This window comes from Taurulus bubalis (assembly GCF_910589615.1).
Source record: "Taurulus bubalis genome assembly, chromosome: 21".
Classification (NCBI taxonomy): domain Eukaryota; kingdom Metazoa; phylum Chordata; class Actinopteri; order Perciformes; family Cottidae; genus Taurulus; species Taurulus bubalis.
This window is the reverse complement of record NC_136609.1, coordinates 3,422,418-3,493,165: the sequence shown is the minus strand read 5'-3', so window position 1 is coordinate 3,493,165 and position 70,748 is coordinate 3,422,418. Positions and strand designations below refer to the sequence as shown.

Below are 70,748 nucleotides of genomic sequence, written 5' to 3'. Positions count from 1 at the left end.
TTTTTTGAAAATAAAAGCATGTGTGCAGAGGCTCCACTTTGGCCTCGTGCTCATTATGCATGCAGCTCCTGCAATGCAACGTCACATGACGTGCTATAAGAGAGAGGAACACTATGCACGCTATCCGAAGTTCACTGTAACACATCCCGCGTCCACGCACGCGCACTCCCGCGGAAAGACCCTGTCAGAGCGGCCGGCAGCGCGCGTGGCTCGTGCAGAAATATCCAAATCTATAAGTGAGAGATTTGATAGAAAAAGAGTTTAGAGTCTCATAATGGGGGTCTTCAAAACCCATGTTGACAGCAGCATGTGCGCGTGTGTGTGCGTGTGCACGTGCACCTGTACGCGCAGGCCCGAGGAGCACGTTGCTTATTGATTGAGGACGCCAGTGTCCCGGACGGGCTCGTTAAAGCTGCTCGTTGTCACACACTCTGCTCTTTAAAGCGGAGCAGGGACCCGGATGTGTCCCATGGAATACAACTTTGAATGCCTTTTATTATTGATAACGTCTCACGTGCACGCCTGTCAACAGCCACTGACAAGTTGTAACGATATCGATCTTAACAGAATAATATACCTAATATTTGATACACCCTTCTGAACAAATAAGTCATATAATTGAACCAATTGATTACATGGTGCTTTATATATTTAGGCCTGTGCGTGTATTTAAATATTACACTTTAAAATTGCTTTGCAGATATTGTGTTGTGAACACAACATACTTTAGTTATTTTTGATTATATATTTACAAACGTTTATTTATACTACTAATGTGGCTGTTTAGATAAATAGAAACAACTTATAGGTTGTCTCATGAGGCATGATGTATATATATATATATATATATATATATATATGTATATATATATATATATATATATATATATATGTACATATATATATATATATATATATATATATATATATATATATATATATATATATATATTAATAGACTGCACGCCTCAGCGTCATAACTCAGGTGTTCCACGTGCAGTCCAGATATAGTTCCTTCCACTTATGAAGACTAATAACTCGTCTAACCTGGTGGAAACGTGCGCGTGCACGATGGTTCCCCTCATACTGTATTTACTCCACGTGTCGAGCGCATGAATATGGATTATTCTGAGCTGCTCTCCACAGGGAGCCTCCCTCTTCCACGTCCACGCGGATTTATCTTTGCTGCAGAAAATATCCTTCTGTCTGCTGCTGACTTTTGATCATTGTGATTATTACTGTTATTTTACAGAAAGTATTTATATTCGGATCAGTCCTCATGTGGCTGTTGTCACGCAATACGATGCAGTTTATGGTTCACTTTATCATTAGTATCGTTTTTATTTTTAATATTATTATTAAGAAGAGGAAGAAGAATAATTCATATTATTATTATTGTTATTTTTGTTGATATCATAATAATAATACGTCTAATGAATTATTGATGTGTATTATTGTAATTAATAATGATAATATAAATTATTATTATTGTTAAAAGTATTAGTATATGTGTAGATCATAAACTGGAACAAACAGCTGAGGAATTGGCGTGTTTAATTTGATTATATTACTTTTTGAAGTTGTTATTTTTGTCAACAAATTCAGTTGGGACGATTCAATTCAAATATATATATTCGTGAGTGTTAGCCTTTATTGTTATTATTATGCAGGTTCATATATAAATAGAACATTGCATTTACGGGACAGCTTCTCTTTTATTTCAGAATAATAAAATAATAAACTATAAACCATGCAAAGCGTTATAATAGGCCAGCATGCAGATCTCGCATCAAGTCGTTTCAGTGGCAGCAGAGGAAGAGGAGCAGACAGAAGAGGAGGACGTTGTAGGAGATGACGTGACTCTCGGGGGTTTCCTCTATAAATTGTGAAGGTCATGGTTTTGTGAGCAGGCGGGATGGAGAGGTAGAGGAGGGGTGGTGAGTCTCCAGCATCTCCTGCAGCCTCTCAGGTGCTTCTTCCTCTTCCTCCTGTCCAAACGCGGATTTACACGCCTTTAATTCAACAACATAGGTGATACATGTTTTAATTATACATATCGACCATGTTCCCCTGAGATATTTAAAGTACAGAGAGAATAGGCCATATCTACATTGCTGGCCTTTAAACTGCGCCAGTGCCTCGGCCTAAACAACTATAATATCCCTGTAGACATTTATAATATTAGTTGTTTTTATCATGTTTTATTATTTTTAGTTTGTACCGTCATAACCCCAACAATATTCATAATGTTGTTAGAGCCTAATTTTCTTATTACATAACACAGAGTGCGTTTTAACTTAATGTTGCATAAACTAAAATACATGAATACATATACATGCATCTATCAATATATACATATATACATATATATATATATATATATATATATATATATATATATATATATATATATATATATATTATTTTGTTTTACTTTCTGTCTTTAGCTTTATATGATTTTATATCAATGTTGCAGTATACACTGTACTTTATTAGCAACTTTTTGATGTTTTTTCTTTCCCATACACACACACACACACACACACACACACACACACACACACACACACACACACACACACACACACACACACACACACACACACACTAATGCATCATAAATTGTGTTCTCCAAGGGAAGTTTTTATATATTTTTGGGGCCGGATAAATGACCCCGGTTGTGAGTCTGCAGGTCAGCGCGCGAGGAGCTGCGTCACAAACCGGAAACCACAAACAGAATATGAAACAAATCAGGCAGAATTATGAGTGAGTGGATATTTGGTCCGCAGCGTGAGTGATTTATCTCAGTGGGGTTGAACCGCATCTCTGAGAGAGATATGGAGGAAAGTTGCTCGGTAATAAAGCAGACATGATTCAGGGACACGCGCATGTTAAGTGTGATGGACGTGCGCATTGTTGCTGCTTACAGGAAGCCTCTCATAAAAGAGCAGTGGACACTTTACTCATATTTGTTGCATTGACAGAAGAAGAAGCAGCTCTAAAAAAAAAGAAGAAGAATATCTAGAATAAAAGCATTCAAACCAGTTTATTCATGTCGTTTTCAATAATCGTCCACATTAAAACGATTCAAACAATAACCCTTAATACTGATTTCATAATTATTATTCCCACAATAAAATGCCGATATAATCCAGACACTAACGCACAGCAGTGTGTCTCTCCTCTCCGGTTTGCCTGACCTTACAGCGCCACCCAGTGGCCGTTTGAGCCGACTCCACCACGCCGTTATCTCCCCGAGAAGCAGCCATGTCTTCAGTGAAGATGACGTCTTGGTGATTTGGATTCTGCGTCCACTTCATACACTTTAAGTGTTTTTCAGACACGTGTTGTCTTTTTAAGGCTCGTGTGCAGAAGTCTACAGGAAGTCTGTTTGCAAAATAAAAGTGCTGCATGGAAATGTTGCATCACAAATTAATGCAAGGTCTATTTTCAGTCATTTAAAGTGCAACGTTGAATACAACATTCAACTATGCAGACACTTTTAGAGTTTTAACTTCACAGAATATCATGTCTACTGCAGTTGTTGTTCAGCTCTATGTATAACTGTGTGACACATTCAGATAATCCCATTGGGTTTTAAAGGTTCTTCACCTGAAGAAGTGGGAGGATACTTTCAACCCACTCACTCTATCAAATTCAAAATCATCAAATTGTGAATTAGGTGGTACACAGGACAGCAATGACACATTGCCATAATCTAGGAAATAATGTCATGTTCTCTACTGGCTCAGACATTCAGGACGTATCTATACTTTGATGGTGGAGATGCAATTTTCTTTTCTTTTCTTGTCTTATCTCTATCTATCTATCTATCGATCTATCTATCTATATATATAGATATATATATCTATATATATAGATATATATATATATAAATAATATATATATATATAACATATATATAGATATATATATATATATGTATATATATATATATATATCTGTCTATCTATCTATGTATCTATATATCTATATATATCTACATACCTACCTATCTATCTATTTATCTATCTATCTACATCTACTATATATATATATATATATATATATATATATATATATATATATATATATATATATATATATACATATCTATCTATCTATCTATCTACATATCTATATATCTATAGATATAGATATGTAGATACATATCTATATATATATATATATATATATATATATATATATCTCTACATATCTATCTATCTATCTATCTACATCTACTATATATATATATATATATATATATATATATATATATATATACATATCTATCTATCTATCTATCTACATATCTATATATCTATAGATATAGATATGTAGATACATATCTATATATATATATATATATATATATATATATATATATATATCTCTACATATCTATCTATCTATCTATCTACATATCAATATATCTGTAGATATATAGATATGTAGATAGATAGATAGATAGATAGATAGATAGATAGATAGATAGATAGATATGTAGATATATATATATATCTCTACATATCTATCTATCTATCTATCTACATATCTATATATCTATAGATATATAGATATGTAGATAGATAGATAGATATGGAGATATATATATATATATTTATATATCTCTACATATCTATCTACATATCTATCTGGATCAGGAGGACCTGCAGTCGATCAGTAAGTGAGGTCAAGTCTTGCCAAGTTCTTCTTCTCTATGTGACATGTTGGAGTACCATGGTTTTCCTTATATAGAATACAGCAACATGCCTTTTCTCATTTCTCGTGCACTCTGTGTATATCTGAAGTCATGTGACCATCTTAATTGGTTTCCTGCAGAACTTTGCACTCTGCATTCTGTGTTTTTGTGCAGCTTCCCTGTGAGCACGCTTTATCCCCGTGCACACGGCATCTCGTTCCAGCCGGGTTGAACACGCGCTCGCGATCCCCACAAAAGACGGCCGGCCCTGCTTTATTGGTTGCCATGGGAACCAGGAAGCTAGTTAGTGATCTTTCACATCTTCTCCTGTTGTTTATTCGTGTGACACGAGAGGCAGGTTTTTTCAGTCGAGCGCATATTGTTTGGAAAGCATTGTGCAAAAAGCTGTATTTTAGGATTACTGCGAGTCAAAGCTGTACTTTTTGTGTGTGCTGATTGTCTGTAAACACCCCCAAGAGGGTTATTTCTATAAGGGAGCATGTTGTGCAAGTTCATTTCAGTTGTGAAAGAATAAATTATAATCATTTAGTTTGGTGGAAGTAGATCCAAATCTGAAGTTTCCCTTTTTCAAGCTGGAATTTGGAGATATATTTCATGAAGGAATGTAAGTGTCAGAGTCAGAAAGGAAGTGGAAGAAAATTCTCCAAATGATATTCCCTTTCTCGGGACCTTGTGGCACGTGCCCATGAAGATGTCTATGAGCAAATTTCCTGGTGATATAAGTGCAGCCCGTGATGGTCCCGACCCAGAATCCCTTTCCATCGAGGCGGAACCCAACCGGAGCCGAGATCCTCGTGTCAAAAAGCTGGTCAGCGTTTCAAAGGACTCCGAAACACTCGCGCAGGCCGACGCCCACAGCCGCCGGCGGGCCGGTGCCAACAATCGCTGCTTGTGTTGGCTCCCCGAAACCAGACAGAGAGAGGGATTCAGAAGTTGCCAAGCAGTGACTTGGCAACCGGCGAAAAGTAGGAAAGAAGAAGCGACTTTGACTTCGAGGATTTCTGTGTATGACCACGAACATGGAGGACGTCAGAGGAAGATACAGGATCTGCTAGATATGTCTGTAAACATGAACAACCGTGATCATGAATGCACATCATTGTGTCTATCTGCGCCTCATTTTGCATTCGTATGTGTGTCCTGCTCCCGAGCGTCCCGGGGTGGTGACGGGTCTTAACGGCAGACGGATCGATGCTTGGTGGGGACAGAGGCAGGGGTCGGTCGGTCCTCGGGGGTCCGCCGGTGACATCTCCTCGCCGTCCGGCCGGCAGCTCGGGTCAGCCATCCCAGCAGGCCGCTCGCTCTCGCTCTGGCAGCAGTTACCAAGGTGACAGCATGTCAGCACGGCCCCGCGGCGCCGCCGAGGGCGGGGAGGGGTGAGTCGGAGGGGAGCGAGCAGGGGGCCCGATGCATCACCGGCTCTGATGGGTTTGTCAATACTGCTTAGATCCAGGGGGAGCCGGGCCCGTCGCGACACACACTAAGGCCTCTCCAGAGAGCTAGCACACACACACACACACACACACACACACACACACACACACACACACACACACACTTACTTACCTGCAAACACACACAAGGGCAAATATGCACAGAAATAAGTATCCACACGTGTGTGCAACATGCATTGTCGCTCCAGCATGCACACGTTTAGGTGTAAGAATACAAGAAAGATGTGAAAACATTTACATGCATTTGCTTACAATCATGAGGAGTCTCGTGCACACACGTGCACACACTAGTCAATGTCATTCAGGAGGACGCTTTGTCCCTGTGATTAATACAAATACCCTGCAAAGATGAATACAGTACATGCACATTGTGTGTATTTTGCTAGAAACACACATCATATGTGTGTTGCATATGCATCCTTGGTGCAGGACACACACACACACACATAGAGTGTGTTGTGGTCTCATTTCCACATCAACAGATTCACATTTTTGGCACAAAGAAATACATAAAGATGTCAAATGCATATCCCATTCATGAACAAGCACATTGAGTTCACTTACCTCCGCTCCCTGAAGAGACGTCCCACAATAACCAAAACCACCGCATGCCTCACTCCCACAAGCCTAAAATTAATCTCACCATAACCTTCACCAAAACCCAAAGTGTCTCGATTCCATGCTCCGTTCTAACTGGAAGCAGGTTTTCCATTTGTAGTTTGTTGTGTATCTTCTCAATATTTTTTTATTGTTTATTATCAAACATTATGCTCGCTAAAACAGATTTGTACCTAAACACAATGCACAAAAGGAAAACACAAGATTTACTTTTTTTAGGAAAGAAAACGTAGAAATATTTGTAAAAATACAAACATTTTGCTTCTTTCGAAGATCAGACGAAACATGCATTGAAATACAGTAACGTGTGTTCATTTCTTGCATACTAACCACTAAACATGCTATATTGATTAGTGTATGTTCATGGACACATTCAATTTGGACACAGCTCATGTCTTCACCCTGGAATTGAATGGTTGACCTTGTGGGGACCTGGTGTGTTGGTCCCCACAAGGTCATTCCTAGAGGTGCATCTGCAAACACACCGGCATCCTGCGTGTGCGTCTTAGCTTGGAGACACACACTGTGCACTTGCACATACACAGCGGGATAGACACAAATGTATATATATATATATATATATATATATATATATATAGAAAAAGAAAGACGGGAAAAATAAGTACATTCTCTCGTGAATACACACACACACACACACACACACGCACGCCGATACACTCCTGACAGACTGATTGTTTGACTGCATGGATGCGTGCATTAAGCTGTTGGTGCAGGAGTCGAGAGCGAGCTGGCAGATAAAGAAACGACTGTAGCGTGTGCTGCAGGACCAGGGAGGAAAGAGAGAGAGAGAGAGAGAGAGAGAGAGAGAGAGAGAGAGAGAGAGAGAGAGAGAGAAAGAGAGAGAGAGAGAAAGCACGCTCAGGCCGTCTGATTCTGTATCTCATTAACCAAAGCGAGACGGGGATTGGAAAAGCAGCCACGTTTTGGGCTCGGAGCGGCTTGCAGTGTAACCATTTCTAGGCCGTGGATTTAATAGATTACTAATGATCGGCCACAGGTACTTCCAAGTTAGACATTAGACGCGGACGCCCAGAACAAAATCATTCGCTAATCCGCACATTTTCACCTCTGTGAAAACCTTTTGATATGTGAATAAGAGCATGTTTGTTGGTTTACGGCTCGCCTTGCGCCGCTATCTCGGCGTGGCGAGGTGTCGTAAGTACAGCGGGAGAAGGTGAGGATAGACGGAGCGCTCGTGATACCTCTGTAGGCTCTATATCCAATCTGACCAATCCTCTTAGCAAGGGAGTTGAGCTCTGCCTCCCTAGAGAAGTCTCTTTTTCATTAAAACTAGCATGTCAATGTTTAATGCCGGAGGAGGGAGAGAGGAGAAAACATTGGGACTGGAGCTTGTTTGCTGCTGTCACTTTCTCCTCGGTTGTTTTTTGAAAACTACAACAATTCTTCCGCAGTAAACTCGAGCTTTATCGCCCGATGCTTCATTTAAACAATTCCACGTGCGGCTCCCAAACGCTCGTCTCCGCGATACCGGCAGCAACGCGACTTGCACATTAGCAAACACAGAGGTTGCTTGCACTCAAACACCATTGGAACGGCTTCCGCTTGCCGTTTAAAAGCTTTGCTCGCTGAAATAAAAGTAATTAATTGGTGTTATACACCAAGGACATAATTATCTTTTCCAGTAACTGGCACATATTTAATTACCAGTAATTGTTCCCCGAGCCTTGTTCAAAAGTGTTGCGCGCCAGACAGTTCTGATGTATTATACACTAATCCTGCACTTGATACTCAGTCAATTAGGAAATGTGTGTCAAAGAGCAATCATGTAAACAGCATTGTAGAACACACACACACACACACACACACACACAGCCTATACAGCCATCTTATAGCCTTACAGCCTTCGCCGGTGTCCACACACACATGCAGACACACATCTGTCTCACTGCTCTGCACTTTGTTGCCCTCCTCAGGGTACAAACCCCTACCTATCCCGTTCCCTTCCCGAGGTGTTAATGCCTGCCAGATTGGAGGAAAGTAATTTGAGATCATTTCGCAACAAAGGCCACAGATACTGATTAACACGGAGGGGGCTACTTTCTCTCGCCGAGTGGCGCGGTCCCGTTTAGAGAAAGCGTCGGGAGCTAAATTTACTCCCATGTGCCTCGGGGGGCGCGCGGGGCCAGAGGCTGCAGTCGGGGGCCCTTGAACACGAGAACAGGGTTTAATAAGTAAACAGGAGAGAACAGGGCTTCTGATCAGGGCTTATTTGCCCGGCCGAGCCCCCGGTACGCGCTGCTAGCTGATTAGCCCTGCCGATTGTACCTTGTAATTGCAGTGCCTTGACCCCCTCTAGGCAAATATTAGATTTTTAGCGGTTTAACCTTTCCAGTCGTCGGAGCGGGGTAAATTGCCCAACCAGATGTTAAGGAGCCCAGCGGTAGTCTGCAGCCCTTCTGATCAGCAGGCGGGCGGAGAGGAGGGGAGAGGAGGAAAGAACTTGCAGATTGAACCTTTTCTTTTTTAATATTGTCTCAATTTCCTCTTGCCTTTCAAGCTGATTTCTCGCAGCGGTTTCCTTCCCCGAGAAACGCTCATACTCAGACAATCCTCATCCTCTGATGTCGGGTTACGAGCGAGACGTATTATTTAAAATCAGGCCAGTCACAGTCATTAGTGTGGGGGATCAATGAAGAGATCAATGGGAGATATTAACCTAGCAACTAGTCCCTTAGCTCAATCACTCTGGCAATTTGTCACCTGGTGAGCTGCAGGTCTTTTTGCAAATGGTACTGGAGAAAATGCAATTTATTTACCTGAAGGATTGCACTCACTACCTTTAAAATGCACCAAATGTTTATGCAGTTTGTCATTGTGCAAATAATAGAAGAAGAAAACACAGTTATTGTTATTATTAAACTCATTTCTCCATCTAAAAGTATTATATTTCAACCAAAGTAGTGTGCAACAGACTGCCAAGATGGCTGCTGTTAGAAGATTCACTTTGAAGTATACGCAGCGGCGAGAGGACAACAAATCGCAGACAAAGCGGCGGGGTTGCAGATGTCATCAAACATTCCGACACGAGGTCGAACGAGCAGCAATTATACAATCCCATTCCTTCGGATAACAAAAAAAAAAAAAAACATTATTTGCCGCCCAAAATCCCCTCCCTGCAATACGGCGGTGATTGATGTGCATGCGAGAGTTCTGTCCAGATGACATGGAAACAATGTGAAAACGTTCTTTCCGAAGGGTGGAATTTCCCCCTCGACTTTCTTTTTTATCTGGCCCGGCATTTAAGAAATTCACACAGATATGTAAATCTCCCTGCACCGCGAGCCCGAACAGCTGCGCCTGGTTTCCATCGCTCTCTGCGAACCTGTAGGTGTCTGCGCAGCCGAAATCCAAGGACCGCTGGACCGATTTAACATAAACCTCCATCGCTGCTTAGTTTATAATCTTTATATGTGGTTTAACCTCAGAACTTGATTACACACGGGGGAAAGCGCAGATGTGTGCGCGGTTCCCATCGGTGCTTTCTGCGTATTCATGCTTTCACGCGGGCTTGTGCGAGTCTCCGGGCCTTCAGGGACCCTCTGCAGACTGAGACCATTATGGGAAACACTTTCGGACGGGACGGGACCAGGATGGTGGCGGGGGCAGCGGAAGTTTTTCTTGGGTCGTTCCCAGACGTTTCTAGAGATCTCAGGTTTCTCCCCGACCAGTTCCGGATCCAGATCCTCTTCCTCCCCCGACAGGCCGGAGCAGGGCAGCTGTAATAGTTTCCTTCCTCTCACCTGAAAAAGAATAAGGGTCGGATGGACGGAGTGGAGGGAAATAGTCATCTTTTCATCCCAGAGATGGACTGGAGTAACCCTTCAGCTGGAAACCCAACCCGGCCTCAGCTCTCTGTCTGAGGGGACGGAGAGGAGAGGGCATGGGGGGGGGGGGCACCAAAGTGGTTCCATGTGAGAAATGGAAGTGAAGTCTGGGAAAGGCCGAGGTCGACACCCTGAACACCCCTCCCCCTCCTCCCCTGCTTATTAAAAAAACACCTTACAGAGTCCCATCGCTGTGGACACCAAAGAGTTTCTGATGAGAGGATATAAATATATAAATATCTGTCCATGACAACTCTTATCTGCTGCTGATCAGATGATCAGCAGCAGATGATCAACAGCTCCAGAAGAGATGAATCCTGGGACGGATTACTCAACGGACCTGGCGGACATGGGCCCACAGACAGAATGTCACTCACAGAGACACCAACCAGGAAGAGACTCTGAAGGACCACAAAGAAACACAAAACCACTGCAAAGAGATCCGAAACAGCTGTAAAGAGACACAAAGAGACAAAGCTATATGAAACGGAGCAGAGCATTTACAAAGTGACACCAAACTATCACCGAGAGACACAAACCCACAGAGGGATGCGTGTAATGACTATAAAGAAACACCAAACAACAACAAGAGGAAGATCCACTTTGGGATCTGTGTGTCTAACTCCTGGGAGAGGTGCTGGAGCCGTTTGCATGCCTGTGGTTATCGTCTCATAATGTTTAATTTAAAGCGCTTTAAATTACCTTTGTGTTGTCCGCTCTGTGCTTTGTCTTCTTTTGGGTTCTTCTATTGGATATTATTCTACTCTGGTTTTCCCTTCTTGTTCTACGTTGCTCTTCTTTTCTGTGCTGTTAACGCCTTAAAACCACCCGTGTTTTCACAAAAATTGCGAATGTTTTCATATGCTACTAAAACTGTGTTTTCTCCTCAACCACAAGGACTATTTGAATAATTCCGAGTGCTATAATACAGAAACCCTTGTACGATTAGTTCATATGTTTATGTAATAGTATAGGTGTTACTGGTTAGAGTTAAATGAAGACGGAACACAGGAAAAATAAGGGAAAAAACTGAAAAAAGCTTCCAGGATCGATATCTCTTTAGAATGACGCAGCTGAAAAGCTTTAAACTTCGAGAATATCACAATATGTTAAGAGTCTCTCTACAAAGTTTGACTTTGAGAAAGTGAACTTGTCGTTATTTGTTTAGTACAGACAGTTTAGGTGTCACTTCGGTGCATTTTACTCTCTGTTTTCTATGTTTATTTGCATGGCTATTTTCTTCTAACTTTTTTCTGTTCCAGTATTTCTTCTTCTATTTCATTCAAATGTCGTGCTCCTTTTTTTGTATGCTATTCGAGACTATTAGGTTCAGTCACAGTCCGCTCTGTTGTGACTGTTTTCCTGTTTTAATGAAACCTCTCCAGCAGCAGCAGCAGCAGCTCCGGCCCGATCAGGTAGAGCTTTCTCCCCCTGTGGAGCCGCTCCGAGGAAGGAAGACCTAATATCTGCAGACATCTATGGCCGCCGCCCAATCTGTTGCACGCTCCGTTCATTTCACGCGCTGCCAGAAGTGCTTTGTAATTATCCTGATATTGATGAAGGCTGATTCCAGCAGGTAATCGCTGGCAGTTCAGCTGTTTTTACGCATCTCAGCAAAATGTCTCTATCCATTACCGGTGGCAAATTAATTTCCACTCAATGGCCATACTTGTTGATAATCTACCAATTGGTGCGTGCATGCATGCGTGCTTATGTGTGTGTGTGTGTGTGTGTGTGTGTGTGTGTGTGTGTGAGCAATTCCTTACAGAGTTCTGAACCGTAGCATATAACTTGGTTTACCTCACACACAGATACACACAGTGGCCTGTATAGCACATTGATGCATGTGCTTCAGTGTTATTGTATATATGCACATAGTTTAATTGGCAGCACTCTATATTATAGTAATTGCACAGCAGCATTACACATTATAACAATGAAGGTAGTATTATTATAGTAGCAGCAGTATGCTGGCAATACAATAACAGACATTCCAAGAGAGGATAGGAAAAGGAAATGATACTGGATTTAGAGTTATAGGAAATTAAATAGAAGACAATGAATTGAATAGGAATAAGAATAGACATGAGAGTCAGAGTGAGAGTACAATGGAGATATGAATGAGGAAATAATTGGGAATAGATCAAGAAAAGGGAATTGAGATTGGAGCAAGAAAACAATGGAATAGAAATGGGAATGATATTATGAATAGGAATGGGGAAGGAAATGTGAATGAAATGTCAAGGAAATGGAGGTATAGAGATGAATATGAAGAGAATATGAAGAGAAATGCAAAAGACAATGGGAGTAGGAATGGGAATACAAATAGTGAAGGAAATGGGAATTAAAACAAAGAAAAAGATGGATTTTGGAATATGAATTTGGAATAACAGGTGAGGACTTGTTTTAATATATTTAGATGTATATTTGCACATGCTGTTTACGGTAAGATCAGTATCATAAAGATACTGATCTTCATGATAAGACGTGTGATTCCTGGTGCAAATGGCCGCTCATACTTAAGCACCATTTCCACATCTGTCTGTGATGTATTGTGGCGTACTGGAGATCCCTTCCACCACCGCACTAAGGGTAAATAAATACGCCTTAAAAGAGTAAATGAGCTTGAGCAAAGTGGCCCTTTGAGTCCCCATGTTTGTGGAGCAACCATAATGGATTCTTTAGAGCCGTGAACGGTTTATAGGCATGACAGCCATGTTTCGGCACGATGGGCTTATCCCTACGCAAGGCGCTAAGGATATTAGGGAATCAGCGTAAAGCAGCATGGAAATGATGACTGGAGCAAAGCCTCAGCTCGCTGGTATTATAAGCCCTCAATTCTCCAGCACTCCATCCTTGGGAAAGAAGGGGGAAGGAGCGGACTTGGCTCGGCTCCACAGTGTGATACCCTCCATTATTTCCTGCTCCATCTCTGTTTTAGCCACACAATTAAAAAAGATGCTGTGCACATTTGAGTGGAGGTCAATGTCGCCTATCGTGGCGTTCCCTTTTTTTCCAAGGAGCCCCCATGTTGCCCATATGGAGATCTGTTGGAGCAGCTGGACGAGAGCCAGCTCTGTAATGCCTGGCACGGAGCTGCAGCCTCAGATGAAGCATTGATGGCACGTGCCAAAGCACGCAAACAGACGCCCATAAGGTTCCCGAAATGAAATCCCCTTTACTTTGACGTCACAGCGCTGTTTTCCCCGCGACTTCATCACTTTCACGCGCAACTGTCAATGTTTGGTTCTCATAAACCAAAGCGCATCCTTCTCGTTAGCTCATGACTTGTGGAATGAACACGTTGCAGTCGTCGCAGTGTTGCAGCGTTGCAGCGTTTAGCCAGGTCCGCAGTGAGCTCACCAAGCTAGCATCTCCTCCCGCGGTGACTCGCCTGTCAGGGACGGGCCACAGCAGAGGGATGATTAATGTCCCACCTCTCACCCCCCACTGTAAATTAGAGAGCGTGGGTCGAAACTATTTTTCTTAGCGAGCAGCACGCTCGTGGCTAAAAAACGGGGCAAACACTGTTCATCATCTGCCCGACGACAGCGCTCCTCGGGGCAAATTAACCACGCGGCCGTATCGACTGGCACGGGCCGGGAGTCAGTGCCCCTTCACTTTGATTAATCTCCCCGTGTTCCTGTTCCAACTCTATCAAAGTAATCTAAGTGAAGACACACAGCATTGATCTGTAAACACAGCATACTACTGTGCCGAGAAAACACACGCACGCACACACACACACACACACACACACACACACACACACACACACACACTGAGGGGGGAAATAGCCACAACAACTGGAGCTTCTCCTCAAGTTATGATTAAAGGAAGGTTATTTGCATGAACTAAAGGATGAACTAAAATGAAAAATGACCAGATTTGGAGATCAGTTTGTGACTTGTAATTCAGAAATTTCAGACATGTCAGACATTACAATAATTTAGTTAAATAGAGAAGAACAGAGATGGACATGGGGTCAAAAAGGTCATGTAGATCCCCATAAGCAAATATCTTAATTATGTTGAAGAAAAAACAGAGATTTTCGGCTATTTCGCTTCCATAATGTGGAAAGAAAACATTCAAAATACACATTCAGGGGTATTTTTGATACAAATAAACACAAAGGACAACATTTCTAGTCTGTTTCTTTATGATTACGTCTGACCAACTCATTTTAGAGGGTGAAAATCAAACATGAACATCAGACTTACACACTTCCCCGCTTCCTCTATGCATCATTGACTCGGACGTGAAGAGAAAGCACGATGCCATGGCGGCAAACAGGAAAACACCTGACCTTCTGCTGCTACATCAACAGGGGAAACCGTACAGAAGATGTGTTGCATGAACATCCCTCAACCGTGGAGGAGCGAGGAGAAGTTTGGCGAATGCGGCAGCTTGAGCTCATTTATCCAAGAAATCCACACAAAATGTTGTGCTAATCCATCTCTGCACTGCCCGGCAACGACCGCACCACATATGCAAAACAATCTGTTTTATGTGTAGCCTTGCCAACGTGTTTGGCAGACGGTGACTGAGCATTTTTCATTGTGTTATTTCTGATAACTCATGTGGATCGGCTGCTTTAAATCCTGTGGCGTGACACTTACAGTACCCCGGCTATTGTCAGTGATTCTTACATGGAAGACAGATGGTGCTCACATGCACTTCGCATTAAACCGGACAGGGCAGAGCCTCACGAGTGCGACGTTATTGGGTCTCTGGGGTCAAAGCGCTTTCAGATATAGTTGTTTGTTGTCCGGACTCGCTTGTGTGCACACAAACTAACGCACGACATGGTGATTTTGTGGAGACAGTCAGCTTATTTTTGTTTAATTATCTTTTTCCTGCAAATTTCTGATGGTAAAGACGTGAAACACATTAACTTAGTCTTTATTTATTTGTTAAACCTGTAAATAAACATGTTTTTAGTAGTTTAAGAAATAGGCAATGCCTGTTGTGAATTTATAACCTCAAAAAAAAGGACATGAGGAACAGTTTTAGCCTTCGGGATCACTGCAGATTCAGCTTTTAGCTGCACCATGTGGTCAGCATGGTTTGAATTTCCAAGGTCTTGCTGAAGAACACACGGTTTGAATGAGTTTGACATTGTGATGTGATGTTGACTGATATAAAAAAGCAGTGCAATTGAAGCAACAAATACACCACAGTACGCAATTGTTTTAAAATGCTCTGCCCTTTAGATATTTTTACTTGGCTCATTTGTCACTTCAGGCAGATTAGGCAACTGTGTGGTCTTTCTGCAATGTGGCTCGGATTATCCAGTCCATTCTCTTCTTTATTTGTGTGCTGGTTCTGTTCATGTATTATTCTAAAGATGTTTTTAAATCCTTTTTCATTTCCCTTGAATATATTTCTACTTCCCAAAGCTGGTGTTTTGTTATCTTTATATTTCCCACAATGTTATAAAAAACACACTGTCGGGATCATTTGAGACGTATACAGAAGTGATGTACAGTGGTTGCGGATGTGTTTATGATGGCTCAGGGTTTAGTATTGGTCTTTTTTTAATGTTCTTAATAAAAAACATATGAATACATACATCTTTATTCACAGTAGCCAAAGTTAATGTAATGAATAACAGTTTTCGTGGAGAAACTATATAGATTTTTTGTCGATGTATAGCTATATTTCTGATTATTTGTTTTAATTTGTATTTTTTATTTAGATTTATGAAATAATGAATAACAGTTTCCTTTTCTTTCTTTTTTTTAAAGAGAATTAATTGGTAACTAGGTTTATAACAACGATTGTTTGGCGGTTTCAGGCTATTTTCTGAATATTTGTATTTTATAATTCACGGCACCTGTTGATGACGTGACCAACTTCCGCCTCCGACGTCATCGCTGTCAGACAACATGGCGGCGTCCTGTGCGCGGACCGTGGGATCGATTTTCGGAAAATGTGGGAATTGCAGCGCGAGTTTAAACGCAGTCACGTCGCAGTTGGGTCGACAGGTGAAGTGACATTTTATCTTTTGTTAAAGTATAAAGTTGTGTTGACAAAACAAACGGGAACTCGTAGAAATAAACCCGAATGGACAAACACTGACGTCCTTGAGTCGGTGTTCTGGTCGCCGCCAGGTTAGCTTGACGGATATTAGAAATTACAGTCAATTACGGTGTGATAGACTTTGCAATGTCTTAAATTAGATTATTAAACGCTTACCTAGAGTTCGGCTTCAGTTATGTCTCTTAATAACGGCTTTCTTCCCTCATTCCCAGGTGCTGAGCAGGCAGATATGTGTGAGCTCGGCGCTCCGCAGAAAGAACCTTGCGGCTGCAGGACCGGAGAAGTTCACGGTGGAATTCATCCAGAAGCAGGTGGAGGAGTTTAACATTGGGAAGCGTCACCTGGCCAACATGATGGGCGAGGACCCCGAAACCTTCACCCAGGAGGACATAGATGTGAGTGCTTCACTGCTTACATGCGGGGGTCTTACTTAAGAGTGTGTCCACGCTGTTTGTCTTCAGTGGCTCAGAATTAAGCACTTTTTAATGTAACGTCTTATGAAACCTCTTTCAAATCTACAGAATAGTCTCCGTTTCTGAGGTTGACCCTTTCAGTTCACTTCTTACCTGGTAGATCACCACGGTCAGTTTGAACTGACAATTCAGCAGATGTCTAACAATCAAGAGCAAAATACATCTGACTGTAATTACATGCGTGTATGAGGTTGCATTAACGTTTATGTATTCTGTGAGTGATTGTAAATTATCGAGGCAATCCGTCTTTTTTTTGGTTTGCCCCCAAATCTGTTTCACACCGCTGGGGTTGCAGCTGGAAGATGAGGCTGAAATATTCAAATATATTGCTGTGTTTATCTTCCTATTAGTTTAATCTTATTGTTTTCTCTTTGCTTGTAAAATATGTTGCTCCTCTGGCAGCGGACTGCTTATCTTAATAATATGTGACGGTAGTAAAAGCTCTTTAACTGGTATGTATGTATCACTAATTAAAAGATAAGGCTGGTGATATCGTTTTTTCTTATTGTCAACGAATCCCATCAAAAGACCAAAACTAGCACAACTATTGTCACAAAATATAACACACACACACACGTACCAATGAGCCTGTTGCAGTGGGTGACATGTTCCTTTATTAGCACCATGAACACACACTGTAGTTTATTTTGACTCAGTGAAACACCACATGTGGATTAATCCTCCACTGGAAAAAGGCCCTAGTATACGCTACTTCCTCCTGCTTGTTTAACATTTGTTAAAAACTACAATGACCAGCTGTTTGAGGACATGCCTTTTTAAAAAGTGAAGCTCATATTTTACTTCTACTGGAACCAGTAGACTGGCAGCCGAGTGACACAGACGGGGGAGGATGGTTTGAAGATATTGAGACGTAAACTAGCATTCATTCATTCATGAGTTTTTTCTTTCTTTTTTTTTATAGGATTTGTTGACAATTAGAAATATTGTGTTTTTATGGTCCCATATGAGCAAGATTTGTAGCTGTTTTGAATTAGAGGCGAGCCAAAGTCAGACAGAAGCCATCTGTTTTTCTTTTTAATATATATATATATATATATATATATATACATATACACTTTATTAGTGAGTGTGCACAATATGGTATACATGGATCAAAGAATAAGTATTTTAATATGTGTGTGTATGTGGTCAATTTACAATAGTAAGGAAACAAGTAACAGGAAATTAAAGCAAACAAACAAAACAAAAAAAATAAGAGGACATAATAATGATAATAATGCTAGCCATACAGAAGCCATCTGTTGTATAATGACATTGCCTTGTTGTGGTGAGAAAGAGCTGCGGTGCAGTTGGAGTTTGTTTCGTAGTCTCAGACGAAGCAGCAGGCAGGTGGGGGTCTCCTCTAATCCGCTGCATCGAGGATATTAGCAACGCCTTCACACACACATGCTTGTTCCAGATTTTGGCAATACACCAGCCCTCACTGCTCCAACCATTTAGCTTGATTTCCCACTCTCCGTCCCCCGGTGTCCCCAGTGTCCCCTCACACCTAATGAAGAGAGCTGTCGGCGCCGGGCTGTGAAAGCCGAAGCGACGGCCAGCAGCCCGAACTGGGATGTGTGGAGGGAAAGGGGAACATTGGGGAGGACTGGGGGGACCGGATGAATCCCTCCGCTCCCCCTTAGAGTCCAGACCCCTCAGGTGTGACGGGATGAAGACACGGGGAGACACACCCGCATTGTCTTTGTGTGGTTTTGTTTAATGTCGCTGTCCATTAGAGACATTTCAAGGGGACATTTTCCCTTTTTTTTTTTTCTGACATTTTGTCATTTGTTCAATAATTAATGAATGCAAACGGTAGTTGACGGATAAATCGGCAGTGACTAATCTTTAGTTATGAATTACCAGCTAAAGATTGACATTGTTAATTAGTCATGTGATTACTATTTAGATTTATTAATGAATCGTTCTGTCGATTTAGAAAAGTGTTTAAAAATAAAATGTCTGTAGTGATTTTTCCCCGGAGCCCAATAACCACCAAATAAAAACAACTATTTCATTATTACATTAATCGATATAAAGAAAATCAATTGTCCATAACTCAAATAATGTATTGTTTGTTTAAGTCATTTATCAAGCAAAAAAATAGGATTTTGATTTGATGCTTTGTGTTTTTATTTGAACATAAACCAAATATTTTACCTGATGAGTAAAAAGCTGCAACCAGCCAATGAGGTTTTGCCGGAAAATCATTTTTTCAATGAATAAACAAAATGTTTCAGCACGGCTAGAAATGAAAAGTTGTGGTTTTGTGGACCATTTGGGACTTTTTAGCTTCTATATATGTTCACTTTGTTTTGTCTCGAGGGACCGTTTCCATTTGGTCACCAGGCTTGTTAAACATTATAACATGATTGATTTCACCGCTTCGTTCATATTTGTAACGCCCTCCCCCTCTTCCGGGCGCCGGCGGACTCTTTCCTCCTCTGTCATTCCGCTGTCGCCCCTCAGGGATCTCTGGCACATCGTGCCGAGGCTCAGGGGAAACACAGGTGTGTCTTCATCTGTTCCCCGCTTCTCTCTGCCCGTCTTTCCCTTTTTCCTCTTCTCGTTTTACCCTTTTACCTTCACTGCCTGTCTCTCACACCTTTACTTACACACACACACACCCCTCTCTCTCTCTCTCTCTCGACCGGTCCCTTTCTTCCTGCTTCCCGTCGGTTTGACAACCTTAAAGGCAGCAACCTGTTCCCTCCTCGCAGCACCTGCTGCCTCACTAATTGAACCGGCAGAGGAGGAAGAGGAGCGGAGAGACGGAGGAAGGGAAGAGACGAACAGACTGTCTTGATGAGTGTGGCGGGGCCAACACACTTTCTGTCTCCCTTCTCTTCTCTCACACACACATTTACAGTGCCATCTGTAGCCCTGCTAATAACACACACACACACGGAGGATGAACTTGGAGTGAACTGTTGGATGTCCACAGTGTCCTCTGCTCACTGTCAACTAGGCCAGAAACTTGTGCCTTTTTCTGCTTGTTTTCTCCTCCAACTCTCCAGTCACACACACACACACACACACACACACACACACACACACACACACACACACACACACACACACACTCTCTCTCTCGCTCGCCTTTTCTTGAACCCGGCAGCAGCTTGTGCCTCTTGTCGCTCTCGCTGCCGTCCGTCGGCGTGACCTCCGTCGTTCGGACACGTCGTCTGCTGACGTCTCTCAAACTGCCGTTTTTCTCTTCCCGTGACTTATTCATTTACTTTTCTTTCCTCCCGCCAACAGAGGAGCGTCGCGTACCTCTTCCCCTCCGGCCTGTTTGAGAAGAAAGCCCGGCCGCTCATGAAGGTACTTCACTTTCCTCTTATTGTGTGAGGCTGTACATTCCACTCAAGTTAATGTAACGATGGCTGCTGGTTCAATTTAAGCCGATATCTATCAGTGTTTTTATTCTACAGACTCAAATTCCATAAGCAACATAAATGCTGGCTGCTAAATAGATCATACACTGCACAGATATCGGGAATATATTCGCTGTTGGCTTCTGAAATCACCCTCTCTGTCTGCAAAATACCCTTTTATATTATTATTATTCTCTCGGTAATCCTCAGGGAAAAGCCCATAATGTGTATTTCTCTGTCCTCCATGTTTTTTTTTGACCTCACACCAAATCTCTGATTTTATTTTCCAGCACCCAGAGGAAATATTTCCCAGGCAGAGAGGTATGTAATGCTCTAATTCTGAATGTTTCCAGCGTTATGGGCTCTGTGTGACCCGATTGCCCGTCCTGTCTTTGAAGCGGTCCAGTGGGGTGCAGACGGGCGGCCGTTCCACTTCCTGTTCTACACCGGCAAGCAGTCCTACTTCTCCATGATGCATGTGAGTACCGCCGGCAGCAGCCGGAGCACAAAGCCCCGCTGTCGGGTCTTTAAGTGAGGTGGCGGTAAAGCTCCATCCGGCTCCAGTCCCTCTCCCCCCCCCCCTCCCCTCCTCCCGCACCCTCGGGTCATATCCCATTCAGACGGAGAGAGTCGAGAGAAGGCTGCGCCGTCCCCGAGGACCGGCATCGTCAGATCCTCTTTTCCACATGGAGAGCGCCGGCTGAATAGAGCCGGGGTGAAAGAGAGGTGGGAGATTAGAGGAAGGTGAGGCGTCTTTAAAGGAATACCTGCCGCTACCTGAGCTCCAGAGGCGGGGAACCGGGATTATCATGCCACAGAACATGCTTCATGTCGAAAGTCACGGGACGAGCACTCTTAAAATAATGAAAAGATGGAAATGCGTGAGAAAGAAAATAAGGGAATAAATAATGTCATTTAAAAAAGGATGAAACAATACAAATATTATGATAATAATAATATAGATAATAGCAATACTACTGTTCCTTGAATAACTTAATCTACCAAATGTCTGTTTATTATTGAGAGATTATAGTTTTTGGATTTATTCCTTCTTTTTTTTTTAAATATATATCCAAAAGAACCAACAGGGGGCACCAAACATCCAACACTGCGTCTCAGCGTAATGAGAACATTAAAGCACGTTTAGGTTTGTAATTCAAACGTAGAAATGATCTACTAGATCTCCCCTACGTTGACGCGAGACGAACACATGGTGGAACTGAAGCTGTGTGCTGGGTTTTTGTGTCCGGGATCAAAATTGTGTTTGAGGTGTGGCGCGTCTGGCTTGTCAGGCTTTTGTCCCGCCGCGGGGAAAGGACTCCTCCATGGGGATTTTGGAAAGGGGGGGAGGAGGAGAAGGGGGAGCCGCTGCTCCTCGCATCTCAGCAGACCTCCTCCTCCTCCTCCTCCTCCTCTTCCTCCACCTTGTTGTTGTTGTTGTCGCTCGCTCAGCTGTTCCCTTCCTGTCTGACCTTGTTCAAAGACGTTTCACAGAAGAAGAGAGGCCTGTGTCTGTATCTGAGACGCAGAGCGGGGTGTGTTCAGAGTATTGGTCCCAAGCGCTCGCTTCGTATACACACACACACACACACACACTTATACACACACATCATTGTGCCCTGCAGCCGCAATCTGCACCCCCTGCTGTTGGATTAAATAGGTATGTCACACGTGTCTGAGAGCTCATTCTGCAGGTTTGCATGATTGCAGGCTGCAAACACTCCCTTTCACACTTGTGTTTTATTCTTATTCCACCTTTCCACTTCCTCTCCCTCCCTCCCCACCTTGTGTCCATTCCCCCACCACACACACACACACACACACACACACTCACACAGGAGTGTTTCCAGGAGGGGGCAGTGGCGTGTCGGCTCTCCTCTGGCTGTTGTCGGGCTCAGCCAGCGTGGCACATTAACCCGCTCGCCGCTCCACTGAGCCCTTTATGGCCTCGGCCCCGGGGAACCTGGGAACGCCCCTCTTCCCTCGAACCCCCCCCCCCCCCCCCCCCCGAGTGCACGACATGCAGGCGTAGAGGCGCTACCAGAGAGCTCCTTCGTCTCGCCGTGCATATAAAGGCGCCTTGGATAGAGAGAGCGGCGCTCCGGCTGTCCGTCTCCGTAACGGCCTCGACTTAAACGTATCCAGACACCGGCCCTCTCCGTTTTCATCCAGCCAATCCTTGCGAGTTATTCCTCGCCACTGTTGTTCCCAGTGTTTGCAAACGTGTAACGCACGGCCCTTACATCCAAAGCCCACTCCTCTCCTCCTGCCGCCTCCTTTTTTTTTTCATGATTTTTCTATTACGTTTTTTTTTTATTTTTGCAAAGTAAATTGTTTTTTGCTTGATGTTTGCTTTTTTTGTGGTCCCCCCCCCCCCCACACTCCCCTCCATGCCTGCTCCTCCCGTACCCCTCTGCCGCTGTTCGGAGTGGCAGCGGATTAGGCGCACTCTATCAAGAAGGAATTAAGCAAACATCTGGTGAATAATTGACGGGGAAATGAGTTCTCACCCAGGCGCTGGGTGGCTGAGGTGGGGGGGCTCGCCTCGGGGACGTGACCGGCGAGCCCCCCCCCCCCTCCCTCCCCCCCCCGTCGGGGCGATTCCCAGTGAGAGCAATCTAATGACGAGTGAGCCCCGAAACTGTCCTGTCATTTTGCTTTTGCTTTCCAGCTTTTGCTTCAGGACAAATACAGACACACACAGGTGCCCGGGATGCAAGACGCCATCCATTAATTTACACACGCCATGTCCAGAGGGCTTCCATATTCGTTTTCCAGACAATACTATCGGAACTTTAATTTCCAAACTAAATTAATCAGAAGCAGGAATTGGAATAAATGTGACTAAAAAAATTTATTTTTCCATCCTTTTGAGACAAAGTTGGTCCATTTAAACACCAGAAATATCAAAGGATTTTGTCCTGAAACTAAACTTTCATAACTTTTATAGTTGGTCCAGCACTAAAGAGTCGTATCCAGAGAGGTCAGCCCTGACAAACCACTGTGAATTTATACATTTATCAATGTAAAGGCATTAAATATAGTCCGGCTCCCACTGCCTTCCCGCTCGGCGTCCTAAATGTTTCCAACGGGCGCGATGCCAATTTCGAGGAGGCCCTCGGCCGTCCCATGGAGGGCTAGCTCGCCCTGCATGGCGGCTTCTGCTGCGCGTTTGAGGGAAAAGAAAGTTCCTACCGTGTGTGTAGGAATGTGCCACCCTGAAATGTGCTCATTTTACAGGAACTGTACGGCAAAACCCTGAAGATAGAGAAGCACCAAGATCGCCTGAGAGCCAAGGGCCTCTTCTCCAAGGACAGCAAGTCGATGTAAGTGGAGGAACGCTTCACATCCTAAAGTATATGAAGAGTTTAGTCTTCTTCAGCACTCACACTGTGTGTCTGTCTCCATCAGCCCTCTGGGCACCAGCAGGTGGCTCACGAAGGAGGAACTGGAAGCGCTGCTGGTTGAGGACATCACCACTCATGACGTAGGAAGTCCTCCTCTCATTTCCACGTCTTTAGTTTCTCCGCGGCGTCGTCCAACACTTTCCCCTTTACGCCCCCTTCAGTACGCTCGCTTCATCCAGCTGATGGAGCACCTGCTGTCCATGCCCTACTCCGCCACCGAGGAGGACTTTGTCCTGCGGCACCGCCGGCAGCTGGAGGCCCTGTCCAGCCAGCAAATGGTGCCGCCGCTGGAGCGGGATGAAAGGGGCGTGGCCTTCAGCACCGCGGAGGGTAGAAAAATACCCCTTTTTCTTACCTCCTGCTGCACCTTTACCCTGAATGTAAAACTACTTCCTCACAGGGAGTTTTGAATCTTTTGATTTGTTGGAGACAAATGTTTTTTTTTCTTCCTCTCAGGTCGGAGGAAGACGTCGACCTCCTCCGTGGTTCTCCGAGACTGCGGCTCCGGGCGCATCGCCATCAACGGCACAGACTACCTGCACTACCTCCCCGTGCTCCAGGACAGGTAGGTGGTTTCCACTGTGAGCAAATAAAGCAGGTTTGCAGAATCCTTAAAATGCAAGACATGATGTCCGCCCCTTCAAAAAAATAAAATGAAAAAGCAGCTTTTTCACTCTTCGCAGCGTCGCCCCGTTTTTTTATTTATTTATCTCCTTCTAGTAAGTTAATTACACAGCTGAGTGACCGTGTGTGTGTGTGTGTGTGTGTGTGTGTGTGTGTGTGTGTGTGTGTGTGTGTGTGTGTGTGTGGATGTCCAATTGGAGCAGAGAGGTGACAATTGACTTTGTCAGCAGCCGTGGGCCATTCAGCCTGAGACGCCATCCAGAACACACACACACACACACGACCTTATCCTTTTCCTGCTGAGTCAGAAGTTACTCTGTAATATGTGGCGGTGAGATTGTAAAAGAAAGCTTTTCACCGTGCTGGGATCCTCTCCGCTTGTCTAAAAAGTCACCCAACCGGACATTAAATTAGCTAAGCCTCTGCCGTTGATACCGCTATCTGTTAAATGGCGTCCGCCCCCGCTCTGCCCATTCACTCCGTTCTCATTATCATCTCCCGGTCATTTTTCTTCCTCTTTTTTTTCCCCCCGCAGAGAGCAGCTGATGTTCCCGCTCCAGTTCATGGGCATGCTGGGCCGCTTCGACCTGGAGTGCAGCGTGAGCGGCGGCGGGCGCTCCGGCCAGGCGGGGGCGCTGCGGCTCGCCGTGTCGCGCGCTCTGCTCAGCTTCCTGTCTGAGGGCGAGGTGGAGACCATGAGACAAGGTGGGGCTGTCGCTGGAGGCCGTTTTTATATCTGCATCTCCTCACGTGATCTTTTGGTCCCCGTGTTTTTAGGATTGTATTTCTTATTAATATGTGTGACTGATTATTATTTTTCCTGATTAGTTTTTCCAACAGAAATAGCTCATTAATGCAGCCGGCCAGTCAGATGCCGGTGAACACTGAAATGATATGAAATCAATCACCGAACATTGGTAGCACTTTATAATAAGTACCCACTATTTAGCATTAGTAAAGCATGAGTAAACACTTTATTCATCATTTATAAAGCATTGTTCCAACATGAACACTCATTAGTAACTCATTAGTATGCAATTAGTGCATATCTAAATCATTATGTATCATAAATGCGTGAATAAATGACATTTAAATCTTTTTTTTAATTATAAATGATCTTAGTAATCATCTATAAGTCCTTAATACTTAATTTATAATTTGGGAATCCATCATTAACTTACTTAACTAATACTTAACTACTGAGTAGTAACTACCTGAATGAATCATGAATTGCAGTATTAAAACACGTTTTTAAAGTGCAAATCTTTTTTTTTTAGAATTTACTAACACTTAATAAATTATCTTATTAATCTATAAGTCCTTACTACTTAATTTACAAATGGGGAATCCATCGTTTATAAAGTATGAAAACCCAATCATGAAACGCATAATAGTCGAGCTTATTAATCAAGAATGAAACGTTTATAAGCTAATTTAGTAAGTGTTAGTTAATGATAAAAGAAATGATTTAAATGTCATTTATTCATGCATGTTATTTATACATATGATTTAGATATGCACTTTCCAAACGTGTTTTAATACTGCAATTCATGATTCATTCAGGTAGTTACTACTCAGTAGTTAAGTATTAGTTAACTAAGTTAATGATGGATTCCTAATTTGTAAATGAAGTATTAAGGACTTGATTTAAGTGTTTACTCATGCTTTACTAATGCTAAATAGTGAGTATTTATTATGAAGTGCAACACTAACATTTATAAAATGTGCAGTGCAGTATTTGTAGTTATTAATGTGGAAAACAACATGCAAAATCACCCGTATAGGTTCATTTTTAGTTTACTTTAGTGTAGTTCAGGTGATTCTCCAAACTTCTCTGGCTCCCTGACTGTCTGAGAGCTTCTCAGCTTTGAATCTGAAGACTTTGTGGATTCTCATCCCAGTTTGTTTCCCACGAGGCAGAAGTAAAGAATAAATGTGACAGACTGAGGATCAGCTGAACAGAACATAACATGATTACAACTAATGTATCCCAAAAGCAACCCAGCTGTGCGTGGACATTGGGTCTCAATCACGTTCCCATTTGTCTCCCGTTTGTCAATCTGCACCTCCAGCTGGTCTGCTGACCCCCGACCCCCGAGTGAGGGAGAGGAAGAAGCCGGGCCAGGAGGGAGCGCGCAAGCAATTCACCTGGAAGAAACGCTGAGGAAGAGCAACCGCCTCCTCTGAACTCTGATATGAAACACTCACCGTTTCCCAGAAGCCCCGGCGACTCCGTTTATTTAAGCTGTTGGAAGAATCAAAGAGGGCCGGCCGCCATTTCTTCAACACGCTGCAGTGAGCCTCTTCAGCCACCAGATGGCAGCGTGTGTCCAGGAACAAGCAAAGAAGATGAATATGTGTATCCAATATATTAAACTGTGTTTTTTCATATAGAAGTACATGTTTTCTTGGTATTAGTATTTATCCATTTTAGCTTGTGTATGTTTTCTTCACATTTTCTTATGTCAGCATTTAACTTTAGACTTATAATTAATGTGCTTCTGTTTGGCATTTGTACCGGATAAATAATTTCAATTAATATTTAAGACTTAAAATGATCAATTCGATGTCTAGTCAATTGATTTTTCAAACGTTTCAGTGATGAACTCATCCATACCTGCAGATGTACAGCCGGTAAAATAAGTATTGAACGCGTCACCTTTTCTCACTAAATATATTTATAAAGGTGCTATTGATATGAAATGTTCACCAGATGTCGGTAACAACCAAAGTGATCCAGACATACAAGGAAAAACAAACATAAGCTCAGAAATTAAGTGTAATAATGTGAAATGACACAGGGAAAAAGTATTGAACGCGCTGACTGATATTTATTTAATACTCGGTACAAAAGCCTCCTGTTTGATAGACTCTCATGCGCTCATGGCTCATTCTTCCACACAAACCGTCTTTAAATCTTGAAGCTTCGATATATATTTTCTCTTGATTCAACCTTATTGTTGAAACAAACTGATGCATTGGTTACAGAAGGTTTTCTAAACGTCTGAATGTTCCAGTGAGCATTGTTGGGGCCATAATCCAGAAGTGAAAAAAACATAATTTCACCATAAACCGGCTACGACCAGGAGCCTCACAAGATTACTGACAGAGTGAAAATAATGATCAGAAGAGTCGTCCAAGAGCCAAGAAGCACTTATGGAGAGCTTCAGAAAGACCTGGAATTAGCAGGTCCAATTATTTCAAAGAAAACAATAAGTAATCAGCACGTGGCCTGTGTGCACGTTGGAGGAAGGAGCATCATGAGGTGTTCCTGCTGTTCAGCATACAGCTCTGACAAACTTTTTATTATTAAAGGAAGGATGAATGGGAAAAGTACAGAGACATCCTTGATAAAAATCTGCTGCCATCACCAGGATGCTGAAGATGAAACGAGGGTGGACATCTCAGCAAGACGATGATCCCAAACACACGGCCAAGGAAACTCTACTGGTTTCAGAGAAAGAAAATCAAGCTGCTAGAACGGCCCAGCCAATCAGAGGACTGGAATCCAAGAGGAACATCTATGGAAAGAACTAAAGATCAGAGTGAAGCTTCAAGATTTAAAGACTGTTTGTGTGGAAGAATGAGCCAAAATCACAGCTGAGCAATGCATGAGACTAGTTCATCATACAGGAGGCGTCTTGAACCAACAAAAGGCTTTTGTACCGAGTATTAAATATCAGTCAATACTTTTTCCCTGTCGTTCCATTTTATTACACGTAACTGAATTTCTGAACTTATTAGTTTGATTTTCTTTGTATGTCTGGATCACTTTGGTTGTTACCGACATCTGGTGAACATTTCATATCAATAGCATCACAATAGGTGATATAATTTAGAAATATTATACTTATTTCACCCGCTGTGTTCCATCCTGTAATAACCAGCTTCAGCCACAAGATATCGCCACGTGCGCATGTTGAGCAAACGGCTGATTATAATACTATAAGAATCTGTGCAGGGCAATTAGCTCATGCATTGAATTAATCTGATAAATGAGTAGCAATGCTCGCTGCAGCTCATCTGCTAGAAACAACAAAAACATAACTATTTTTGGAAAATAAGATGAGACAACTAGTTAAATAGTGTAAGTTTACAGTGAAATACAAATCCTGCACAGTCTTATTAGATATATTGGATACTGCTATATATGATATTATATGATGACAGGCGCAGTGTCCACCTGTCGTGGGGGAGGGAGGTGTGGAGGATGGGTGGAGTCCAGACTACTAGACTCCTCCCGGATCGGAGCTCAGTCTGCTGCGTAATGAGCGCCCCCGCAGCCCGGTGCCTGTCCTCCGGTTCCCGTTAAGCTCGGAGGAGGTCTCGGCTCTACCGGCGTCATTCCGTCGTGTTCTGGTCCAATGGAGGCCGCGGTGCTGAAGCACGCCGCGGCGCCGGAGCTGGACTGCAACAGCAACAGCCTGAACGCCGAGCTGGAGGTGAAGAAGCTGCAGGAGCTGGTCCGGAAGCTGGAGCGGCAGAACCAGCAGCTGCGGACCCGGGCGGGCGGCGGCTCGGGCCCGTCCCCCGCCGGGGGATTCCGCCTCCAGAGCCCGCCGCCGACGCTGCGCTGCCGGGCGTCCTCGGGGTCGCTCTCGCCGCCGGAGGAGCCTTTCGACTATTTCCACCCGCACTTCGGCGGGGATGGAGAAGAGGAGGAGGAAGACGATGAGGAGGAGGAAGACGAAGACGAGGAGGACGGATACGAGCCGTCGGTTCTGGATGAGCTGGAACTTTTGGATTTCGATTCTCTGTGCTGCTCGGACGAGTCTGACGAGACATGGTAACTATTGCAATGCCCGACCATGTGTTGCTTTACGCATGCCTCCTGCATGCCTCCTGCATGCCTCCTGCATGCCTCCTGCATGCCTCCTGCATGCGTCCTGCATGCGTCCTGCATGCCACTAGCTGGTTCCCTCATTGTGTCTCCTGTGCACTAGCTGGTTCCCTTCATTGTGTCTCCTGTGCACTAGCTGGTTCCCTCATTATGTCTCCTGTGCACTAGCTGGTTCCCTTCATTGTGTCTCCTGTGCACTAGCTGGTTCCCTCATTATGTCTCCTGTGCACTAGCTGGTTCCCTTCATTATGTCTCCTGTGCACTAGCTGGTTCCCTCATTATGTCTCCTGTGCACTAGCTGGTTCCCTTCATTGTGTCTCCTGTGCACTAGTTGGTTCCCTTCATTATGTCTCCTGTGCACTAGCTGGTTCCCTCATTGTGTCTCCTGTGCACTAGCTGGTTCCCTCATTGTGTCTCCTGTGCACTAGCTGGTTCCCTTCATTGTGTCTCCTGTGCACTAGCTGGTTCCCTCATTATGTCTCCTGTGCACTAGCTGGTTCCCTTCATTGTGTCTCCTGTGCACTAGCTGGTTCCCTCATTATGTCTCCTGTGCACTAGCTGGTTCCCTTCATTATGTCTCCTGTGCACTAGCTGGTTCCCTCATTATGTCTCCTGTGCACTAGCTGGTTCCCTTCATTATGTCTCCTGTGCACTAGCTGGTTCCCTTCATTATGTCTCCTGTGCACTAGCTGGTTCCCTTAATTGTGTCTCCTGTGCACTAGCTGGCTCCCTCATTGTGTCTCCTGTGCACTAGCTGGTTCCCTTCATTGTGTCTTCTGTGCACTAGCTGGTTCCCTCATTATATCTCCTGTGCACTAGCTGGTTCCCTTCATTATGTCTCCTGTGCACTAGCTGGTTCCCTTCATTGTGTCTCCTGTGCACTAGTTGGTTCCCTTCATTATGTCTCCTGTGCACTAGCTGGTTCCCTCATTGTGTCTCCTGTGCACTAGCTGGTTCCCTCATTGTGTCTCCTGTGCACTAGCTGGTTCCCTCATTGTGTCTCCTGTGCACTAGCTGGTTCCCTCATTGTGTCTCCTGTGCACTAGCTGGTTCCCTTCATTGTGTCTCCTGTGCACTAGCTGGTTCCCTTCATTGTGTCTCCTGTGCACTAGCTGGTTCCCTCATTGTGTCTCCTGTGCACTAGCTGGTTCCCTCATTGTGTCTCCTGTGCACTAGCTGGTTCCCTCATTGTGTCTCCTGTGCACTAGCTGGTTCCCTCATTGTGTCTCCTGTGCACTAGCTGGTTCCCTCATTGTGTCTCCTGTGCACTAGCTGGTTCCCTCATTGTGTCTCCTGTGCACTAGCTGGTTCCCTCATTATGTCTCCTGTGCACTAGCTGGTTCCCTCATTGTGTCTCCTGTGCACTAGTTGGTTCCCTTCATTATGTCTCCTGTGCACTAGCTGGTTCCCTCATTGTGTCTCCTGTGCACTAGCTGGTTCCCTCATTGTGTCTCCTGTGCACTAGCTGGTTCCCTCATTGTGTCTCCTGTGCACTAGCTGGTTCCCTCATTGTGTCTCCTGTGCACTAGCTGGTTCCCTTCATTGTGTCTCCTGTGCACTAGCTGGTTCCCTTCATTGTGTCTCCTGTGCACTAGCTGGTTCCCTCATTGTGTCTCCTGTGCACTAGCTGGTTCCCTCATTGTGTCTCCTGTGCACTAGCTGGTTCCCTCATTGTGTCTCCTGTGCACTAGCTGGTTCCCTCATTGTGTCTCCTGTGCACTAGCTGGTTCCCTCATTGTGTCTCCTGTGCACTAGCTGGTTCCCTCATTGTGTCTGGTACTGGCAGCCGGTCCGGTTCCTATCAGATGCCACTTCCTATCAGATGCCACTTCCTATCAGATGCCACTTCCTATCAGATGCCACTTCCTATCAGATGCCACTTCCTCTCAGCGCTGCCATATCAAAGTGATGGTTAACGTTGGTTCCACAGGGACTCGAACCCTAACGGGGCTTCACAGGCCACACGTTCCACGTCCTGTGTTGTTCTTCCACTGCAAAAGACACCGAATCATAATTCAAAATGATTTATGTTGCAACCTGCAGGGTGAGCTGACTGACCATCTCGAAGGTCTGAACGGTTGAGTTTTAAAACAGTTCTTTTCACTATAGTTCATTAATTTAGCTTTTTAGTTTTTTTTGTCCAACAATGACGAAACACCAATGTATTCAATCATAAACATCGACCGCAATAATGAGCAGTATGTGAAACGTATTAACTTGTAATTATTCGTCAGCTGTATGAATCCAGTAATAAAACGGGTGCTTATGTGCTGAGATTTCTGCTCCAGTTGCCGGTTTATTAGCTGAAGACGTTAAAGATCCAGCAGTCCGGCGATGAATCCCCAGGTTCACCGAAGCGGTGACCTTGTTTGTTGGGACGGGTTTAACGAAGTGAACGGACGTGTTGTGCTGTTTCTGACATGCCGCCACACATTTGTGTGTGAGGGAGATCAAAGTTCTCTTTGAAGAGTAAAGAGACTGATTCTGCTCTGCAGCACTTTTGCATTCGTCTTTTTTATTTGGCGTATTCACATTGCAGGCATGCCCTCCTCTTCCTCCTTCTCCTCTTCCTCCTCGTGTCTAGGAATAGTGACTGAGGTGTGTTTGTGTCCCTTCAGGTCTCACCTGATGTCAGTGAAGGTTGTAATCTATAATTCAGCTTCCTCCGTGTTTCCTGCAGAGCAAAAACGTGGAGAAGAGAGTTCAGGGCTGCCAGCATGTATCAGATCCGCTCCTCCTCCTCCTCCTCTTCCTCATATCTGTGCTCTAAATAATGCTGAGCTGGAGCCCGACTTCTTTTTTGTGTGTTTCGGGATAATTAGCATGAGCGCCACATGTTGGCATCGCAGACACCAGAGCTCCAAACGGTTCTCCAAACCGTCCCGTGGCGGTTCAGACGGCGGTTCGATACTCAGCCTCTCCCTCTGTGCCCCCCCCCCCCTCCCCTCTTCATAGGTTGTACGTGTCCTCCAAAGCCAGAGGGTCCCGGGTCGACTCCCTCCCGCCTCTGCAGTGGTGCCGGCGGCTTCTGGACTCTCCCAAATCGGAGGTGGAGGCCGCCCGGAGGTCGCTGTCCCTCCGCCTGGAACAAGGTACGGGCGACGTAATCGAGTGTTTAACGTCTCAGACTCGTGAGCCCTCTACAGGTGGCTGTTTAGGGGTTGTTTGAATTCACTTCTCTTGATTATCACTTCCGCTGCTTTGTCTTTTCTGTCTCCGCCGGCTGACTTCTCCTCCCCCACAGACTCGACCAGAGCGCAGACAGACGATTAGCTTCTCTCCTCCAGGCTATTTCAGACAGATGCACGCGGCTTTTAGGTGTGAGCTCTTCGCTTCGCTCACCCTTTCTCATCCCGTCTTCATGGCGGGACGCTCTTGCCCACGCGAGGAGGCGGCGGTCTGGCACCGAGGTAGACGTCAGATGGACGTGATCGACTAAAATGATCAGACGGGGATAAAACGGTGTTGGCTCTTGGACGCACTTGTAGGCGTTGAGTTGCATTTCTGTGAGGAAAATAAGTGATGTAGCGTTGCACTCTGACTGCACATTACCCACAATGCAACTCAACCACTGACGGTGCAGAGATTTGGCCATTGATTTTTGTTACTGAGTCTACCGATTTCTATATTTTCTTGATGAGTTTATTCGGCGGATGAAGAGTCCGAGCTCTAACCGGACGTCTCCGTCATCGCTTCGCTGCGACTAAAGCGCCTCAGCGGCACCGCGGCCCTTCCAGACTGTAATCCGTCCGCTCCTTGGAGCGTTAAGCAGATCAGGCCCGGGTCACCTGACCTCACTTCATTACATCACGCACCACAGAAGAAGAGGAAGCGGCAGAGCGACGTGTGAGGACGGAAGCCATCATGGTCCTACTGGCCGACTCCCATCCCAAAAGGAGAGACCTGTGAACCCATACTGGGGTCCTGGGTTGCAACAATATCTCTGTAGCCCTGAAATTATAGATTTAGAAAACTCATGCACATGCATAGACGAAGTGGATTCAGACGGTATTGATCTCACTGACCATTTGAGTCATTGTGCTGTTTTTTCATCATTTTAGACGACGTCATTGTGTGTGTGTGTGTGTGTGTGTGTGTGTCACACTGTCTTTCTAAATGATTTCCCCCCCGCTGAAAGACTCCACGGAGTGTTTTATTAAATATGATATGATGATGTTGCACCAGCTGTGCAGCCGGTTGCATCAGAGGCGACACCTCTCCACGCCAAGCGGGCTGCCGAGCATCGCTCGCCTCCTCCCACCCGCTCGGCCCCCGCCGTCTCTCGCTCTCGCCACAGCGAGGCGGTGAGGAGAGCCGTTGCCGTGGAAACCGTTTACATGAAAGGAATGCGCCCGCCTCCCCCTTCGGAGCTTTTTGAGTGCCTTGTATTCCCACCGACAGGTAGCAGAGGGAGAGCGGCATCCTGTAACATCCGCACATTTTTACGCAGCTTCATTCCCAAGATATTCACATCACAGGTGCTTCAAACCCTCTACATCTAAGAATAGTAGTGTGTGTGTGTGTGTGTGTGTGTGTGAGAGACGCTCTGCACCAGGTACAGCTGCAGCGTGTGAGCGAGCCGCTCTGCAGACTTGAATCCAGCTTTGTCCTCTTGGGCCGAGCTGAACAGAGCAGTCGGTGACAGTCACAGTGCTGGTGAGGTAACGGCACAGAACGGCCCTTCAAAGAGGCTCCTTTGTGTGTGTGTGTGTGTGTGTGTGTGTGTGTGTGTGTGTGTGTGTGTGTTCATTTCTGTATTGGCCTTATTGTTTTGGAGGTGAGAGGAGTTTATTTCAGGGATTGTCTTTCATATTCTGACTGAAGGGTCATGACTAAATGGATGTTTCTACATCGTGCTGGACCCTCGCCTCATGTTATTGGGATTTTTTTTTTGGGACCAATGTTTGAATTGAGATTAAACTCAAGATATCGGTTGTTTACATTATTTATGTCAATACATGAAGAGATGATCCCTCAGCTGTAGCTTCATTTTACAATAACGGCTTATTCTCATTGATTTGGCACCTTCTGTGTTTAATATAAACCGCAGTGATTTTTATATTGTATGAACATCCCCTCTGCTTGTGTCCCTCCTTCCTTCCCTCCTCAGTCTCCAGGTGGCGCCGCTCCCTGTCCAGCCCTTCTCCCGCCTCCTCCCCGGTCCCTCCCGTGAGTCGAGTGGCCGGAGTGTCGCCCGTCACTTCTTCCCCTTTCGCCAAAACCTGCTCCACTCCCCAGTGCATCACCGAGCGGCACGGTAACCCTGGGCTGTGACTCCAATGCGCTGACAAACACATTTGTGTCATTAAACTAAAAGCGTCTCTTTCCGTCCTCCAGCTCCATGCCTCTCCTCCCCGCTGCACCCGGCCCTCCATCGGGCGCCGAGTCCAGTGGGGAAGGATCTCACCCCTTTGTCCGAGAGGACTCCCACGTTCTTCCCCGCCATCCGCAGTAAGCCACACACACACACACACACACACACACACACACACACACACACACTGAACATCCATGCGTTGTAGTAACCAGAACACTAACGTGCAGGTGAAGAACTGGGTCAGCCACAAGCTTTTCAGATATCATTTCAACTTGCGTGGGAGTCTGAGCTGCCGAAATGAAACCGTGCCGCAGCCTCTTTTTTTTTTTTTTTTGTGCATTATTGGTGATGGAAAAAGATAACGCTCCAGACACAGCAGAGGGCGAAGCTGCAGGGAACGAGAGCGCCCACTCTGGGGTACGGTGGCACGTCTGTGCGGCCTTTCAGCCCGAGGCTTAATTCCATGACGGTGCTGCACAAACGCCATTAAATGCAGCTTTTTCTTTTAGATATGCTGTGTGTTAAAACATGCATATAACAGCCAAATATGATGTCCTTCAGGCCACAGCCGGGGTTTTAGGAGTATTTATTTTAAAACGCACACAATTTCATTCATTCATTCATAGGGTGTTTCCTGGAAATGTTTTATTTTCTGCCCTTCCCCCGATACAATGTCATGCTGGGTGCATATAGTGTCGAAACGAGGTCCAAAACTTCACCACATAAGATCAAAATGTGACGGAGGTAATAAGAATAATGTTAACGACGGGGAGGATTATTTCAGAGAGCAGATATCAGGAATATCATTAACCGGGGAGCGGTTGGTGTGACCCGTTTCTGCTGCTTAACGGACTTTAATTCTTTAGTTTGGATCCTTCATCTTCTTGACTCGAGCGCTTTTCTCATTACTGAGCCCCCAAAACGGTTGAGCTGGAAAGATTAAAGAGGAGGAGAGGTGGCATGAATCAAACTGCTTTCCTTCACCGTTTTTTTTTTTTTTAAAGGCCGCAGCCTCCGATACTCCGGCCTCAGTCCCCAGTCGTCCCTGGACGGGGACCTCGGTGCCGCGGGGCTGGAGGACGACTCCATCACTCTGGGATACAAACTGCAAGACCTCACCGACGTCCAGGTCATGGCCCGGCTGCAGGAGGAGAGTGAGTTGTTGACGAAAGCTGAGTTTCTCTTAAACATATGCAGTAGTTTCTGTGGGTACCAATTTATTTCTTCTGCTGTCTCCCTCCTTTCTAATATTTTAACACACGGCAACAGATCTCAGAGCTCATCGCTACTTCAGCTTCATTAACCCCAGAAGGTGATGTGTGTGTGTGTGTGTGTGTGTGTCTGTGTGTGTGTGTGTGTGTGTGTTGCGCGCTGGTCCTCATGTCTCGCTCCCCCAGGTCTAAGGCAGGACTACGCCAGCACGTCGTCCCTCCTGGCCAACCGCCGCAGCCAGAGCTTCACCTTCCAGCTCAGCCAGCTCAGCGCCGGCCCCGGCCTGGACGAGGAAGACGAGGAGGACGACGAAGACTACGGCCTCCTGCCCCCGCCGCAGCCGCGCCTCACCCGCCTGCCGCACTCCCACACCTTCTCCAGCATCCGAGACTGGCGAAGAAGCACCAGTTCCCTGTCCACCCCGCCTTCCACCCCGTCCACGCCGCCGTACCCGTCCGCTGGGTTCGCCTTTCAGCCTCAGCTCCAGCTCCAGCCACTGGGACTGGGACTGGGACCTGGACTGGGACTGGGACTGGGCAGCCTCTGCGCAGCCGAGCAGCACGGGTTCAGACCAGGATCAGGTGAGGAAAGATCCGATAACCTACCGTGCACCAATTGGCGGCTATTTGATGTAGCATTTGGCCGCGACAGATGCAGAGACAGATATTTATTTGGGGGATGGAGGAGCTCAACATCGAGCTAAAAAGAGATTATTGCAACCCCAAAACACACTCATCCAGTCATACACTCGGTGTTTTAGTATCACACTTCCATGAAGTTGAGGGACTAGTCTAAACTAATCAGATATCTATTTGTTTATCTGTATTCGCAAATATGCGTATGCCGTGTTGTATTGGGGGCAACTTCATCGCGGCGTCCAGCCGAATATGAGAGTAAGTCGATGTTTTTTCACTAAATTAAAAAAGAAGTTTGCGTCTTTTTAACCTCACAAACATCTAGAATGTCTCTATTAACATTAATCCAACTTTAAACCCATGATTTAATTTCCTTTTTTTTTTTACCTTTCTCATGTTACAATCCATCATGCGTCCATTTCCCCCGGACTGACCCCCCACTGATGTCCTTACCACTAATAATAACTGTCTAAGCCTCTTGTAGGAGCACCCTTAAGGCCTTCACTGCTCAGGGCGAAGAGAGAGTTTGATGGGATTAGGGTTAGGAGTGTATATCTGACTGAGGAGGCTGGAACCGGTTCATCGTGGTCAGCGTCGTGTGCCGTCTGAAGGGGCGGAGTCAGAATAAAGAAACAGACGGCTGACCATTCAGAATAATATGTAATGTTGTTTAACGTTTGTTTGTCTTTCTCCCGTCAGATAAGCTGCGAAGGAGCATGCCTAACCTTGTCCGAGCTCCCAGCATGCCTAGTGTGCCCAGTCCAACCAATCCCAGTGCTTCTTTGCTTCGTAACAGCCAGAGTTTTGATTCGTCCAGCGGGCTGGCTCGACTGCAGTCCTCCAGTAGGTGTTTTTCTTATCGACGTTTGTTTTATTCGTATGAAATTCACGCGCAAAATGTGTTAATTTGATATAATTTTTCCCGTCTCCAGTCCCGCCCCCGGGCCAGCTGCAGAACCGGGTCCAGAGCGTCGGGAACTTCTCCTCCATGTCACGGAAGCCGCATAAAGCCACCGCCTACGTCAGCCCCACCATCAAAGGCTCCGCCGCCGCCGCCGCGCCGACCCCGGCTGGCGCCCAGTGTCTGAACGGCGGCGGCGGGGGAAACAGCAGCGGCATCCCTACGCTCAGCAAACCTCCAGGTGGAGGCGGGACGCCGGCCTCCACGCCCAACACGCCCCGCAGGAGCCTGCCCCGACCCGCCTCCTTCGTCGGCTCACAAAGCTCCACCCCCCGGGGTAAAGGGGGCCAACAATCACGGAGGTAAACCCTTTTTATTACTCGATTAAATATCAATTATTGGTTGTCAAATGAGTAAATGGAAAATATAAAGTTCTTGTATTATTTCCCTCAGTTTGCTGACGCCTCCAAAGAGCTTGTCCACCCTCAGTGCCCTTCGCGACAGCACCTGGAGAGACGGCTGCTACTGATGAACGGGTGCAGTGGCGACCCCTGCTGGCTGGGGTAACTCACTGCGCCTTCGACGTAAACCTTCCATCGGGGACGTTCGGATGGGTTTGACCAAAAAGCAACCGGACCCTTACACCACTGCATAGAATAGTTTCACGTTATCCAAACGGGCCACAAGCTGAACTTGACCCCTCGTGTCATCCGTTTCAATTCTATGCAGAATCTCTTCGGGGAAGGCGGGTCGTGAGCGTCTGATTTGTACCGGCCGCTCGGTGCGTGCCAAGAGGGAGTTGTTCCCTGTTGCCCTTGTGCAATAAACCACTGGCTGTGGGCTGCTAGTGATGCTAACCCGCTAAAGAGGGCTGCCAGTTTTTATGAAGAAAAAAAAAAAAAGCCTCACAATACTGTGTGTATTTATATATTTATTTTAATTTTTTTTCTTTTTTAACTAATCAGGTGTTTTCCCTCTGGCAACAAGCGCCAATGATGCTGCTAAAAATGAATCGGCTCCTGTTAGTTTGGGCACATTTGGTCTAATTTTTACAAGACGTTTAAGTACGTATTTGTGTACAAAGCTAACTATTAAGTGTGCTAATTATATATTATACGATTTATATATTGTTGAATTTTAAGTGTGACCAAAAAAGTAAAATGTTTGACCGCGTTTACAACATTGTCTCACCATGAAAGCTGTGCAATTTAACACTTTAAAATGGTTTAACGCCCTAAAAGGGTTCCTGTTGCACTTTGTACAAATCTCTGAACTCACTGATATGTTTATGTTCTGTTTGCTAATGTTCGCACTTTCTTTTTCATTTTACCATCTGGATTTAGGGGAAGAAAACAGTTAGTAAAATGTTTTTGGGGGAGATTTCAGTTATTATACACGGCATAATGTAGCACCCTTGTTTGTAATATTGTATTTAATATTGTATTTATTTCCCATTTCACAAAACCGTGATACTTTTGTTACTGTGATGGACTAAATTAATAAAGCTTTTTAATTAAAAAAAACCCTGAATTAAAAGTGACTTTTTCCTCGTGATAGTAGTGAGATATGTCGCCACCTCGTGGTAGAATTGAACAGTGCAATTCTCAAGCAGTCTTTTGTGATTGGTTGAGAGGCCGCCTTACGTCACTGTGACGCAGGGCGTAAACAAGGAAGTGGAATGTGAACGTGCTCGCCAACACATTTCTGCGAGCTCCTCGGCTTTTTCGTGAACAAATTAGTGGCGACGCTCACCAAGTGGTCGCGTGGCTGTTAACGTGGACTGTCACGTGAGCATGTCGTCACGTTACCCCACGCCCGTTTACTCCCACGCGGGACGAGGAGACTTCCGCGACGTTTACGAGCCGGCGGAGGACTCCTTCCTCCTGATCGACGCACTAGAGAAGGACGCAGAGCTGCTGCAGCAGATGAGGTCATACGCGTCCCAAACCCCTCATATACATTTTGTATTTTTAATGTATTGATCATATTTGGCTGAATGTTTGACCTGTGGACGTTCTGTAGCCCACGTGTGTGTCTGGAGGTGGGCAGCGGCTCGGGAGTGGTGTCCGCTTTTCTGGCATCGGTGGTCGGACCTTCCGCTCTATATCTGTGAGTTCCATCGCTCGCTCGCACGCGCGCACGCACACACGCACACACACACTGAAAGAAACACACACACACACACACGGAAAGAAAAACACACACACACACGGAAAGAAAAACACACACAGAAAGACAGACAGACACACACAGACAGACAAACGGACAAAGACACACACAGAAAGACATACGCAAAGACATTGTTATATATTGTTGTCTTTATATATACATATATATGAGTGATATTTTAAAAAGAGAAAAAAGTCATGCTATAGCATGCCCAAAACATTCTAAATATAGTATGTAAAAAAAAATCATACTATAACATATTGAAAGAACTACGATTAATTCCTAGTAAGTCAAAAGAAAACCATTGTAACAAAAATATTACAAATCTTGTGGAAAGACTAGAGCGGCCGGAGAGAGAAATTGTTATATATTGTGTATAAAAAAGTCATTCTATAGCATGTCGAAGAATTTCAAAATATAGTATGTCAAAAAAAGTCATGCTCTAACATGTTGAAAAAAGTACCATTCATAGTATAGTGTGTATTAAAAATAAGAGGTCTGACATGTAATGACAAGGTGAAATATGCAAAGAGAAACGCTTCAAGTGTGAAAGGGAATGGAAGTGCAGTGATGAGTGCAGCTGGTAACTCTCCTGTAACCTCGGTCTGTACCCGTGGGTTCGAATCCCACTCGTTGAAGTCTCTAGTGTTCTGCTGTGGAGGTTGTTTCTGAGCGATGTAGCCAGGAGGTAGAGGAGAAAGTTAAGTAGTATGTTGTTAGTTACTCACTAAAACATTTCACAGTACAGTCATCCACTGGTGGGAGGGGCTAAGGTTCCACCTGCACACCAGCAGTAGCTCGCATTCATAGACCGTAGCCACAGCTACAGGGGCAATTTGGGGTTTAGTGTTTTGCCCAAGGACACATCGACATGGTCTAGCTGAGCCGGGGATTGAACCGCTGATCCTGATTGAAGGACGACCCTGCTCACCGCTGAGCCACAGATTTAACTTACTGTTAGTTACGAGAACGTGAGAGAGAGAAGAAGAAAAAGCCCAAAGGAGAAATTGTATCAGATTATTGTTATATATAAAATGTAGAATATAGAGATTTATATTGAATTATATACATAAGTGATATTTTAAAATGTCGGAAAAAGTCATGCTAGCATGGGGGCGTTGGAGATAAATGAATGCACGGGGCAATCTTTACACAACGTGCGTTTTCTCTTGCAGCTGCACGGACGTGAATCCTGCAGCGGCGCGTTGCACAGCAACCACAGCGTCCTGCAACAAGGCGTCACTGCAGCCCGTCATCACGTCCCTGGTGAGACACGTTTAAGGGCGTCACGTGCTTTTAAGTGCGAGTGTTTAAATTCTAAAAGGCTATTTTTTTGTATTTCTCCCTCCAGGCACAGGGTCTTCTGCCGCGCTTAGCTGGAGAGGTGGACGTCCTCCTCTTCAACCCTCCCTACGTGGTCACGCCCTCGGAGGAGGTAGTTGGGCGCCGTGCAGCCGGTCGTCTCCAGTTGGACGAGGAGCGGTCGGTCACCGTGTGCTCTTCTTTCCTCCAGGTCGGCAGCACCGGTATCGAGGCCGCTTGGGCCGGCGGGAAGCGAGGCCGAGAGGTGACCGACCGGCTCCTGCCCGCGGTGGGACAGCTGCTCTCCAGTCACGGGTTATTCTACCTCGTTACCATCGCAGAGAATGAGCCGGGTGAGTCCAAGTAGGAGCTGCACAGTGCAGGAAACATACCGGACCGCTCTGTGACTTCTTTTTCCTTTCTCTCAACAGAGGAGATCATCCGTTTACTGGAGAAATGTGGCTTAAAGGGAGAGACGCACATGTCGACCAGAGCTGGAAACGAGAGGCTGTCCGTCCTGCGCTTCCACAGGAGCTAACGGTCACTTCCACATCCCATGAAAAACATTACAGGACCTTAAGGAGAGAGGTTTTCATGACGTCATGTTGTTGCCATTTGGGATGCAGAGGAAGACTAAGATTCACCGAACAAGAACTCTGAAGACAAAAACTTCTTTTGCAAGGAATTGGTGAATGGACTAAAGTGCCTCTCTTCTATTGGCAAATTAGTAAGAAAATAAATTTAAAAAAATGAACACAAACTGTCGCCTTGTATTCACTGAGACAGGTTTAATGACATTTCAGCTACACAGACATTCAGAATTACATAACTCTACTAACCTATTCTATCTGGACAGCAGGACCACCATTTACTCATTTCCTTCTAATTTAGAGGTTCATTCCAGTGCAGCAAATATTTTTTTTTTTCAAAGGTAACATTGGAATGTAAGTCTCAAGTATGATGCTTCTTCACACAAAGTTTGAATATTTTCTCCGCATGCTTGCAAGCTTTAAGCATCCCATGAAGAAACCTAGCTAACTCAACATGGTCAACAGGGTGTTATATCTGGACCAATATTCTTTGAGAAGTTTAGGAAGCAAACTGTTGATGTAGAGCTGAACATGGGGGTTTTAACTCTGGGAAGTGGACTTCCACGTGACGTGGCCGTCCTCCTTGAGCCGGACGGCGCCGCTGGCCACCAGCTCCAGAGCGGCGGGGAACGCTCGGTGCTCGGCTTCCCGGATCCGGTCGGACAGACTGTCCTCCGTGTCGCTGCCCAGCACGGACACGGCCTCCTGCACGACGATGGCTCCTGCATCCACCTCCTCCTGAACGCAGACCGACAACACGGTGAGCGGTGATACAAGTAAAAAACCCTCAGGTATAAGGCTCTTTGTTTGTCTCACTTACTGCTACAAAGTGGACCGTGCAGCCAGACACCCGCACCCCGGCCTGCAGAGCCTGCTTCTGGGCGTTCACCCCCTTGAAGGAGGGCAGCAGGGATGGATGGACGTTCAGCAGCTTTCCTGCAAGATACAAATAAAATAGCAAACAAACTCCCAATGTATAAGACTTTCATTTCACCATCATGTTATTTTTCCCCACCGTTCCATTTCTTGACGAAGGTCCCCGTGAGGATCCTCATGAATCCGGCCAGACACACCAGCTCCACCCCAAACTCCTCCAGCACGCGGTCGATCGTGCCGTCGAACTCCGCTCGGCTCCCGTACAGTTTGTGGTCCACCACCTGCGACATGAACATCATTTAGATGCAGAAGTCGTCATGCTTTGTCTCCTGGTGCAGGTTTCTTATTCGTGTGAAGCACTTGGTCACAGTGGTGTTGCACAAATTATCTCAGTTATTCATATTTTCACCCGTGTCTGGATGCCGGCCAGCGACGCCCTCTTCAGACCCTGAACTCCAGGCCGGTTGGAGATGACCACCACGATCTCTGCAGCGCTGGATGGACGCTTGGCCTGCTCGATCAGAGCCTGTAGGTTGGTGCCTGGGACAAACAAATACACGTTGACCTCTCCAAGTCAATGCAATTCTTATTTTGAGAACATCAAATAAACACACACCTGTGCCAGAGATGAGCACCGCCACCTTGGTCCTCTTGAGTGGCGCGTTGCTGTCGCGACGGCAACCGCTGTTGCCCAACTCTCCACTGGGGGCGTCGCCTGCATTCAGGCTGGGTTTCAGGTTGCGGACCACCACGGGTTCTGCCCCTGCAGAAATAAACATAACAATGTTATTTCCATTCTAACAACTACAACGAAACAGTTTGCCTTTCCGGTTTTAATAAATAAAAACACATGATCTCAAGTATCGGTGCGTCTCACCCTGGTGCTTGTGGGCCAGAGAACCCACGATCCAGGCCTCTTCGTGGGCTTGAAGCTGGCGTAGGACGCTCTGAGCGTCCGGCGGGGCGACCACCAGCACGGCGCCGAGGCCACAGTTGAAGGTGCGGGCCATCTCCTCCTCGCTCAGGGCGCCCGCCTCGTGCAGCCAGGAGAACACCGGAGGGATGCTCCACCGGGAGGCGTCTGAGTCACGCCGGCAACACCACAGTAGAAACATCAATAAGCAAGTCAACACTTCGTGCGCTTCGTTTGTCGGCACGCTGTCGCCTCACCTAAGTCGACCGCCAGCCCCTGGGGCAGCACCCGCGGGATGTTCTCCAGGAGGCCGCCGCCTGTGATGTGAGCGTAGGCTTTGACGGCGCCGCTGCGAAGGATCGGCAGCAGCAGACGGCTGTAGATCTTCGTGGGAGTCAGCAGAACCTCGCCTGGGAGCAGAGATACGGTCAGGGCAAGATCACGTCAATGAAACTGCCATCGTTCGGGAATGTCGAGTACAGACGAGACAGTCTAGACGGGTCCACCCGGGTGACTTACCGACGGTCTGTCCCGACCGGCCAAAAGGAGCCGGGGCGCTGAAGCCCAGGTTGGCTCTCTCCAGGACTTTGCGGACCAGGCTGAAGCCGTTGCTGTGGACCCCGGAGGAGGCCAGTCCGATCAGCAGGTCCCCCTCGGCGATGTCCGCCAGTCGGGGCAGCAGAGCGCCGCGCTCCGCCGCCCCGACGCAGAACCCGGCCAGGTCGTACTCTCCCGGAGCGTAGACGCCCGGCATTTCTGCCGTCTCACCACCTTGGAAGAGGAGAAAGACACTCAGCTCCACCTCAAGTAGTGGCGGATCTCCACTTCCTCATCATCATCATCATCATCATCATCGTCTCCGTCTCCTGACTCACCCAGCAGAGCGCAGCCGGCCATCTCGCAGGCTTTCGCGATGCCGCCGACCACCGCCGCCGCCACGTCCACGTCCAGGCGGCCGCAGGAGAAGTAGTCGAGGAAGAAGAGCGGCTCGGCGCCCTGAGCCAGCACGTCGTTCACACACATGGCCACCAGGTCCTGACCCAGGCCGCCGTGCCGGCCGCACGCCTGGGCGATCTGCGGAGAGCAAAAAAAAAAAAAGTTGAACTGCAACAGAGAAGCGTTTCATGCTAGTGGGGGATTTGTGTGAAGTTTAGGCAACGCGACGGACTAAAACTTAAGTGCAAAATGTTAAAAAACAACTCCAAACTCACAAAAAAACCGAGCTGAACCTGCTTCCAAGAGTTCGTGAAAGAATCCGCGATCTTTCAAAGTTTAAATTAATTAAATTTGTGTTTCTGTTCAGGGGTTTTAAGAAGCTTTTTGAATCCGTCTACAAATGAACAGAATCTCCCCTGCTGCTCCATTACGTTGGAGCCAAATCGGGATCCAATTTTGAAAGGTTATTTCTTGGCTGATCTGGCATCTACCGACGCTAAAATTGGAGCGAGTGAGTTTTTTTTTTGTACTTTCCTTTTGATCCTTATTTGTTCCCGGACTTTAAAATGATAACGGGTGCCTCATATTTGCACGGTGATGATAAGCAGGGACTCTTCTGGGCAGACACCAGCTGGCAACGCGTCCGTATTCTCCTCCTACAAAACGGGACGAAGGAACCCGAGTCCCACCTTGAGCTTGGTCCCCACGCCGTCGGTCCCAGAAACCAGGATCGGGTCCACGAAGCCTGCGGCCTTCAGGTCAAACAGCCCGGCGAAACCTCCCAGCTCCACGTTACACCCTGAGAACAACAACACCACCTACAGTCATGTTCACTGCTTCCATTCCTTCTAATTCGATCTCAGCTACACATAAAATGACAGATTTGGGAGAGTGAAGTTACCGGCGCGGGACGTTGCCTTAGCCAGAGGCTTGATCATGTCCACCAGCTTGTTTCCAGCAGCGATGTCCACTCCGCTGTCCTTATAGGTCAGACCTCTGCCAGAGACACAGAAAGACCACCCAGTGAACACATCTAAAGCTGCAGAAAGGTCCTAAAGAGGCTGAGTGTGTTCAAATGTAGAGGATTTCTGGTTGTGGTAATTTAAAGAAATACCACGACACAAGTTCAGACAAATCCATGTTTATTATGCATGACGTTCTCCATGATATACAGTAGAAAAGCATAAGAGTTGTAATGTTTCCGTGCTTCGGCGCTCAGGTGTCACACACACACCTGTGTTGGCTCAGGTGGGCGATGGCCCGGTGGCCGATGTCGCGGCGGTACACGGCGCCCGGGAAGCCCACGGCGGCCGCGCCCAGATTGGCCGCCTGCAGCGCCGCCTCCAGGGACGGCCTGACCGCCGTGACGGTCAAGACCCGCCCGCCGCTGGAGACCACGGCGCCCTCCTTCAGGGCCGTGCCGGCGTGGAAAACCTGCACCCCCGAGTCCTCGACCTGGGACAAGCCTGAGGGGGAACACGGCCGTTAGTCGGGTCGAATCCACAGCTCGGAAAAAAAAACAACACAGAATATAACATTGTGTGTACGATTTTAATACTTCTCAAAAGTGAAGATTTGCTGCTTATCTTTGTTTTCTATGATAATAAACTGAATGAATGACTGTTGATTGGACAAAAATTACCTAAATATAGCAAATGGTAAACATATTGGCCATTTATCTCCCACACACTCGTGTACGTTGGTATTTATAGACTCCATTTCTGCTCCTACTTTATTCCTGACATGCAAAAAATTCACATTTATGAGAAGAAAGAGCCACTGACACAGATATTGTGTAATTGGAGCTTTAGTCAAACTGCTGCAGCGTCCCGCGTACCTGTGATCTCCACTCCTTTCTTGTAGGAGCCGGGGTAGCCGGCGCTGGCCATCACCACGGTGACTGCAGAGGCGTCCTGGCGCCACACGGGGGCGCTGGAGGCCAGCTTCCCGCTGACGGTGTTCAGGATCACCTCGTACAGGTCGCTCTGCAGGAGGGGCAGCAGCACCTGAAGGACAGACCGTACACATGTGATGTCTGTTTGTTTGTTTTAAAGAGGAGATCCAGCGGCGGGACGAGGTCCAGGAAACCCACCTGACACTCGGGGTCCCCGAAGCGACAGTTGAACTCGAGCACCTTCAGCCCCTGCTTGGTCAACATCAGCCCGGCGTACAGCACACCTGGAGATCAAATACAAACGTGAGAACGGCTGCAGGGGAGCTCTCTGGACCGCAGACAGACAGAACCAGAGCACTTGCCCATATAAGGAGCTCCCTCCGCCCTCATCCCGTCCACGGTCCTCTGAAGGACCGTCTCCTTGATCTGCTGCAGCAGCTCCTGGCTCACCTGCACAGGACCGGGACATTAAAGACGGCTAAACAAATTAAATAGAGAGTAGAGGAGACGGACGAGGGAGCGTGTACCTGAGGGGTGGGGCAGTAAGCCCCCATGCCGCCGGTGTTCGGCCCCAAGTCGCCGTCCTGCAGCCTCTTGTGATCCTGAGCCGGAGGCATCGCAGACACCGAGGAGCCGTCAGTGAAGCACAGACACTACAGACAACAGGAGGAGGAAGGAGGAGGGGATAGGGGGTTAACGTCCCGTCAACTCTCCCTCTAATTCTAAACATGAGGGCTCCACTCACAGACACTTCCTCTCCCTCCAGCAGCTCCTCAACCACCACCGTCTCCCCTGCTGATCCGAAGGCTCGATCCTGCAATGCACAAAGAAACACATGAAGCTCGAAATAATATTCGCAGCGCGTTTACGATTACGTGGAAACCCCGGCCAACAGAAGAAGGTGGTTTGAATCCACAGGCTGGTTTGAATGAAGCATACTGGCACATTCGGTTCCCAGTGGGGCTGATCTGTGGTCAGCTTCACGACAGTCCTTTGGAGTAGAACCGACGACCGCACAGACGACGGTTCTCTACCTTCATGATGTCCATCACGGCCCGACAGGCCTCGTCCTGGTCTCCAGCCACGATGACTCCCTTCCCTGCCGCCAGCCCGCTGGCCTTCACCACCAGCGCCGGGAAGTCGGCCCTGCGGACCACCCCAAAGAAAACAATGAATTAAAACTCAGTAATGTGCAGAATTATATTTTCACAGCAGCAAAAACACATCTGGATCAGATGCTGCATCTCTGATGTGTGTGTTTGGATCATTTAACATTCGCAGTGCGCGATATCGTTTAATGGATGGAGGCTGGTGGAAGATGGCAACTGCTGTTCTGTCCAGGACGGTTTACACGAACAAAGAAATGACTTTCCAAGAGTGGAGCGGATGCCTTAATAAAAAACATTTTCCCCATCTGTAGAAGCTGAAACTCTTATTTGGAGTCGTCACATCTTAGATCATTAAGTCATGAAACCATCTGAGAAAGAAAACCCTGAGAAAAGAAGTCATTTTCTATTAGGGTGCAAATGTGTGCTTAATGGCTCTGAAAAAAAAAAGTTGAAAACTATGCATTTAGCCATTTATTTCCTCTGCTAATGTATGCATTAACTATACCCATGACTTCACTGTCCCTCTATGCTTTTCTTTAAGAATCAAATGGTCCGCTGTACTGACGTGCGGATGTAGCTGCAGGCCTGCTGGGCGTCGGTGAAGGAGCCGTATCGGGCCGTGGGGATGCCGTGGCGCTCCATGAAGGCCTTGGAAAAGCTTTTGCTGGCTTCCAGCTGGGCGGCTTTGGCCGACGGGCCGAAACAGGGCACCCCCGCCGCCGTCAGGTCGTCGGCCATACCTGGAGGAGACGGCAACGGTCAGGGGGATGAAGACGCTACGGGGACGGGGGACGGAGCTCACTTACCGGCCGCCAGCGGCACCTCGGGCCCGACCACGACCAGACCCACGTTGTGGTCCTTGCAGAACTGAGCCAGAATGGCGTGGTTACTCACTGATACCTCTGGAGGGAGAGAGAGAGAGAAAGGAGGAGAGAGAGGCAGTAGTTATGGCTGATATGAATATAAAATCACTTGGATTCTTTATTGGGGGAACCTGAGGCGTGAGGAAGAACTTTGTATTATTCTTGAGTTTAAAATAATGACGTGAATACAAATAAATGCCCCAAAGTAAGCCATGAAACTCACTAAAATTATCATATTTACATTTATTTTTTTAAAGGTAATTAACTAAGTGTCTCAGGGTTTTAAACAGTTGTCTTATTTTAACATGTTTACTTGAACTCTGACATGTTACAGACCCCAAAGTTTATTGATTAATGGAGAGAATATTAAGATAAAGCAGTGATGAAAATGAATGAGTCAATGTTTATTGTGCATTTAATAAAACACAAATGCAATGAGCTTCAATGTGTTTTCAGCCCTGATGTGTTTGACATGCGTCTCTGGTGGTCTTACCAGAGTTGCGGATCTTCCCACAGCTGGCCGTGCCGGCGTTCCCGGGCGCCACCAGGACTTTCTGAACCAGCGGCGACTGGGCGAGCTTCCATGCCAGCGCGTGCTCCCGCCCGCCGCTGCCGACCACCAGCACCGTCTCTGCCATGGCTCCTGGGCGCCGAGAAAAAAGGAGAGAGACCCCGCCCCCGCACGAGCATTTAATATTACACCGAAAACAAGCATTCACACCTCCACAGCTCTTCTGCAGAGCAGCCGGCGCGTCCCGTCCGCCCTTTTAAGCGCTCCTTAAAAAATGCACAGTTAATTGCATGCAAAGCTTGACCTATAACAAAAAAGGAGCTCCCGAAGCGGTGACCTTCTCCGGGGCCCGGGGCCTTACGTTATCGTGTAATGCCACATTAACACGGAGCCGGTCAGCTAGAACAAAAACACAAGTCAACAATTAAACGGCACGGTCACTAGGCAAGAGAGAGATATATATTTATATGTATCCGTCTCATTTACCAATGTTGTGTTGAGTAGGTATTTTTTATTATTTGCACATATACGTGACCTTTTCTCTTATTTCCTGAGGATTTTTGCAGCCAAAAAAGGTGTGATGCAATAATCCAGGGTTTCCAACTGAAAGGGTTCTTATCTCCGAGCGTCACACAATCAATGCAACCCAACAGGAACCGTGACACACATTACACATCTATTCCGGCTCATCAGCGGGATCAAATCTGCACGATCAGACTGTTTTGGGGATCATCTAATCTCAGTGACTTGAGGATTGTTGTAGTCACATGGTTTCACTAGCAGACGCGGTACAAAAGAGTGGAGTGTTGCTTCAGTGAGGACACTCGCTCAGCAATTAGTCAGACCGCTGGCTGTGATTGAAGCCGCTCATGAGACTCACATGTCAGGGAGCAGGAGTCCAACAACCCCCTAGAGGATCTGTGTTGACATTCGTGGACTTCGAACACTTTATTTTCTCATCACAATAGCTGCAATGTTACTTAACTGGAATTAGAGCATCACATACAACTCATTTGACTTCTGTAGATGTCTACTGAGTTAATAGAAGCATTGCATCATGTCTGCAGTTTAGCAGGATGGATGGTGCCGTCTAAATCCTGAACAATCTATTCGAGTATCTCCAAAAAAAAGGGTCAACATTCACTCAAACTAACTTCGATGTGTTTTCTAGTGCGGCGCCAGTAAGATGCACGTGCTGTGCTTTTTAGCATGACAACCATGACTTTGTGAAGATTTCTTTATATTTTTAAGTAACATTAGAACGTAACTATGTTGAAATGAACTCCCAGCATGCTGTGTGGTTCCTCACCTGTGTGTCGGGGTATCTGTGAAGCAGGAAATAGCCGGAGCCCGCTTCAGGACAGCAGTCAGAAGTGTCTCCTCTGCGTTCAGCCCGCTGACTGTGGCTCACACAAACACACACACACTTACACACACACACACCACGTGTATCCAATAGAACTGATGAGGAGCGCGCGCTGACGCACAGTTACGCAAAGTGAGTTAAAAGTGCGGAATAGCGCAGAAACAGCGGGGTTCGCTTCGTTTCTCTTACCTTTATCTGCTGCCCGAGTGCTTCTTTTTTGGGGTAAATTTGGGCAACTGTGTTTGGATTTTCTTTCCCCAACTTCCTCTGGGTGTAACAGACGAGTGCATCATGGGAAATGTAGTTAATTTGCAGTGGCGGTCGTCAAGACAAATAGCGGCCTACACCTTCACCTCGCTTTCAAAATAAATGAATGTTGTTGTTGTTGATTTCATCCTGTGGCACAACATGATGTAACATATTATGTATTTATGTTTTGTTTATGACAGTTTGTGTAATCACAGGTACCCACTGCTTTTTCAGGCAAAATGTGCAAGCTATCAAACAGTTATCATTGTGGCATGATAAGGATTATGTGTCACGTGTACTGAGGAAGACTAACTAACCCATGCACTAAAATGCTCTGAACAAGTATAATGTTGAGGTACTTTACTGGAGTATTTTTTGTGCTACTTTTTACTTCATCTCCACCAAATTGAGGAACATGTTTGCATTGAATACTCCACTTAACCGTGTGCTTTAGATTTGTACAAACAAAAGCAAATATAGCTGTTTAATTATGATAAATAATAATGCATAGATTGCATATTCGGCCCAATCTTGCTATCATGTGTAGTCACCCCAAAAATGGTCCAGGAAAACCCCTTTTATGAGCTGCTAGCTACAGTAATGGATTAAAGACTAAAGTCATGTAGTCACGAAAGAATAATGTGGACATATGTTAAATATATTATAAGTGCACTATATGGAGCTTCATTGTACTTTCTTTTGCTTATATACTCGTATATATAATAAAAACATATTTATGTGTTTACGATATCTTTTTAGTTTTCAGTTTTAAAAGGGAACTCTTGGTCTGCTTAGCAAAAGGTTCTTTGTGGAACCAGAAGTGGTTCTTCAATGGCGTCATTCTGAAGAACCGTTTTTGGTTCCAGATGGCACCTTCATTTTTTTGTGTGTACATGGACACATGAATATTAAACCACCTGTATTCAACTACTGTTGCTAACGTACTCAACATTATGATGTGATTTTATCAGAGGGGCTGAGACTAGATTATGACTGTGATGATATCGTAATGAAGGTAGATGGTGCCTTGACTGGTAACTGAAGAGAGGTTCACTGAAGGCTGCTTAATAAGAATAAACCAACTGCCTTTTTATTTTTCAATTGTTATTATTTATTGCTTCATAAACAACACATGCTCACTCTCTACCTAGAACACTAACGCTACAAATAGAGACACCATCACTAACGTTGGGTATATTTTACCCGATATAATGTACCTGATGAAAAATACTTCTCAACATATATTAAAATACAACAATACAAAGCAAATTGAAGTACTCTTCTTTTATTTTACCCTATAGAACTTCTCATGAAGGAAAAAACAGGTATCATGGGGGGACCCTCTGAAAAGGCTAAAAATTGGTTGAAAAATGTGGGAATTGTTTATTAAACATGAAAAAATAAATAATAATGGAGCCATAGGACATGTGAGCCTTGTCCGGTGAAGAGACCGTCTCCCTGCAATGGTAATATCCACCCGACAATGTGTTACCCTCTACCACTAGAATCACCTGAACAGGGAGACACGCCTACTTTCTATGACGCCAGTGAGCAGCCTGAAGCTACACAAGGACCCACACAACTCAGACCAAAGCAACACAATGAAAATAACGTAACCAAAATCGCATGGGTAAAAATCACCCGATGTTAGTGTTCTAGGATTAAATACATGACGTATACAACTAGGATGGATGGATCGATCTATCGATTCTATCTATAGGATTTACATTTTACAGCATTAACTGCAGAGACCATCGACCAGTCAACGAGACCAACATTTCATTCAAAAATGTTGGGTTATATTAGAAACATAATTGGTCGGGACATAAACATCCAGGCAAACAGGGCTGCAGATCCTCAGGACCACCCGGAAGCTAAACCAGGACTACGCCGCGCACGACGGACATCGCTGCCACTGAAGAAACGTCAGCGGACACTCCTCCCACGCCACCACATCTTTAACGATTCAAGAAGAGGTGAAGAGGAGAGGAGGAGCGAAAGAGGAAGAGAAGGAGCTCAGCGTATCCTAAGATGTCCCCCAGCAGTCTAGGCCTATAGCAGCATATCTAGGGGCTGGACCAGGGCAAACCTGAGCCAGCCCTAACTATAAGCCTGAAACAGCCCTAACTATAAACCTGAAACAGCCCTAACTATAAACGCTATCAAAAAGGAAAGTCTTAAGTCTACTCTTAAATGAGGTGACTGTGTCTGTCCCCCGGACTGAAAGTGGAAGCTGATTCCACAGAAGAGGAGCCCGATAACAGAAAGCTCTAGTCCCCAACCTACTTTTTAACACTCTGGAAACCACAAGTAACCCTGCATTCAGTGAGCGTAATGCTCTCTATAAGGTCCTTAAGATATGATGATGCATCACCAGTTAAGGCTTTGTAGGTAAGGAGAAGGATTTTAAATATGATTCTTGATCTTACAGGAAGCCAGTGGAGAACAGCTAGTACAGGAGTAATGTGATCTCTCTTCCGCGTCCTCGTTAGTACACGAGCTGCAGCATTCTGGTTCAATTGGAGAGATCCAAGGGATTTACCGGAGCAGCCTGATAATACGGAGTTACAGTAATCCAGTCTTGAGGTAACAAATGCGTAAATCAATGTTTCTGCATCGCTTTGAGACAGGATGTGCCGGATCTTTGAGATGTTCCGTAGGTGAAAAAAGGCGGTCCTTGAGATCTGTTTCACGTGAGAGCCAAAGGACAGGTCCTGGTCAAAAATAACTCAGAGATTCCTTACGGTGGTGCTAGACGCCAGAGCGATGCCATCCAGAGAAACCATATCATCAGATACTTGATTTCTGAGGTGTTCTGGTCCAAGGAAAATAACTTCAGTCTTGTCCGAGTTCAGCAGCAGGAAGTTGCAGGTCATCCAGGTTTTGATGTCTTTAAGACACGCTTGAAGTTTGGCGACCTGGTGGGTTTCATCTGGCTTGATCGACAGATATAGTTGAGTATCATCGGCATAACAGTGAAAGTTTATGGAGTGTTTTCAGAACCCTGTGGAACTCCATGGCGAACGGCAGTGGTAACCGAGGCCTCATCGTTTACAAATACAAACTGAGATCGATCTGATAAATACGACTTAAACCAGCTTAGTGCTGTACCTTTAACACCAATCAACTGGTCTAGTCTCTGTAATAAGATGTCATGGTCAATGGTGTCAAACGCTGCACTAAGGTCTAACAAGACCAGTACGGAGACAAGTCCCCTATCTGATGCAACTAGAAGATCATTAGTAATTGTCACTAGTGCTGTCTCTGTGCTATGATGCTTTCTAAATCCTGACTGAAACTTCTCAAATAAACTATTGTTATGTAAAAAGTCACACAACTGATTTGCGACTACCTTCTCCAGTATCTTAGAGAGGAAGGGAGGTCTGTAGTTAGCCAACACCTCTGGATCCAGAGTGGGCTTCTTAAGAAGAGGTTTAATTACAGCTACTTTAAAAGACTGTGGTACATGACCCGTTAGTAAAGACCCATTGATAATATCTAGTAGAGAGGCACTAACTAAAGGTAAAACTTCCTTAAACAGCTTAGTCGGAACAGGGTCCAGGAGGTAGACGATTTAGAAGTAGAAACCATTGAAGACAGTTGATCGAGGTTGATGGTAAAAAATCCATCCAGACACACAACAGGGCCCACAGCCTCCTCCATGGCCATCCCACCTGAGAATGGACCGGCAGTAGTCGAGGGCAGGAGATCACCGATCCTGTCTCTAATAGCCAGAATCTTACCATTGAAGAAGTTCATGAAGTCATTACTACTGAGGTCTATAGGAATACACAGATCCACCGAGCTATGACTCTCAGCCAGCCTGGCCACAGTGCTAAAGAGAAAACTAGGGTTGCTCTTGTTTTTCTCTATTAGTGATGAGTAGTAGGCTCCTCTGGCATTACGGAGGGCCTTCTTATATGTTCTCAGACTATCCCGCCAAACCAACCGGGACTCCTCCAGACCGTTGGAACGCCATATGCCCTCAAGCTTCCGTGATGCTTGCTTCAATATGCGGGTCTCAGGGTTATACCTTGGAGCGAGCCTCCTTTGCTTAATGATCCTCTTTTTTAGAGGGGCTATCGAGTCCAGTGTCACTCTCAATGAGCCAGTAGCACCATCGACGAGCTAATCAATCTGGGAGGGAGTAAAGTTAGCACAGGAGTCCTCTGTTATATTGAGACATGGTAATGAATCAAATAAAGAAGGAATTGCTTCCTTATATCTAGCAACAGCACCGTCAGTTACACATCTGGTGTAAAAACTCTTGCCTAACGCTAACCTGGATCTCAGCCAGACTAATCGGAAGCTCGCTAGGACCAAAGAGGCCATGGCGAAAAAAATCAAGAAGATGGAAGACAATGCAGCGAGTACTTTGAGGATATTCATGCTGAGTTCCAGTCGAGGGTGACTCAGTTGAATAAACAGATCCTGGCTCTCAGCCAGAGCGCCGTGGCCTCCCCACCGCCCCCAACGCGGTCACCCTCCTCCACCCTCTTCCCCTCGGACTACAACAGCGGTGATAGCTATGACGCTGGTCAAGAAAAGAAACGAAAACGAGAATATTCCCTTCCTTTCCCAAATAGACGGTGCGTACAAAAGGATAAGGTTGTGGAATCAAGCGGCTTCGTCTTGCGTGTATTGAGATGGAGATATGGTTTAATTAATAAACCACAACTAACGCTTTTGAACAGGGTAAAACACCACGACACTACAGTTCGTGGCACAAACAATTTGTAACACTAATAATTGTACATTTACAAAATTACACCGGCGAACGGCAGCTCGCCCACTATCACAACAAGAAGAAACTCCGTTACTACATGAAAAAACGGAAAAGAGCGATGCAGGAGGAATACGGAGAGACCAGAGATGCACCAATACAACGTGTGCCCAAGAGAGGAGCTGTGTCTGGAGGTTTTTTGTTTTTGAAAAACCCGACGTAGATCAGAAAACGATTTATTGCAAAGTTTGTCGAGCCGCTGTTATTGCACTAGCAATTTAGATAGATAGATATATACTTAATAATATAAATAATCCCTAAGGGGAAATTTGTTGTCATCAGTAGCGCCTTACAACTTGAAGATACAAACACACAAGATAAAAGATAAAATATATAAAGAAGCGATAGGGATGAAAGATATATACAAAATTAAATTAAAATAAAGTAAAATATAAATATATATATTTAAATAAACACACAATAAAATAACTAACTGACTGGAATGAAATATATTTATATTTACAGCCGCAGAGTGTATTCATTAATTAAGCAAATTAGATAAACAATAGATAGTGCAAAATATGTATGTGAAGTTTAATAAGCATACACGTGTACAGTGATGAATTAATCCACAGATGAACTAGCAAGCGGTGACTTATTATAATAATTACTCCATCACCTCAGCAGAAAGCATGTGTTGGAATACGAAGAGTGCATGTGATTACGGTCCTCGGATTCGAGACCGTCAACCAGTCATGGCAATGCGAGTGAATCAGTGATGCCAAAGGATCAGACATCGCTTCAAGAGGCATTTGCTCGAGGTAGTGCTTATGACAAAAAAAGCAAGCAGTGGAGCAACATTATAGACGTAATAACAATCCACCTGTGCAAGGACATGGTGCCGCTACAGACAGTCGATAAAGACGGGTTTAAAGCAATGGTCAAAGCACTGGATCCAAGGTATGTTTTTCCGGGATGAAAATACTTCAGCCAAACGGCTATCCCTAATTTATACTGAGGCAAGCTGGAAGCGGAGCTACGTACCCTGAATATGTAGGGACTTAGGACCTAGGGGAATGTAGCTGAAAAAAGATGGCCGATGAAGAAGGCCACACAAACCAAAACCAAAGAAACAAACGGCCTCCGTAGGGTGGCCGGGCTCAGCCTTATGCCGTGTTCACACCGGACCAGATCACATGTAAAGTCAATCCACAGACACACTGCGACGCGAATTGGGGATTTATTGGCGCCGCGGCGAGTTTGAGGCGGCGCAAACAGAACGTTTGACCTGGGGCGAACAAAGCAAAGGACGCGGCGCGAATTCGCGCGAGTTGAATTCTCCCAACTCTGGCGGAGAAATCGCGTGACGCAAAGTTGCGGCAGCCAATCAGCGTTGAGAAGCTCCGCCCGTCACCACCGCCGTCTCCCCGTTTCTGAATGAAACTGCTGCTGCTCCGCCTGGAACCAGCGCTGGTAGCGGCTTCAATGAGACGCTGTTGTGGGACTACGGATAATATTATGAACCCAGACACCATGGAGTTTGATGTTCCGACATATGTGGAATTTACACAAAAAGTATAAAGCAGAACTGGTGGTTATTTCCACGGTCGATGGCATAATCGGTATCGTTTTACGGAGATACGTGAGACGCAGTTCCTGGAGGAGTCGGTGAAATTCACCGAGCTGTGTGCGGCTACAGATGATGTTATGAACCCAAATACGAGAATTTTCGAGCTGCGTCCGGTGTGAACACGGCATTAGAGATGGCTGAGGAGCTCGGACATCAGGAGGGAACTTGGAGTTGAGGCGCTACTCCTTTGTGTCGAAAGCAGTCAAGCGGACGTGGTCCGAGCATCTAATCAGGATGCCTCCTGGGCGCCATTGGAGGTTTTCCGGACACTGTAAAAATGTTTAAAAAAAAAAGGCAGCTGTGGTTGCCAGAACTTCACCGTAAAAAAGACATTACGGTATGATTTTTGTAACCGTAAAATTCACAGTTGAGAACGTTTTTTGTTCACGGTAAATTGCTTTTCAAAAATGAATATATCATAAACCTGTTTACGGTTATTTGCTTTAATGATAAAAGCTGTTATAAACATGTTCACAGTAATTTATTTCAAAAACAGCAGTTATACTGTAATTACAGTCTCAGTGAGAAACACAGTACAACTGTATAATATATTACGGTACTTTATTAAAAAGTTCAACTTAACGGTAAATTACCGGCAACTGTGTTGGCCAGAACCTGCCTGTAAAAAATAAAGTGACAATGTGTAAGACAATATGGTATGTTTTTTTAAAACAGAAGTTATATTGTGAACCTAATTAGTCTTTCTCAGAGATAAACACAGTATAACTTTATGAGTTACAGTATTGTATTACAAAGTTCAAAAACTGTGGTTGCCAGAATTACATTGAAAAAACATATGGCACAACATATTACAATGTTTTAGATTTTACAGTCAACATCAGGCAATAAACATGAAAAGATTAGCCACTTGCCCTGAGTTGACTGAAGAGGGCACCTGGTGTTGAGTCTCACACAGACACAAAGTTCAGGGACCTGAGCTGCTCAGAAAGTTCTGCTTGAGGACTCGGATGTTGATCATCAGGTGTTTACTGTGGATTGGGACGATCCTCTCTGCAGACCAAAAACAGAAACAAAGGCAAAGTTAGATTGATGCACAGAGATTCACTACCTTCTGGTGTTAAACTGAACTACAAGGACCTCGAAGAAACCAGCACTCTGCAATATATTTTTGTACGTCACCTTTATTGTTAATAAAAATGAATACATTTCAGGTTAAATGTTAAAAAAAGGACACATTTTAGCACTAAGGCATCATCGACACGTGTTCAATTTCTGTAATATTGCAGCCTACAGATGCCTCCACTCAACAACCAAGACTATCATCATGTAGTTCATGTTTTAAAAACCAGGGCAACTACACATCTTATTAATTCTATAATGATTAAAAAAAGACGCATGTGGAGCATTTTAATAACTGAAATAGTCAGTGTACAATAGCTAATATAACTGCCTTTGTCATATAATTTAATTTTTGTTAATGAGGAAACCCAGTCCAATGGCAAATAATGCCCCCTGCATATACCAATAAATTAACATAAGAGAGCACCGTACGGCCCACTTCTGAGTAAAGACAATTTAGGGTAGATTTCAGAAAAGATAGTATACATGAGGATATGCCCTATAATTCATTTTTGTACTTATGCTTTCTTCCAGTTTTATGATTTATTCTATGTTTGGATAAGCTGTTGGCTCGGGCCATGGACCTGAGGGTGGTCCATTGAGGGGAGTTTGAGTTGTGCTTGCACCTATCATTTGCTACAGTGAACTATAACACCGCTTACCTTTAACTAGCCTTGACAAGACTGGTGTCTGAGTCATTGGGTCCAGACTGAAGACAGGTGGGACAGAATCTCATGCAGCCATGGCATGATGTTCAGGAAACTGGAACTTTAGGCAGGTGTTGTCATCATTTCTGCTTGAAGACTCATGAGTCAATCTGGTGTTCGCTGTGGGCTGACTTAGATAGATAGATAGATATATACGTTATTCATCCCCAGGGGAAACTTTGTTTGTAGCAACAGCAAGCAAATTTACATAGGAGACATACAAATATTAAGTATGAAAAATACTCAATATATACACACACCATACAATAAAATAGCAGCGCATATCAAATTTAAGAAAATTAAATAATAAAGAAAATGCAAAGTATAAACAGTGTATATGAAGTGTATATAAAGTACTTACAGTGACATGAAAATAGAATACATTAACAATAATAACAGTCACAACAGTACCAATATTATAACTATATATAGCACTGATACCGTTATAAAGTGGTTCTCACAATAAAAAATGTAATGTACAAAATGGTGAAAAAAAAAAAGAGTAGAATAAAATATTTCATAGAAAGGCCATTATAGTATATTAGTTTTTAAAAAAAGTCATAGGATAGTATGTCAAACAATTTAAAATAACATAATCACATCGGATTATGCAATGCCTAGATTTATGCAGTGTTTAACACCAACAATATATGAATACACTGTTGGACAAACCTGCAATTTATGTGAATCTCTTATCACCTAGAGCAGGCCTGGCCAACCCGCAGCTCCCGAGCCGCATGCGGCTCTTTGCCTGGTTTCATGCGGCTCTTGCGTTCATATCGAAGTTTTTTTTTTTTTTTTTTTTTATCTTTTTATTGATTTTGCAAATACTTTAGACCACTGGTGTCGAAATCAAGGCGCGACGGCTTGAAAGCCATGAAATCGCGGACCCGTTTTCAGTCATTTGCGGACCCGTTTTCAGTCATTTGCGACCCGTTTTCAGTCATTCGCGGACCCGTTTTCAGTCTTTCGCGGACCCGTTTTCAGTCTTTCGCGGACCCGTTTTCAGTCATTTTACATGGGCAAAAAAAAAAAAAAAAATCCTGTGCTTTTATTTTGAAGGGATTTTTTAATGCGGCAGAGTGCAATTTATTCAATTTCAGTCATATTGATGTCATGTGTTGTAACTCTGTTACGTTGTTCATTCTGGTCACATGACATCTATTGCTTCTGTCCATCTGGGGAGGGGGATCCTCCTCTATTGCTCTCCTGAAGGGTTCTTCCTGTTTTCCCTGTGAAATGGTTTTTACTATCTTTATTTGGGGAGTTTTTCCTGATCTGATGTGAGGTCCCGGGACAGGATGTTATTTGTACAGATTGCACATTTTAATTTGTGATTTTGGGCTATATAAAATAAACTGAATTGAATTGAATATTCACACACTCCTCAATGCTGCGTTCACAACACACTTTACTTGCGTGAGTTTACACATCGGACTATTTGTGATAGTTTGCTTCATTCCCAACCTTTTTTTTGTTATGTTCAAAAAGGCTGAAGTTATAACATTATTATGTGTGTTGTATTACCTTGTATCCTTAAGAAGCACTTTGGGGTTTTTAATTGAGTGTGAAAGGGAATATTTCTGTTTGGCATACTGTGATACTATCTCAGGTTCAAACCTAGGTGCCATATTTTCATTAAATCAAATTGAGAAGTTGAAAATGTTCCTCGCTTTGGTTGCGGCTTGTCATTCAGGGTGATGGTGCTGCAGCCAGATCAGTTAAACCACTGCCCCAGACCACATGCATGTTCTTAGAGTTATGTCCTTCTCAACTGTGACAAAAAAGCTTTGAACAAAGTTAATATAATAACGTGTGTTTAATCTTTGACTTTGTTATTTTCATCTGTTTTAAGTTTGATCTTTGATAGAGGTTGGTTTCTTAACCCTAAATTAAATGGATTTATGTCGTAGTAACAGAGACATTTTAATTTTTGGCTCACGGGGTGGGGGGGGTATGATGTGGCTCTTTGCAGTAACACAGTAAAAAATGTGGCTCTTAGTCTCTGACTGGTTGGCCACCCCTGACCTACCCCTGATCTTTCATTTTCAGCGTTAACCTAAGAAGGCATTGCAGTGTTTCAAGAGTGAATAAAGAACAAAATACGCAGTAACAAACTGAGATGAGCGGAAACGGGGCTGATAAGGCTGATAAGATCGTGTGAAAAAAAGAAGTAACACAGGAAGCGGGGGCTTGCTTTTGGCATTTAAATGTATTAGAATCTCACCGTTTTCCTGAGTGTTTGCATCCACTCACTGGACAGCTCATGGCGTCCTTCCAAAATAAGCTCCTTCTAAGGAGCTGTTAGCTGTTCTGTGTCTTGACACTAGCGTCCACATGACACCACAGCGATATGTTAATGTCAGGACACATTCCTCATTCCAGTATAAATGAGCCTTAAACCTCCATATCTAACACATGTCTGCTTGTAATCGGCTCCAAAGCACTTAAATATAAACGTGGTTATTAGATGAAGTTTGTAGCACGTAGCTAGCTAAGCCCTCTGTGTCTTCACCGACCTGTCACAGTAATTAGCCTAACGCTAACCTATAACTAAACATGACCTTAGCTAACCGTTGGTAAAGTAAGCTAATGATAGCTAACGTTCAACACAGAAACCTATACTCTTCGTTACATCGAGGATGTTAAAGAAAAGTAAACACTCTCAACTATTAGATAGCTAAGGTAACTTACTCCTGACGTCCAAGAGTAAGTTACTCTTACTGCAGAAAACCAAGCCTCAAAGTCAAATGTAGCTAAGCTAACGCCAGTTAACGTTAGCTCAACCGTTAGCAGAGAGGTTAACCTAACGCTACCGCCACATGATGTAGAACATTTAAGGTGTCACTAACGTTGACCATTCAAGAAATCTTTTACTCTCTGACTGTAATACATTATGTTGGTATTCTTACCGCAAGAAGAGATGTCCTGTTCCCAGGAGCTGTCTCTCTCTCTCTCTTTCTCTCTGTCTGTCTCTCTTTCTCTGTCTGACTGTCTCTCTCTCTCTCTCTCTCTCTCTCTCTCTCTCTCTCTCTCTCTCTCTTTTCTCTCTGTCTGTCTGTCTCTCTTTCTCTCTTGTTGCAGAAAGACATGTTTTTTCCTCTTAGATTATAGTGCAGTTTTCAACAGCCCTCCTCCCAAAGCAGGCTTCTGACACCAACAATTACACAAATATAACAAGTAAATACATGCTTAATACAACTAGGTTGCACATTAACCACGAACATCAAATATCAGAGGAAATAAACAGCATTAAATACATCTGTGTCAATAACATAGATAATTAACGAAGACACAGGTAAATATAATTAAATCTGCGCTTTAAATACACTTATACTGCCATCTACTGGCACTTATGCTGTGCTATACCTGGGTGGTAACTGAAGAGATCTCCATGATGGCTGCTTAATAAGAATAAACTAACTGTCTTTTTATTTTTCAATCGTGATTCTGTATTGATTCATGAACAACACATGCTCACTCTTAAACACATGATGTATACAACGAGGATGGATAAATCTATCTCGCGAGAACCGTTTAATGAAACGTTACAATAAATCTCGCGAGATTTAAGGCGAAAATTCGAAACGAAAGCCAAGGAAGTCTAATGACGCCATGAATAAACGTGGCTTTGATGAATCTTTCAGAATATTTCCTATAAGAGCCGCGAGAGCGATTCTACAAATATGATTCACATTTGAGAAAATTAACTCCAGAGACCAACGTTCATTACAATAATGTTTAATTTGATTAAGACCATATTTGGTCGTAACAACAGGGACGCCGGTCCTCATGACCACCCGGAACCTCGAGTAAACGATTCTGCGGGTCCTCGAGACCACCCGGAACCTCGAGTAAACGAGGCTGCGGGTCCTCGAGACCACCCGGAACCTCGAGTAAACGAGGCTGCGGGTCCTCGAGACCACCCGGAACCTCGAGGAAACGAGGCTGCGGGTCCTCGAGACCACCCGGAACCCAAACCGGGAGTCCGTCGTACACGACGAAGCTGGGAGGAGGAGGAGGATGACGAGGATGACGAGGAAACACGACCAATCAAACGGCAGCGGACACTCAGATTCTTCCCATGGCCGCGCCCACACTCCATCGACGAGTCACCGACATTGACAGATGGTTCAAACTGTCAAATAATCGGTGATCTCCGCAAGGAGAAGGTGAATCTCTTTGCGAGACTCCTGCAGGCAGAGAAGCAGCTGCTGAGCGAGAGAGCTCGCCATCGTCGCAAGGAGGAGGCCTTAGAGTCTAAATGCAAGTCTCTAGAAGATCAGAGGCTTCAGGCTGAGAACCTGATGTTAAATCAACGGGTCCTGGATCTCAGCCAGGCGAATGAGAAGCTCGTTGGGACCAATGGGGCCATGGCCCAAAAAATCAAGGTCATGGAAGATAATGTCGCTGTGTGCTTTGAGGTCATTCACGGTGAGTTCCAGTCCAGGCTAATGGAGTTAAGCAAGGCCAATCTGAACCTCATCAAGACCAAAAAGGACATGGCGGCAAAAATCCAGGCCATGGAAAACAATGGCGACAAGTACTTTACAGATATTCAGGCTGAGTTCAATGAACAGGTCCAGACTCCCAGCCTGACCGCCGTGGCCACCTCAACCCCAACGGCAACGTCGTGGGCACCCTATGTCACCGCGCCGCCGGCGTCACCCTCCTCCACCCCCCTCCCCTCGGGCTACGATAGCGACGATAGCTCTGAAGCTCAAGGAAAGAAACAAAAGCGCCAAGGGTCTAAGAATGGTCCCTTTATTTCAGAAGTAGACGATGCGTATGAAAGGACGTGGTTGTGGGCTCACACGGCCTCCGCAGCATCACAGAGGGGTGAGGGGGCACCCTCCTCCTCGCCCCCTGATGACACCGACGTGGTCACCCCAGAGTCGTGTGCACCCTCCTCGTCCGCCCCCTTGCTCCCCAGCGAAGTCGTGTACGACTTTAGGGATCGAGAAAGGAAACGCCTACAACTCTACGGGCCAGGGCGGCCGACGTACGAGACTCCTTCCTTTCTTTCCCAAACAGAGGGTGCGTCAGGGTTGTCGAATCCAGAGGCCTTGGCGTGGCTGCAGGGGGCACCCTCCTCCTCCTCCTCCTCCTCCTCCTCCTCTTCGCCCCCTGATGACACCGCCGTGGTCACCCCAGAGTCGTGTGCACCCTCCACCCCTCCCCTACCCGGGGGCACCCTTTTCCGAGGGCAGCCCCTACCCCTAGAAAGAGGTGATCCCTCTCTAGGGGTGGGGCGAGGGCACCCTCCTCCTCCTCTCCCCCCCCAACCCTAGAGAGAGGTGATCCCTCTCTTGGGGTGGTGCAAGGTGGGCACCCGACCCTCACCCTTAGAGATAGGTGATCCCTCTCTTGGGGTGGGGTGAGGTGGGCACCCTTGTCCTCCCCCCTGACCCTGACCCCCACCCTTAGAGAGGGGTGATCCCTCGAATAACCTTGAATAACCCTGCAGTTGAGGAGGTTAGCACACTTTGTGATGTCCTGCTGTTTACTAAATACATATTACTTACAATAAGACCTGTGTTTTGAATATGAAATACTCTCCACCTTCGGGGTGAATGTGCCTCTAATGGTAGAACAGAGTGTAGAGCGGTTGATACTAGCATGCCTTCTAACTCGTCCCTCCGTGTGTTTTAAACAAATTGGGTTTTTCTCCTTTGCATGCTCATGTTTTTTCTGTCGCAAATTATTAGAACAAACGACAGACCTAAAACAAGAAAGATAAACACGTTTAAACAAAACATCATAAATGTCGCCCAAAAATCCTGATCAGAGCCCCTTTAGAAATGATTGTGAGTGCGTTGCGTCCATCCAGGTGAAGTGTGTGGTTCTCTGCTCTGTAAGCAGAAATACATGTATCGTGAGGTTCTAGTTCAAATCCCAGAGGTTCTCAAAAAGATATCAGATATTTCAGGCTGAATTTAGTGGAAAAATATTTCAAAATAATGTGCAAAGTGTTTAGATTAAGTTGATTTGATATGTCATAACATAACTGTCAAACTCTGGGATTGCATGGAATACTTCTGTTGATTTATTTCATTAAAGACAATGCAGTAGTTCATAAACAAAACGTTTAATTTAGTTCTATTGCGGTGTTCAGAATTTGTATTTGTAATAATAATAATGGATCTGCATCTAAAGGGTGTACGACGAGTAATGAAGATCAAGAGAGAGAGGAAGAAAAAAAAACAACTTTAAATCATTTTTTCCCTCTCTGTCCCGGGGTTCCAGAGAAATAAACGAGTTTAAACGAGAATAAAAGAGTTTTTATTAAAAAATGCAGCTGCACAAACATTGAACAATCTCCTCATTATTATTATTTTACAGCTCAAAGTACATGCAGACTCAAAGAAGGCAGAGGGGGTGATTCTGCAGTTTCGGGTTAGAAACCAGATGTCGTATTAACAATGAGAACCAACGATTGTTCTGTTGTGGTGCACGCTTTCACAGTCCCTTTACAGCACGGGCACACATCCTGCAATACTGTGTATCGACCCGCTCTGGCCTCAATACAGAAATTCAGTATTTCATTTCCACGTCACAATAAAATAAGTCCCCCCGAGCGGCGGCCCCGTCACAGCAAAGGGAGCTCGGGGGCCTTCAGGAGTTCCTGTCCCAGCCGGGACTCTCGCAGGGCGAACAGCGTGATGCCCGAGCTGTAGGCGGCCGGGATCCTGACGTGTGCCGACTTGGGTCGATCGGGTCCCTGCTCCTCTTCAAGGGCCATCTGCCTCACTTGACCTGATGGGCAGGACAAATTGGGATTAGAACACTTTTAAAAAAGTGATGAAAAGTCTGCATACCGTAAAATTGGGGTTATAAGCCGCTACTTTCTTCCTCAACTTTGACCCGTGCGGCTTAAATAGCGGCGCGTCTAATTTGTAGATCTTTCCGATTCTAAATTTAGCAACAGTTGCAGAGACATACGGTACAAAATTCACGTGGAATATTCCCAAATCCCCTTCACGAGGTTACCCTCGATATCCAGGGCTTTCCACCGCGGGTCGGACTCTGACAAACTGGACAGACAGCAATCTGGCGTCAGTCTCTGCAGGACATCTTCTCGCCGAACCAGCAACACCGACTCACTGCAGAGCCTCTGGTGCACCTCTTCCACGCCTTCTGAAGAGTTAAAAAATAAGTATATATGCGTCATACATTCTGTATGAACGTCCGGGGAGAGGATTCTCCTGGGAAAGTCCTTACTCACCAACATCTAAAGGGTTGGTCATGAAAACAGCATCGCGTGCCACACCGAATATCAGCTGATGGTGCCAGGCGTCCGGCACCTCCTCCCCGTCGGACACGGCTAGCTGCATGTTCATGGTCGCCACCGGAACGGCGCCCTTTCGGATCCAGCGTGCGAGCCAGGGGACCAGCCCGACCCGCCGCCGAGGGTGAAGGTGGAAGAAGCGTCCCGCGACCTTCCCCTCGCTGGCCTCCTGCGCTCCTTGGATGAGCTGCGAGTGAGTCGCACCTAAAACAAGTGATAACACACGTTGACTTTCATCCCCTGTAGGATCATCATAGAAATACGGCTCCTGCATTAGATTTTTACTTGTGATTAAAAGTCTGTTTATTTTCCATTCGGTGTAACGAAGCTAAAAAAAAATAAGTCAATTACCGTTGCTCCTCCGAGGGACATAAAACTCTTTGTCTAATTCGAGAGGGTACTTTTGAATCTGCCTGCTTGGCAGTGCAGCCAGCTGTCACGCTGGCAGGAAGCCGCACATTACGGGTTCAAGACATTACAGAGCCCCATTCAGCCGGGGAGTTATCGTCTCCGCGGCGCCGGTGACACCTGAAACGTCTGGTGAGCCCGGCGGAGAGGTGGCGCCTATGCAAAGTCATGCTTTATGTATTCATATTTCATCACCTAAAAATGCCGCGGGGGCAGTGCTGAGCTCAAGTGTTTGAAGCGTAATATCTGCCAATTTAGCAAAGTTTAGTCCACTTGAGTCGAACGGATCTAATAAATCCTTTTAAGTGTTTCTGTCCAAACTTATTGGATCCAACAATCAAAAAGATATGCAATAAAACTGGTTCATCTTCCTCTTAAAAAACTATGGCTTTTTTCTTTTTTGGCATTCACACACACACACAGGTGCCCGTTACGTTACCCTGCTGGTGTTTATGATTTAATTTTCTTTCCGCATAAAAGCTAATAATTCAGTGGTGCATTTATTTCCGTGGAAGGCAGAATAAAATGTGCATTTGATCTGCGTCGACGTTATATTTTATACACAGATATACTGTAAGCTTGATGGGAGGAAAAGTACTCCTTTACTGAAGTAAAAGTAGCAGTAACACACTGTGAAAACTATACTTTTCAGAACATTTGACTTAAAGTATCAAAAGTAAAAGTCAGTTGACTTAAAGTATCAAAAGTAAAAGTCAGTGTCTTACAAATATATATATATATATATATATTTATGTTTTTTGACCAAAATAAAATTGGGTATAGAGATGTAACCTCTTTCATGAAATAAATTACATGTTTTTTTTGCGTAATCAATTAGACCTAAGATAAATATGCTCTGGAATAGAGAGACTTTTAAATGCATCATTATTATTTTGGACAAGTTGTTAAGAAGGACACAGTTCAGTCCAGGGCCCTTCAAAGAATAGGTATTTGGGAATTATGAAATCTGCTTCAAATAAACATCACATGGCATATTGTTGTGTTTTTTTCTAGCACTGTGAGTAACTGTCAATGTATTTCTTCATAAATAATGTATTCGGCTGAAGAAGTTGGAGAATATTCTCAACACGTCTTCTTTTTGGGTCTGAAGAATAATAGTAAACTGAAATGTAACTTAAGCTGCCGTAGTGGAGTGAAACTGTTGCATAACATGGAAATACTCAAGTACAAGTACCTTGATTATGTACTTAGGCGCAGTACTTGAGTAAATGTCCACCGCTGCAACAGAGATGGGGCCATGCACCGGGGCCATGCACCGGGGCCATGCACCGGGGCCATGCACCGGGGCCATGCACCGGGGCCATGCACCGGGGCCCAACATTTACCGGCTTGGCTCCGGGAGAGCAGGTAGTCGGGCAGCGGGGACTCGGCCCTCCTCAGGCGGGTCCGGACGCAGCGGTCCGCCTCCTCCGAGGCCACGTCCACGCCGAGGGCCTTCAGCACGTCCACCACGGCGGTGGCCCCGCAGGCCGACGCTCCTATCTGCAGGGTCTGCCTCTCCACGGCCTCCTGGATGGACCACAGCATGGCTTCATCCACTCCTGCCTCCTCATCTTCCTCCTCCTCCTCCTCCTCCTCACCACCTCCATGGACCTGCTCACACACTGCCTGGAAAGAGGGGGTTTGAGGTGAGCTTCAAACTCCACACACCTGTCTGCAATAATCTGTGCACCAATACACGTTTCAGGTCATAAACATTGCGTATGAGGTAAATGCCCCCACTTCAATAGTTCAAAACAGTTACTCTAGCCTCTCTGAATTCAGAAATATTGCCAATAATAATCCTGCTCAGTGAGATTTACGCTCCCAAACTATCTATTTGTTGGTTTAATTTGAGTAACAAGTCACGTGCGTGTTTGTCTTTACGGTTATGACGCATTTACAGTTGTAATAAATCATTTTATTTACCATCTCCCGGACAAGCAGCTAGCAAACCGCGACGCTGCACACAAACAAGCACTGCGCAAGCTCAGACGTCACGTGATCGTGCTTCAGCGGTTTCTGGTGCCGGTTTGTCAGAGAAGCAGAGTGGCGACCAGCGACCCCTGCTGGTCACGAAGAAGAAGAAGAAGAAGAAGAAGAAGAAGAAGAAGAAGAAGAAGAAGAAGAAGAAGAAGAAGAAGAAGAAGAAGAAGAAGAAGAAGAAGAAGAAGAAGAAGAAGAAGAAGAAGAAGAAGAAGAAGAAGAAGAAGAAGAAGAAGAAGAAGAAGTATATACAGTATTTCAATATAAAATACATATAGAATACATTTCAACTGTCAAGATTAAGTATATTGTTAGTTTGATGAAAGTTGTATATCAGAAATCTATTGTTACGGTTATGGTTATTTATTGTACAAGGGAGAAGTTGGTGTGAGGTTAAAATATAAATAGTAATAAATAAATAATATGATTTATGTATTTCTAAAGTATTAGAGTAAACCTTCACATATGTAGGTGTGTTTATTGACTTTTATAGTTTGGTTTTCGGGCTTAAATGTGAAGAATACACCCACCTTTTACATATTTTCTAGTTAAATACCTACTATCAATCATAGTATCTATTATGATTTCAATTTATTTTACAAATACTAACATGAATCTGCTTTCAGTTTTCTCCCTTGAGTACCGTTACACCAAACTGTCCCCAAAAAGGTGAGTAATGGAAGCACAGGACTCCTAATCTAACTGTCCTGTGACAGTTCCCCATCAGGCCAGCAGGTGGCAGTATTGCTGCACCGGAGCGCAGCATATGAGGCAACACATCATGTATACAGTATGTATGTATGGCCACTTCCTCCTGTGTGTGTGTGTGTGTGTGTGTGTGTGTGTGTGTGTGTGTGTGTGTGTGTGTGTGTGTGTGTGTGTGGTTGTGTGGTTCTCCTGAAACATGAAAGGCTCTTCAAGAAAGGCAGAAATTAGATATTTTAATTGAATATTTTCTTCTTTTATTCTTCTTCTTTTTCCCATTTTTTTTTTTTACAAATGTGTACATTTGTAGCAAATTCGATAAAGTTAAGTCAAACAAAATGTTTATTCATCGAGCCATAATACATTCAAATTTGGGCCAGAATGGTTGAGTGCGGCAAAAATGAAATACAACAGACTACTGAGCTTCAAATCATGCAAACAGGACCTTCACAGGACAACAATTATCACCCAATTACAATCGACATAAATTGTGCAAATATTGGCACTGCCTCCGAGAACACAAGGAGGCCAAATTAGTCAAGTCACTGCATAATGCCACCTGGTGGTGGGACATGGATGTAAGAAGCTTGTTATGCTCTTGACCACCTTTGCTTTGATCTCTCTCCCTGTACCGTTATCTGTGTAGGATCCAGGATCAGTTGTCAGCGCGTGTAAATCATGAACTTGGTATTCGTCTCGCCTCCACTTTCTCCTGGTTTTTGCTCAGCTGCAGCGATGGCCGCTGGAAGCAGTGAAAGCGGAGTGTGATTAAAACCGACTGGGCTCCCCGAACGTGATCCGGCAGCCGATATGAAGCACGTCAAAGGGGAGATGAGGTAGGAGGAGGGGGGGGGGGGTCTTCACACGTCTGGGATGAGAGATGGAAGCAGAGAGGCTGTCTCGCTTTCTCACAGGCAGCCTTCACCTCGACATCACCATTTGCTTTTTCGCAGGCTGAAGCGCTCCGGTGGGAATCGTCTGACTATGAAGTCATCACGCAATACTTGTCAACAAATACACAGATCGATACTTCCTCTGAGAAAAGGTATATGAATAATGTGATTACTGTGGGCGTCGCTTTCTGTCGCAAGACCGAGACAAAGCTGTCTGCAGAGTGCCGCTAAGCACATCCAAGAGTGAGGGAAGACCGGCTCCGAATCAATGCCACAATTACCACAACACAAACAAAGAGACTGGGGGAGAGGACCGATTGAACTGTTGTGACAGTTAAAGGGAGTCTGAGCTGCAGTTCAGGAGACAGTGTGCTTATTTTTAACAGTAAATCCTCAAAATCAAAAAAAAAAATCAAAAAAGTGTGTTGAGTTAATCAGTGAAAATGTGCAGTTTAAAGTGCCTTGTGTATTTTTATTTTTTTTGAGAGCAGCTTGCATCTCTGAATATAAAAGCCCACATCTATTGACAATCATCACGACATTCATATTTAATGATGCGTTTGTTTTTCGACTCAAGTCGAGAACAAGTCGCTCGTTTAGTTCACCAAACGTCTCCACTTCCTGTTGCACGCATGTTCCCGGCTACATACTTTTTTTTTCTTCTCCAATATCCGAACGTCTATTCAAGTAAACAGCTGGAGGCCGTTTGAGATTGTTTTCTTCTCCCATTACACGGGGTCCACATTCATTATGTTTCGCTGTCCTCTGTTCAAAACCTGTCATTGGCGGCAATAGCTTCTCGGGAGCCTCCAGGTTATGACGAGCCGCTGTGAGTTATTCATAAAGATATACCTGGTGCTCCCGAGACGTGAATAAACAATCAAAAGAGGAGGTCTTGTTGTGTGAAAACGGCGTCTGAGTTGATCCTGTGATCTTTACCTCTCTGCCACTTAGCAGATATGAGGGGGAGAAGAAAAATAAGGGAGAAAATAGTGAATCTGTCAGCTGGTTACCGGCCCGTAGTCGTCCTCTTGGAATAATAAAAGAGGCAGAGT

At 45.2% G+C, this 70,748-nt stretch overlaps 5 protein-coding genes across 7 annotated transcripts; 3 read left to right on the top strand and 2 right to left on the bottom strand.

Annotated features, from left to right (window-relative positions):
* Positions 1-16,552: 16,552 nt before the first annotated feature.
* On the top strand, positions 16,553-26,986 carry mrps9 (mitochondrial ribosomal protein S9; the record flags this gene model as incomplete). 2 transcript variants are annotated; one of them, XM_079236561.1, is made up of 11 exons in its annotated part: positions 16,553-16,651; positions 16,919-17,101; positions 20,444-20,506; positions 20,850-20,880; positions 20,958-21,037; positions 23,800-23,885; positions 23,971-24,046; positions 24,128-24,296; positions 24,423-24,531; positions 25,126-25,295; positions 26,663-26,986. In XM_079236561.1, the coding sequence occupies 11 exons, from the start codon at positions 16,553-16,555 to the stop codon at positions 26,752-26,754; spliced, it is 1,158 nt and encodes a 385-aa protein (XP_079092687.1). In that variant the 3' UTR covers positions 26,755-26,986. The 2 variants fall into 2 exon arrangements, with proteins under 2 accessions (XP_079092687.1, XP_079092688.1); XM_079236562.1 differs by lacking the exon at positions 26,663-26,986 and having other exon boundaries at positions 24,128-24,346; positions 25,126-25,253.
* Positions 26,987-28,954: 1,968 nt separating this feature from the next.
* Positions 28,955-38,079, top strand: LOC306753159 (SLAIN motif-containing protein 1-like; the record flags this gene model as incomplete). The annotated part of the gene is made up of 9 exons (XM_079237012.1): positions 28,955-29,376; positions 32,386-32,522; positions 34,541-34,687; positions 34,768-34,881; positions 35,752-35,901; positions 36,145-36,540; positions 37,294-37,437; positions 37,527-37,857; positions 37,949-38,079. 9 exons carry the CDS (start codon positions 28,955-28,957, stop codon positions 38,022-38,024), a joined length of 1,917 nt encoding a protein of 638 aa, XP_079093138.1. The 3' UTR covers positions 38,025-38,079.
* A 1,102-nt stretch (positions 38,080-39,181) lies between these two features.
* hemk2 (HemK methyltransferase 2, ETF1 glutamine and histone H4 lysine) lies at positions 39,182-41,679 on the top strand. The gene is made up of 6 exons (XM_079236570.1): positions 39,182-39,425; positions 39,518-39,604; positions 40,840-40,930; positions 41,016-41,099; positions 41,178-41,319; positions 41,398-41,679. Exons 1-6 carry the CDS (start codon positions 39,289-39,291, stop codon positions 41,502-41,504), a joined length of 648 nt encoding a protein of 215 aa, XP_079092696.1. The 5' UTR covers positions 39,182-39,288; the 3' UTR covers positions 41,505-41,679.
* Positions 41,680-41,736: 57 nt separating this feature from the next.
* On the bottom strand, positions 41,737-50,060 carry gart (phosphoribosylglycinamide formyltransferase). Of its 2 annotated transcripts, none has more exons than XM_079236569.1 (22): positions 49,968-50,060; positions 48,641-48,790; positions 48,091-48,186; positions 47,850-48,024; positions 47,210-47,321; positions 46,921-46,989; positions 46,703-46,828; positions 46,538-46,625; positions 46,374-46,459; positions 46,119-46,287; positions 45,516-45,747; positions 45,183-45,277; positions 44,971-45,080; positions 44,221-44,419; positions 43,865-44,116; positions 43,603-43,755; positions 43,310-43,513; positions 43,049-43,189; positions 42,842-42,972; positions 42,572-42,713; positions 42,377-42,492; positions 41,737-42,294 (listed from the first exon to the last, which is right to left on the bottom strand). In XM_079236569.1, exons 2-22 carry the CDS (start codon positions 48,783-48,785, stop codon positions 42,097-42,099), a joined length of 3,039 nt encoding a protein of 1,012 aa, XP_079092695.1. In that variant the 5' UTR covers positions 48,786-48,790; positions 49,968-50,060; the 3' UTR covers positions 41,737-42,096. The 2 variants fall into 2 exon arrangements, with proteins under 2 accessions (XP_079092695.1, XP_079092694.1); XM_079236568.1 differs by having other exon boundaries at positions 41,738-42,294; positions 43,049-43,195.
* A 14,618-nt stretch (positions 50,061-64,678) lies between these two features.
* LOC306753070 (uncharacterized protein) lies at positions 64,679-68,052 on the bottom strand. Its single transcript, XM_079236904.1, has 5 exons — positions 68,039-68,052; positions 67,456-67,738; positions 65,639-65,905; positions 65,404-65,550; positions 64,679-65,169 (listed from the first exon to the last, which is right to left on the bottom strand). Exons 1-5 carry the CDS (start codon positions 68,039-68,041, stop codon positions 65,003-65,005), a joined length of 867 nt encoding a protein of 288 aa, XP_079093030.1. The 5' UTR covers positions 68,042-68,052; the 3' UTR covers positions 64,679-65,002.
* Positions 68,053-70,748: the final 2,696 nt, after the last annotated feature.

Bases quoted from the DNA above. Each gene is read 5' to 3' on its own strand.
- gart (XM_079236568.1), bottom strand. From the start codon at position 48,785: ATGGCAGAGACGGTGCTGGTGGTCGGCAGCGGCGGGCGGGAGCACGCG. The intron at 46,829-46,920 runs GTGAGTGGAGCC...TGTTGTCTGTAG, and splicing joins TGGAGGGAGAGGAAGTGTCT to TGTCTGTGCTTCACTGACGG. The intron at 45,081-45,182 runs GTAACTTCACTC...TGTTGTTCTCAG, and splicing joins TAAGGCAACGTCCCGCGCCG to GGTGTAACGTGGAGCTGGGA.
- LOC306753070 (XM_079236904.1), bottom strand. The intron at 65,551-65,638 runs GTGAGTAAGGAC...TTAACTCTTCAG, and splicing joins GACCAACCCTTTAGATGTTG to AAGGCGTGGAAGAGGTGCAC. The intron at 65,170-65,403 runs GTAACCTCGTGA...CCTGCCCATCAG, and splicing joins GAAAGCCCTGGATATCGAGG to GTCAAGTGAGGCAGATGGCC.
- hemk2 (XM_079236570.1), top strand. From the start codon at position 39,289: ATGTCGTCACGTTACCCCACGCCCGTTTACTCCCACGCGGGACGAGGA. The intron at 39,426-39,517 runs GTCATACGCGTC...GACGTTCTGTAG, and splicing joins GAGCTGCTGCAGCAGATGAG to CCCACGTGTGTGTCTGGAGG. The intron at 40,931-41,015 runs GTGAGACACGTT...TTCTCCCTCCAG, and splicing joins AGCCCGTCATCACGTCCCTG to GCACAGGGTCTTCTGCCGCG.